Source organism: Bactrocera neohumeralis, chromosome 2 (assembly GCF_024586455.1).
Source record: "Bactrocera neohumeralis isolate Rockhampton chromosome 2, APGP_CSIRO_Bneo_wtdbg2-racon-allhic-juicebox.fasta_v2, whole genome shotgun sequence".
In the NCBI taxonomy this organism is placed as follows: domain Eukaryota; kingdom Metazoa; phylum Arthropoda; class Insecta; order Diptera; family Tephritidae; genus Bactrocera; species Bactrocera neohumeralis.
Window position 1 is genome coordinate 36,695,324 of NC_065919.1, and position 70,814 is coordinate 36,766,137.

Genomic DNA, 70,814 nt, shown 5'->3' on the forward strand with positions numbered 1-70,814 from the left:
ATACATATATATATACATATATATACATATATATATGATCAGGATGTAACTTGAGTAAAAATTAAGACATTTTGATGAAACTTAGTACACATGTTTCTTGGTTCTTAGATGGAACCATTGCCGCTCTCACAAAATGCCATTAATCGAATACGTTTGAAATGCCATAACTAAGCACTAATCTAAGGTATAGAACAGTGCCACTTACCCAATTTAACAATTTTGAAACTTCCAATGAAAATTAGAGGGTGACTTTGATCCATATGATTGGTGATGGAATGTGAGGTATCTTAATGAATCTCAGGAAATATCTTATTATTATGTGGCATGTTAATTGTATAATATGTACATATGTAGTATTGGCAAAAATAAATAACATTGAGTCTGCATATGTATGTACTACTATAATGATTTTCGTTTTTCTAACAAAGCTTATGTCGAATTGTTAAAATGTGATCAAGACAGAACAACAACAACCACATTGTCACTACGAAAGGGCGACACATCGGTAACTAAATGAAGAAGAAGACAAGAAACCAGAGGTACCGTTATATACATGCCTGTATGCCCATACAATTGAGTATTTACCAAATTACATCGACGACCAAAGAAACGAGCACGGAGCAACGGTAAATACGAGGTGAAAAATGTGGAATAAATGGACAGCGAACAAATAGACTTGAAATCCCTGTGTGAGATTTAAAGGCACAGTCTTCCGCACACGCTGTAACTTATGAATAGGATGTAGCTAGCAAAATAAATACGCTTACAATCGCGCCGTGTATATGTATGTATGTTACAAAGTTAGATACAAAGTTGTGCGCGCTTCATGCCTGACGTTAACATATGAACTTTAGTCATTTCGCGCCCTAGGGATTTGGAAGCAGTTGCGCAAATACAATGAACGTTTAATGGAGATAATATGTTCCAGGAAATAGATGCGATAGCTTATGTCACGCCATTGGAGTAAATGTTTACAAGATGACAAAGATATTTCTTTTATTAAATATTTTTGCATATATTTTTAAAGTGAATTTATCTATCGTCTCAAATCGTCCATCTTTCGCCTTTTCACACCTGCTTTAACCGCAACATGTGTAGCACTACAGTTTGTAGTTTTTCAGAAATTTGGGTTTATAAACTATTTCAATCTGTCTCATATATAAACTCTTTTGATTTTCATGGCCATTATGTTCAGTGGCATGATACCTGCTGGGCGTATACGAGGTACATATATACATTATGTATGTACATACATATGTACACTTATGTGTACCCATGACCACATTCACAATCACAAACACATAAACTTGTAAAAGTAACAGACTTTGTACAAATATGGCATGATGAAAACAACAACATCCATCCAAAGTCTTCATCTCCAGTATCTTCTATAGATAATGGAACAGCAATTAAGTTTTCCCCATCTTTGTAAGAAATAAACGTCGGAGTCCCTATAAAATAGATATCTAAATAATCAGCATGACGAGACGTCTTGTCCGTCTACCTATATATAGTACATACATATGTATATGCAAACGAATCTCTTAGTTTTAGAAATATAGGTCTGACATTTTGGGCACGTACTTTTCTCCTCATTTGACAATGTCGGACCACTGTAACATTTAGCTCCCATGCAGACTAAAGGCTCAGCATCAAATATTTCTATGGAAAACTTGTTCATTTGAAGAGATATCTTCAAGAAATTTGGCATGGATTATTGTCTAAAGCAATAATCTAATTTCCGAAAGAATTATTTGGATCAGATTACTATAGCATATAGCTACTGGTCGTTAAAAATCAAGTTCTTGTAAGTATGCTTTTGTATTTGTGAAGGATATTACAACTTCGGTGCAACCGAAGTTAACGTTTCTTTTTGTTTTTATACCAACATGTACAAGTATAATAGTTTCGTTTACATAACGGTTGTATGTATCACCTAAAACAAGAGGTAGAGAGATAGATTTATTCTTTTTTACTTGCACGGTTATAGCCGAGTTAACAACAGCGCGCCAGTCGTTTCTTCTTTTCGCGGCTTCCTCTTCCACTGCTTCCACTAGTGTGTACTGCGTCGAATACTTTAAGAGCTGGAGTGTTTTCATCCATATGGACCACATGACTAGCCAGCGTAGCCGCTGTACGAGTTGAAACCCGGTGACTGTCTGGCCGTCCGTCCGTGCAAGCTGTAACTTGAGTAGAAATAAAGGTATCTTAACGAAACTTGATAGGCATGATCAGTGGTACCATAAGAAATTCGTAATTATGGATGGGCGTAATCAGACCACTGCCACACCCACAGCCATAACTAAGCACTAAATAAAGATAAAGAACAGAAATTTGGCATAACAAATCACACTATGGAGGGACACCTGTGGTTTGAAAACCTTAACATCTTAAAGTCGCCGCTCCCTAATAAGTTTAATGTATATATCTTCTAAATCGGGGAAGCTATATCAACCAAATTTATACAGGACAAATATTTTTAACTCTTTCAACGATAGTGAGAAAATAGGCGAAATCGGATTATAATCCAGTTCCTTCCCCAAAAACTGGGATCCTTAAAAACTACTAAAAGTGATACATAAAAAAATATGGAGAATCGGATTACAACCCTACTTACTTCCCATATAACTTGAAATTCCATCTTATTCTTTCACATTCCAGTACAGTACCGTACAGAAACTTTTCAAGTCCCTAGGTAACGGATATGTGGATCCCACGCCTCTTTTTACTATTAGGTCTACAACTTTGCTTCCGTTCTCCAATAGATGTCTCTAGGGTCAAGCACTGGTCGATTAAATCGTTTTATATCGATCTTGGACATTTGTGTCAACACTAACCCAACAAAATATTTGTAGAGATCTGTTTACATCCAAAATTTATTCTGAACTGAAAATGTCACTTTTTGAGCCGAACTCTCGACATTTGCTCGAAATTTTGCTTTTCTTTTTTAATTCCAAGAAAAGTGCGGCTGTGGCTCATCGAATGTTTTCGGATACGTACGGTGAAGCTGTCCTAAGTGAAAGAACATGTCGCGAATGGTTTCAACGTTTTAAGAATGGTGATTATGAAGTCGAAGACCGGCAGGGTGGTGGAAGGGAGAAGATTTTCGAAGATGCTGAATTGGAAGCATTACTCCAAAACCAAGAGGAATTGGCCGAATCGTTGCAAATGACACAGCAAGCCGTATCAAAACGCCTCAAAGCCATGAAGATGATTCAGAAACAAGGAAACTGGGTTCCTTACGACTTGAAACCAAGAGATGTCGAACGACGCTGCTTTGCATGTGTACAGCTGCTTCAAAGGCACAACCGAAAGGGATTTTTACATCGCATTGTAACTGGCGACGAAAAACGGGTCCACTACGATAATCCTAAGCGAAGAAAGTCATGGGGAAAGCCTGGACATGCCTCTACGTCGACGGCAAAACCGAACATTCACGGCGCCAAGGTCATGCTCTGCATTTGGTGGGACCAGCGGGGGGTGATATATTATAAGCTGCTATAGCCAAGTGAAACCATCACAGGAGATCGATACCGAACGCAATTGATGTGTACGAGGAAAGACACGATAAAGTCATTCTCCAGCATGACAATGCTCGGCCTCACGTCGCAAAGGTGGTCAAAAAATATTTGAAGACGCTGAAATGGGACATCTTACCCCACCCGCCGTATTCTCCAGACGTTGCTCCATCTGACTACCACTTGTTCCGATCGATGGCACACGGTCTAGCTAACGAGCACTTCAGTTCTTATGAAGAAGTCAAAAATTGGATTGATACTTGTATCGACTCGAAAGATGAGGAGTTCTTTCGTCACGGAATACGCATGCTGCCAGAAAGATGGTCAAAAGTAGTATCTAGCGACAGCCAATATTTTGAATAACATTTTTGTTACCGTTTTTATACAATAAAGCCTTAAATTTACAATAATATATAATTGAAATTTGGAGAGAATACTTTCCTGATAATAGTATGCCTGAATGTGAAAAATAAGTTTAATTTTTTTACTTAATACCTTATCCTTAGCTCCCATATACCTAATATAAAGATTTTCGAACTTCCGGGTGACTTTGAACTTTGATTTTGAAAAATGAAAAAAAAAACAAACGATAAAGCATGAATCTATAGTATAGTATAGTATAGTATAGTATAGTAGAAAAATCGAACAATAAATCAAAAAGCCGAACAATCAGGAAAAACATAATAGGGGTATTCGCTTGCTCTTTCAAAACCCTTGCACGGTGCAAGAATTGCAAATAAATTTTCTCAAGTTTATATAAAATTACAAAAATTCTACAAAAATTTTATAATTTCTTAAAATATATTATTGCAATATATTGTGTTGGAGTCTTGTGAGAGTGAACAAGTGCACATGTGGATTAGAAAAGCTAAATAGACTGCTTATTATTTTTGAGAATAAATAAAAGTAATTCCTAAAAAAAAAACAAAACAAAAAATTACAATAAAACAATAAAAACTTGCAAAGAAAACTGTTTTCAGTTTCACTGTGTTTTTACTTCAATGATAACTCTTATTTCAAAGTAAAACTCTATTCAGAAAACTTTATTAATTAAATCGACCACGTGAATACATAAATGAGTGACCAGTGCTCACCTTTCGAGCAAGGTCACTCGATGAAGAGAACAACATTAATTAATAATGAGTCAGGAGCTCTTTTAACACAAATAACAAACCTAAATGCTGAGTTATTAAATAATTCAACAAATATGACAACTTTGAGCAAGCAAAATGTCTGTTCTGCTAATGAATTGAGAAACGAAAGTGATAACACAATGCAATGGCAAACTGTGACTAATAAAAGACCTCAATCAGGCTCTCCCACTATTGATCAAAAACGAACAAAAACAAACAACAATACAAACTTAGCAGATAGCTATAACTCTATTCCAACAACTCAACTCAACAACAATAACATCAGCAGCAATTCCAACAGCACGAACATGTTTGCCGGGCTACAAGATGAATCGGATAGCAATAACATAATGGGTCAAAACATAGAAGAAAATACACCAAAACCACCACCAATTATTGTACCAAATATTAGAGATATTAGCGGTATGATTAAGTATTTCGAAACTTTCGAAACTATTATTTAGTTATAAAGCTTTGCGAGACGGTTAAATTCGAGTAATGGTAAAATCTATAGGGTCATACAGATCTCTGGTAAAAGATATGAAAGAAAAAGAAATTAACTACCATACGTACCAGCTTAAACAAAAACGTGCGTGCGTATACAATTGTTTTAAGAAACTTACATTTCTCTACTCCAGTAGATGACATAAAAAAAGAAATAGAAGCGTTGGGTTTTAAGGTTAGGAACGTTAGCAATATACGAAGTAGATTTACGAATATGCCTTTATGCATGCATTTTGTCGACTTAGAACCAAGCAATGACAATAAAAATATCTTTAATTTAAAATATCTTGGAAACGATATTGTTAAGGTTGACCCTCCAAGAGTTTGGGCATACCAAATCATATTGTACAAAATCGTACAGGTGTGTGAAGTGTGGTCTGGACCATCCAACAGCTGAATGCGTTAAAAGTAAAGATACGCCTGCCAAATGCATTAATTGTGTACAAAGCCACCCAGCAGATGCAAGGTGTACCAAAACCTTGCCAAAAAATCTAATATGACTGATAAAAGAAACAATTTCCCATCATATTCCCATGCCTCTCATAATTTCCCCCAACTGAATAATTATAAACAAACAGAAAATGTGTATGCCAACCCAAATATATCATATGCCCAACGTGTTCAAAGTAATTTAAATTCAGAAAACAACGTTCTTGAAAAAATTGAAACCTTACTTTCTAAACAACTTGAGCTTACTCAAAGTTTGTTTAAAATGATGTCCACTCTTTTGGAAAAACTATGCAAGTAGGTCTCCGAATAGCTATTTGGAACGCCAATGGTCTGACTAATCATACAGAGGAAGTAAAAATATTCCTAAATACAAACAATATAGACATTTTCTTAGTGTTTGAAACCCATTTCACAACTAAATCGTACTTCAAACCATCCACACAACAGAGCCCATGTGGGTTCCGCCATTTTAATCAAATCCAGAATCAAATATGAATGTCTGGAAGAAGTTAGAGAACAATATCTACAAGCAGCAGGAGTAAAAGTTAAATGTGACAACCATGAGTTACCAATATACTCTGTATACTTTCCTCCAAGATTTAACCTTAAAACAGACCAATACGTTGATATTTTTAGACAGTTTGGTTCAAAATTTTTGGCAGGTGGGGACTTCAATGCAAAGCACCCTTGGTGGGGCTCTAGGATCATAAATCCTAAGGGCAGAGAACTCGAAAAATGTATTACCCAAACAAATTTTTCCATTTTATCAACAGGCACTCCAACATATTGGCCAAGCGACCCAAGAAAAAATCCGGATCTTCTCGATTTTGTGATATACTCTTGTTTACCCAGACATAAGTTAAACATTCAAGACAGTAATGAATTAAGTTCAGATCACTCGCCTTTAATTGTTTCATATAATGAAAATGTTTACCAGACTTCCAAAAAATATAAGATCCTTACCCCGAAAACCGATCTCAAATCCTTCCAATATTGGATCGATAAACATATTGACCTTAACGTGCCCTCAGAAAATGGTGGTGAATTGGATTCAGCGGTAGAATCATTTACAAACCTGGTTCATGAGGCCGCATATCTATCTAGCCCGATAAGAAACCAGCCGACTTTTATTGATCATTTACAGGTTCCTGCTGAAGTGTTGGGTCTTATTAAAGAAAAAAGAAGATTAAGAAAAGCCTGGCAGCTAAATAGATACCCAGCTGAAAAAAAGCACTTAATAAAGCAACCAAGCTACTAAAATTAAAGCTATCCGAACTGAAGAATGAATCCTTCAGTTTGTTTATTAAAAACCTTGAACCCACTAAAAACGATGAGCACAGGCTCTGGAAAGCTACCAAGTACCTTAAACGACCAACCAAACGAAACGCAACAGTTAGGGACTCAAATGGAGTATTTTGCAGGAGTGATGAAGCCAAAACAGAGGCCTTTGCTAAACACCTCTACCAAATTTTTCAACCTAATTCCTTACGTACTAGTAGCGATGAAACAGAGATACTAAATTTTTTAGAATCTCCATGTCAAATGGATCTCCCCATTAGCAAGATATCAAATAGCGAAGTTGCTATGGAAGTACGTAGATTAAATAATAGTAAAACACCCGGCTACGACTAGTATATTGAAAGCTTCTTCTTCTTCTTAATTGGCGCAGACACCGCTTACGCGATTACTTACTTCTTTTCGCTACGTGGCTCCAATTGGATATTCCAAGCGTAGCCAGGTCCTTCTCCACTTGGTCCTTCCAACGGAGTGGAGGTCTTCCTCTTCCTCTGCTTCCCCCGGCGGGTACTGCGTCGAATACTTTCAGAGCTGGAGTGTTTTCGTCCATTCGGACAACATGACCTAGCCAGCGTAGCCGCTGTCTTTTAATTCGCTGAACTATGTCAATGTCGTCGTATATCTCGTAGAGCTCATCGTTCCATCGAATGCGATATTCGCCGTGGCCAACGCGCAAAGGACCATAAATCTTTCGCAGAACTTTTCTCTCGAAAACTCGCAACGTCGACTCATCAGTTGTTGACATCGTCCAAGCCTCTGCACCATATAGCAGGACGGGAATTATGAGCGACTTATAGAGTTTGGCTTTTGTTCGTCGAGAGAGGACTTTACTTTTCAATTACCTACTCAGTCCGAAGTAGCACCTGTTGGCAAGAGCAATCCTGCGTTGGATTTCCAGGCTGACATTGTTGGTGGTGTTAATACTGGTTCCTAAATAGACGAAATTATCTACAACATCAAAGTTATGACTGTCAACAATGACGTGAGTGCCAAGTCGCGAGTGCGACGACTGTTTGTTTGATGACAGGAGATATTTCGTCTTGCCCTCGTTCACTGCCAGACCCATTTCTTTTGCTTCCTTGTCCAGCCTAGAGAAAGCAGAACTAACGGCGCGGGTGTTGAGGCCGATGATATCAATATCATCGGCATACGCCAGCAGCTGTACACTCTTATAAAAGATGGTACCTTCTCTATTTAGTTCTGCAGCTCGAACTATTTTCTCCAGAAGGAGGTTGAAGAAATCGCACGATAGGGAATCGCCTTGTCTGAAACCTCGTTTGGTAATGAACGGCTCGGAGAGGTCCTTCCCGATTCTGACGGAGCTTTTCGTGTTACTCAACGTCAGTTTACACAGCCGTATTAGTTTTGCGGGGATACCAAATTCAGACATCGCGGCATAAGGGCAGCTCCTTTTCGTGCTGTCGAAAGCAGCTTTGAAATCGACGAAGAGGTGGTGTGTGTCGATTCTTCTTTCACGGGTTTTTTCCAAGATTTGGCGCATGGTGAATATCTGGTCGGTTGTTGATTTTCCAGGTCTAAAGACACACTGATAAGGTCCAATCAGCTTGTTGACGGTGGGCTTTAATCTTTCACACAATACGCTCGATAGAACCTTATAAGCGATGTAGAGGAGGCTAATCCCACGGTAGTTGGCGCAGATTGTGGGGTCTCCTTTTTTATGGATTGGGCATAGCACACTTAAATTCCAATCGTTTGGCATGCTTTCGTCCGACCATATTTTACAAAGAAGCTGATGCATGCTCCTTATCAGTTCTTCGCCGCCGTGTTTGAATAGCTCGGCCGGCAATCCGTCGGCCCCTGCCGCTTTGTTGCTTTTCAGGCGGGCAATTGCTATTCGAACTTCTTCATGGTCGGGTAATGGAACGTCTGCTCCACCGTCATCGATTGGGGAATCGGGTTCGCCTTCTCCTGGTATTGTCCATTCACTGCCATTCAGCAGGCTGGAGAAGTATTCCCTCCATAATCTAAGTATGCTCTGGGCATCGGTGACTAGATCACCTTTGGGGGTTCTACAAGAGTATGCTCCGGTCTTGAAACCTTCTGTAAGCCGCCGCATTTTTTCGTAGAATTTTCGAGCATTACCCCTGTCGGCCAGCTTATCAAGCTCTTCGTACTCACGCATTTCGGCCTCCTTCTTTTTCTGTCTACAAATGCGTCTCGCTTCCCTCTTCAATTCTCGGTATCTATCCCATCCCGCACGTGTAGTGGTCGATCGTAACGTTGCGAGGTAGGCAGCCTGTTTTCTCTCCGCTGCGAGACGACACTCCTCGTCATACCAGCTGTTCTTTTGCACTTTCCGAAAACCAATGGTTTCGGATGCAGCTGTACGTAAGGAGTTTGAAATGCCGCCCCACAGTTCCCATATACCGAGTTGTTCATGAGTGCTCTCAGAGAGCAGGAGTGCAAGCCGAGTAGAAAAACGTTCGGCAGTCTGTTGTGATTGCAGCTTTTCGACGTCGAACCTTCCTTGTGTTTGTTGGCGTGCGTTTTTTGCTGCACAGAGGCGGGTGCGAATCTTGGCAACAAGATAGTGGTCCGAGTCGATGTTAGGACCTCGGAGCGCACGCACATCTAAAACACTGGAGACGTGTCTTCCGTCTATCACAACATGATCGATCTGGTTGGTAGCTTTTCGATCCGGAGACAGCCAGGTAGCTTGATGAATTTTTTGTGCTGGAATCTAGTACTACAGATAACCATATTTCGGGCCCCGGCGAAGTCGATCAGCCTCAACCCATTTGGGGATGTTTCCTCGTGGAGGCTGAATTTACCGACCGTAGTGCCAAAGATACCTTCTTTGCCCACCCTGGCGTTAAAGTCGCCAAGCACGATTTTGACATCGTGGCGGGGGCATCTCTCATAAGTGCGTTTCAAGCACTCATAAAAGGCAGTGACCAGTCCTTCTCATCCGTCGGAGCGTGGGCGCAGATCAGCGATATGTGGCTAGACGTTCATTCACCGGAGTGAATGATAGTACTCGGCGACGGAGTCTCTCTCCCACCACGAATCCCACACCAAAGTTGCGCTCCTTTATATGGCCACTGTAGTAAATGTCACAAGGACCTACTCGTCTCTGTCCTTGTCCCGTCCATCGCATTTCTTGGACGGCGGTGATGTCAGCCTTTATTTTCACGAGGACATCAACCAGCTGGGCAGCGGCACCTTCCCAATTAAGGGACCGGACATTCCAGGTGCATGCCCTGATATCGTTGTCCTTATTTCGTTTGCCATGGTCGTCATCAAAAGAGGGGTTTCTCATCCGAGGCTGTTTGTCGCTTCTCATTGGGATAGGCTTTTTACGTGGCGGGTCCCAAACCCAGCGCACAACCCTATGCAGGGGATGTTTCGCCTTCTCACTTTAGCTCACCTTCGAACGGATGTTCTTAGGCTACCCAGAGGATACTTGGTCAAAGACCGGAAGTCGTGAGCTGCTTGAGTCATATGTAAAAGAATCGTTTCTGGCCACTCCCAAGTGAATGGCGATCAGAGAACTTTCCTCACTTGCGTGAACTTCTACACATGACCCCATCCTCCATTACATATATATACATAAGTAAAATATAATTGACTTAGGTTATTAAAAACATCCATCAAAAATTCATTTTTTTTTTTGCCAGACTTAAATCTAACAAAGTTTTAGGGAAATGGTAAATCTAAGATATGATATATATGTTTATATGGTTTGAGAGAGGTGCAAGATATCTAGCACTATATTTTGGGATCTCATTTTTTATAAAGGGAATACCTAGGTCGTTATGGATAGCTTCATTGGTAACAAACCATGGGGCGTTAATAAGTGACCGCGATGTTTTTGATTGATAACGTTGCAAAATCTCCACATTGGACTTACTGGCAGTACCCCAAAGCTGTATGCCGTATGTCCATATGGGTTTGAGAATAGCTTTGTAGAGCCGTATTTTATTTTCTATGCTAAGTTGAGACTTTCGACCGAGCAATCAGTACATGCGTTTAGTTTTGATTTTTAATTGTTGCTGTTTAGCCTGAATATGACTTTTCCATGTAAGACGTCGATCTAGATGCATACCTAAATATTTAACTTTGTCCCTAGTAGGAATCTCCAAACTTCCAGCATATTCAGTTGGTTTTGAAGTAGAGACGAAGCTTCTATAGGGGTATCCCTAGAAGCGATAAACGCTGTGTCATCAGCAAAAGTTGCTACCTCTTTTTCTCGTAATGTGGGCATATCTGATGTAAATATTGTGTACAGGACTGGACCCAAAACACTACCCTGCGGTACACCAGCATTAATGCTGTAGATTTCTGATGAGGCATCCCGGTGCCTTACATAAAAGTGTCTGTCACTTAAATAAGATTTAAGCACTAAATAGTAACGTGCTGGCATTAGCCTTTTTATTTTGAAGAGGAGTCCTGGATGCCATACCCTGTCAAAAGCTTGTTGAACGTCTAAGAAGGCTGCAGAACAGTATTTTTTTTCTTCCAGCGCATTTTTAATTACATTTGCCACCCTATGGCATTGCTCTGGCGTACCGTGTCTTATTCTGAACCCAAACTGATGTTCAGGTAAGATTTTTTGATAATAGGACGATATGACGTAAGACAGTTTTCAGGCTTATTTGGTTTTGGGACCATGACCACAGTAGCACATTTCCATTGTGTGGGGTAATGAATTATATTTAAAATAGCATTGTACTTATATTAATGTGAGAAACTCGAAAGCTTTTTCCGGAAGAATTTTAACAACTTTGCTATCAATATCTAGGAGGATGGAGTCATGTGTAGAAGTTCACGCAAGTGAGGAAAGTTCTCTGATCGCCATTCACTTGGGAGTGGCCAGAAACGATTCGTTTACATATGACTCAAGCAGCTCACTACTTCCGGTCTTTGACCAAGTATCCTCTGGGTAGTCTAAGAACATCCGTTTGAAGGCGAGCTAAAGTGAGAAGGCGAAATATCCCCTACATAGGGTTGTGCGCTGGGTTTGGGACCCGCCACGTAAAAAAAAACACCCCCAATGAATAGTCCTGCTCTCTGAGAGCACTCGTCAACAACTCGGTATAAGGGAACTGTGGGACGGCATTTCAAACTCTTTACGCACAGCTGCAACCGAAACCATTGGTTTTCGGAAAGTGCAAAAGAACAGCTGGTATGACGAGGAGTGTCGTCTCGCAGCGGAGAGAAAACAGGCTGCCTACTTCGCAACGTTACGATCGACCACAACACGTGCGGGATGGGATAGATACCGAGAGTTGAAGAGGGAAGCGAGACGCATTTGTAGACAGAAAAAGAAGGAGGCCGAAATGCGTGAGTACGAAGAGCTCGATAAGCTGGCCGACAGGGGTAATGCTCGAAAATTCTACGAAAAAATGCGGCGGCTTACAGAAGGTTTCAAGACCGGAGCATACTCTTGTAGAACCCCCAAAGGTGATCTAGTCACCGATGCCCAGAGCATACTTAGATTATGGAGGGAATACTTCTCCAGCCTGCTGAATGGCAGTGAATGCACAATACCAGGAGAAGGCGAACCCGATTTCCCAATCGATGACGATGAAGCAGACGTTCCATTACCCGACCATGAAGAAGTTCGAATAGCAATTGCCCGCCTGAAAAACAACAAAGCGGCAGGGGCCGACGGATTACCGGCCGAGCTATTCAAACACGGCGGCGAAGAATTGATAAGGAGCATGCATCAGCTTCTTTGTAAAATATGGTCGGACGAAAGCATGCCCAACGATTGGAATTTAAGTGTGCTATGCCCAATCCATAAAAAAGGAGACCCCACAATCTGCGCCAACTACCGTGGAATTAGCCTCCTCAACATCGCATATAAGGTCCTATCGAGCGTATTGTGTGAAAGATTAAAGCCCACCGTCAACAAACTGATTGGACCTTATCAATGTGGCTTTAGACCTGGAAAATCAACAACCGACCAGATATTCACCATGCGCCAAATCTTGGAAAAGACCCGTGAAAGGAGAATCGACACACACCACCTCTTCGTCGATTTCAAAGCTGCTTTCGACAGCACGAAAAGGAACTGCCTCTATGCCGCGATGTCTGAATTTGGTATCCCCGCAAAACTAATACGGCTGTGTAAACTGACGTTGAGCAACACGAAGAGCTCCGTCAGAATAGAGAAGGACCTCTCCGAGCCGTTCGATACCAAACGAGGTTTCAGACAAGGCGATTCCCTATCGTTTGACTTTTTCAACCTACTTCTGGAGAAAATAGTTCGAGCTGCAGATCTTAGTAGAGAAGGTACCATCTTTTATAAGAGTGTACAGCTGCTGGCGTATGCTGATGATATTGATATCATCGGCCTTAACACCCGCGCCGTTAGTTCTGCTTTCTCCAGACTAGACAAGGAAGCAAAACAAATGGGTCTGGCAGTGAACGAGGGCAAGACGAAATATCTCCTGTCATCAAACAAATAGTCGTCGCACTCGCGACTTGGCACTCACGTCACTGTTGACTGTCATAACTTTAAAGTTGTAGATAATTTCGTCTATTTAGGAACCAGTATTAACACCACCAACAATGTCAGCCTGGAAATCCAACGCAGGATTGCTCTTGCCAACAGGTGCTACTTCGGACTGAGTAGGTAATTGAGAAGTAAAGTCCTCTCTCGACGAACAAAAGCCAAACTCTATAAGTCGCTCATAATTCCCGTCCTGCTATATGGTGCAGAGGCTTGGACGATGTCAACAACTGATGAGTCGACGTTGCGAGTTTTCGAGAGAAAAGTTCTGCGAAAGATTTATGGTCCTTTGCGCGTTGGCCACGGCGAATATCGCATTCGATGGAACGATGAGCTTTACGAGATATACGACGACATTAACATAGTTCAGCGAATTAAAAGACAGCGGCTACCTGGCTAGGTCATGTTGTCCGAATGGACGAAAACACACCAGCTCTGAAAGTATTCGACGCAGTACCCGCCGGAGGAAGCAGAGGGAGAGGAAGACCTCAACTCCGCTGTTGTTAACGCGGCTATAATCGCGTAAGCGGTGTCTACGCCAATTAAGAAGAAGAAGAATATGTAAAAAATAAAGTAATGCTTTATGTAGATTTGCGCAAGGACAAATCTACCTCTGCCATTACCTACTAGATCTAATTTACTGAATATCTAAATGTAGATAGATTGTAAATAAAGTAAATAAAAAAAAAAAATATTGAGACCAAATAACAACAAGTAAAAAAAGGTATAACGATCATTTCATACTCTTGCAACTTGCAAGGATTAAAGGCAGGAACCACGTTCATGTATATAAAGCTTGTTAGTTATATGGGGCAGAACTAACCACGCCATTAGTTTTGCTTTCTCCAGAATAGATAAGGCATTTGCTTCGGGTCTGGTGGTGAACGAGGGTAAGACGAAATATCTCCTGTCATCAAACAAACAATCGTCGCACTAGCGACTAGGCACCCACGTCACTGTTGACAATCACTTCGAAGTTGTAGATTATTTCGTCTATTTTGGAACCAGCATCAACACCAACAACAACGTCAGCCTCAAAATCCAACGCAGGATAACTTTTGCCAACAGGTGCTACTTCGAACTAAGTAGGCAATTGAAAAGTTAAATCTTCTCTCGACAGACAAGAACCAAACTCTATAAGTCATTCATTATTCCCGTCCTGCCATTTGGTGCAGAGGCATGGACGATGACAACAACTGATGAGTTGACGTTGCGCGTTGGACATGTCGAATATCGCATTCGATGAGACGATGAGCTGTATGAGATATGCGACGACATTGACATAGTTCAGCGAATTAAAAGTCGTCCGCTCTGAAAGTATTCGACGCGGTAGCCGCCGGAGGAAGCAGAGGAAGACCTCCACACCGTTGGAAGGACCAGGTGGAGAAAGACCTGGCTTCTCTTGGAATCTCCAATTGGCGCCACGTAGCGAAAAGAAGAAACGACTGGGGCGCTGTTGTTAACTCGACTATAACCGCGTCAGCGGTTTCTAGGCCAGTAAAGAAGAAGAAGTTATATGGGGTTTACACGGATTTTATTTATTCTAAGCACAAATACCTACCGTTATAAAACGAAGCACGTTATCTCATTTTATTAAGATAACTCACATATTACCTGATGTATGCGATATGAAGTCACCCATTTTTGACACACAGATATACTACTGAGGGGAACGGATTCTCTCAAAATTTCAATTATTTGCCTGATACATTGACCGATGTTTTCGGTAAAAAGTTCGCTATATGCACTGGGTCCACATATTCACTGCCTAGGGGCTTGAGCAGGTATAGGTGCCACACCTCAAATGCACTATTTAGGCAAAGTTTTGTCCTGATATAATTATTCATTATTGATTTGTATACTGGGTTATGATGGTTTCAAATGGAATTTAAAATTGTGTTATATAGGAAGTAGGCGTGGCTGTAGTCCGATTTAAAAAAGACAAAAAGAATTTTGAACAAAATAATATAAAAGCATTTCAATAAAATTAAAAAAAAACTGTCTAGAAACTAGAAATCCTTCCATTCATCTACTTTATTTCTATATGTTCTAAGCACACTTCCATATAATGATTTTATATGTTTACACATTATAAATTTCCATAGGCTTTTGATTTATATAAATTATATATGCCAGCTCGTACATAATATACATATGTTCAATGTTTTGTCAGAACTCAATTTTTTGTTTACAAAACGTATTTTACTAATAACAGTATAATTTTTGTGCCTAAAATTGTTTAAATTGAACATGAAAATAGTTAAATGACAATAAAAACAATTGTTTTATTCAGTTACCTTTCACTAGTCAAAAACATGGTCTAACAAGTAAGGAAGGGCTAAGCTCGGGTGTCACCGAACATTTTATACTCTCGCATGATAAAGTTATAATCGAGATTTCATTATCCGTCATTTACATATTTTTTTTATTTTGCTGTAAAATTAATTAGATTAGATCAATTTGTGTACTTTGAGTATTGAATTGTATTTTCATTTCCTAATTTATATATTATACAGAGAAGGCATCAGATGGAATTCAAAATAGCGTTATATTGGAAGAAGGCGTGGTTGTGAACCGATTTCACCCATATTTCGTACATGTCATCAGGGTGTTTAGAAAATATTATATACCGAATTTCATTGAAATCGGTAGAGTAGTTCCTGAGATATGGTTTTTGGTCCATAAGTGGGCGACGCCCCGCCCATTTTCAATTTAAAAAAGCCTGTGTGCAGCTTCCTTCTGCCATTTCTTCCGTAAAATTTAATCTTTCTGACGTTTTTTGTTAGTCGGTTAACGCACTTTTAGTGATTTTCAACATAACGTTTATATCGGAGGTGGGCGTGGTTATTATCCGATTTATTCAATTTTTGAACTATATATGGAAATGCCTGAAGGAAACGACTCTATAGAGTTTGGTTGACATAGCTATAGTAGTTTCCGAGATATGTATAAAAAACTTAGTAGGGGGCGGGACCACGCCCACTTTTCCAAAAAAATTACGTCCAAATATGCCCCTCCCTAATGCGATCCTTTGTGCCAAATTTCACTTTAATATCTTTATTTATGGCATTTTGTGGGCGTGGCAGTGGGCCGATTTTGCCCATCTTCGAACTTAACCTTCTTATGGAACCAAGGAATACCTGTACCAAGTTTCATCATGATATCTCAATTTTTACTCAAGTTACAGCTTGCACGGACGGACGGACGGACAGACGGACGGTCACCCTGATCACTTTGGTATATATAACCCTATATCTGACTCTTTTAGTTTTAGGACTTACAAACAACCGTTATGTGAACAAAACTATAATACTCTCCTTAGCAACATTGTTGTGAGAGTATAAAAATACCACTAGTATTGATGGTCTAGTGTAAGTAGAGCATATGGTGGACTAAACAAAGTTGTTTGGTGAGTGTCTTTATGTTATGCAGCGTTGGACCAGATGTAGTCATGTCCAATGACATCGCAATATTGTAACTATAGATTTTCCATATGCTTGGAACACTTCGGTCACTAGTGTTGGTTATTACGAAGCGTAATCCGTCCTAGTGCATAATGTGGTCCTACGTTTTGCAGGGTACAAATACACATACATATGTACATATATTGGAACTAGGTCCACTATTGTACAATATGGAAAACAGGTGGGCTTAATAGCAGCAGATATATTAAGACACACGAATACACATATAACCGCTTGAATAATTTATTTGCACAATTTGTTTATCTTTTATAGCACGCACAATTCGCTTTTACTTTAAAATATTTTGCACATTTTTATCATATACCTTATATACGAATATGTAAATAGAAAGCATAATTAAACTATTACACACACAGTGAACTGGTTTGGAGTCTCGAAATATAATATTTCCACAATGCTGCAAATCTCTTGAAATAATAAAAGTTTTGGTTTTAAAGAAAACACAAACCACAATGCATACCATATTGGTTACTTATACATACATATACATATATATATGTATGTACATAAATAGTCAAATAAATTATTTTAGCTTTTCGCTTTTTCCTTCCTTTTAAAAAATTGTATATTCGTCTTTCCTATTTCAGCATGTTAATATTGGGCAGTCTTTTCGTCTCCATAAATTTCACAAATTCCATTGGTGGCTTGCGTGGCACTCCTCCCTTTTTATACAAAAATTTCAAAATATAGCGAATTTCTTTATTATTTTCACTCATTTTTGAAAAGCTGTAACTTTTTTTCAACTTGCTGAATTTAATTTTTTTTGTTAAACTACCCAATATACCTATGGTACGTATACTACATTCAAAATTTGATATGAGTTTTTATCTAATATCTCACTAAAAGTTGGCGGGACCCCGTCCATTGTCGTTTTTTATATCGATTTGCAAGCAAATCTGCTATCATAATAGCAAAATTTATCCGTTGGGTGTTGTTATGCGATTACACTTTACCACTGTATCGAGGAGAATTCTGAAAAGAAATGTATGCACTAATCTTGATTAATAAAGCTGTATTAGTTTGTGAGATGTGCTCAATCAAACATTACGTATACATTTATATTGTGTGTCCGAATTTGTGGCTTTGACCTGGCAAATCAACAACCGCCCAGATATTCACCATGCGCCAAATTTTTGAAAAGACCAGTGAAAGGAAAGTCGACACACACCATCTCTTCGTCGATTTCAAAGCTGCTTTCGACAGCACGAAAAGAAGCTGCCTTTATGCCGCGATGTCTGAATTTGGTATCCCCGAAAAACTAATACGGCTGTGTAAACTGACGTTGAGCAACACCAAAAGCTCCGCCAGGATCGGGAAGGACCTCTCCGAGCCGTTCGATAGCAAACGAGGTTTCAGACAAGGCGACTCCCTATCGTGCGACTTCTTCAACCTGCTTCTGGAGAAAATAGTTCGAGCTGCAGAACTAAATAGAGAAGGTACCATCTTCTATAAGAGTGTACAGCTGCTGGCGTATGCCGATGATATTGATATCATCGGCCTCAACACCCGCGCCGTTAGTTCTGCTTTCTCTAGGCTGGACAAGGAAGCACAGAAAATGGGTCTGGCAGTGAACGAGGGCAAAACGAAATATCTCCTGTCATCAAACAAACAGTCGTCGCACTCGCGACTTGGCTGTCACGTCACTGTTGACAGTCATAACTTTGAAGTTGTAGATAATTTCGTCTATTTAGGAACCAGCATTAACAGCACCAACAATGTCAGCCTGGAAATCCAACGCTCTTCCATTGCATCCATTGCTTTTGCCAACAGGTGCTACTTCGGACTGAGTAGGCAATTGAGAAGTAAAGTCCTCTCTCGACGAACAAAAACCAAACTCTATAAGTCACTCATTATTCCCGTCCTGCTATATGGTGCAGAGGCTTGGACGATGACAGCAACCGATGAGTCGACGTTACGAGTTTTAGAGAGAAAGGTTCTGCGAAAGATTTATAGTCCTTTGCGCATTGGCCCCGGCGAATATCGTATTCGATGGAACGATGAGCTCTACGAGATATACGACGACATTGACATACTTCAGCGAATTAAAAGACAGCGGCTACGCTGGCTGGGTTATGTTGTCCGAATGAACGAAAACACTCCAGCTCTGAAAGTATTCGATGAAGTACCCGCCGGAGGAAGCAGAGGGAGAGGAAGACCTCAACTCCGCTTTGTTAACGCGGCTATAATCGCGTAAGCGGTGTCTACGCCAATAAAGAAGAAGAAGTCTGAAATTGTTGTGTTTAATTTATAAATGAAAAATGTTCCTTTTCGTGAGCACTACAGTTCTTGATCTGATACTCTTTTTCCCCTTCGCGGTGACCATGATTAATAGGTGATTATCTGCAATCAAATAAGATAACAATTTACTAAGTACTTTACATCATTACGCGGTCCTTGTACGAAGGATTTGACAAAAAAAAACAGTTCTACATACTTTTTCAAACCAAAAAAACTTCCTTTTCAAATGAAAATACTTTCGTTCAAGTGCAAGATATTGCAGTTTTTAAGTAACCTAAAAAAATTAGATCGATAGGACAAATGGTCGTTGAGAAACTTTGATCACAGCAACGAATCTATATGAAATTTGAAGATATTTATCTCAAAAGGATATATGTACTTAAGGAAACTTAATAGATAAGTTTAAATTTTTCGACCAATACAAGTATATATAGCCCTCAATTACTAGCAGAGCCGCAAACACTTCTGAAGCTAGCTTCTTCCTACTATTTACCCAATACAACTGCCTTACTGCCACTTGTCAGTTCACACGCATATTATTGCCATTTTGTTTAAATACTTGCAAAATTCAAAAAAGTGGTGAAGTTCATTGGCCTTTAAAAAGAAATGCAGACAAATGCCTACACACACATTTCATAGCTGCAAGCAAACTTTAGACATGCAATATACAAATATAAGTTAAAATTGGCCTTCATTGTGGTATTTAATATATACCATATACTATATGTATACTTAGTTATAGAGATAAGTAATCACCAATCGTAAAGTCATAACAACAAAATTTGTGATGAGATTGAAAGCCTTTACTTACTCCAAAATAATTTCGAATATTTCTGTTTTACTGTTTAGATGCTTAGACAGGGTGTTTACATGTATTTGTGATATTAAATAATGAATGCGCTATATATATGTATACATATACATACATATAAATAAATTATACATAAATACGTACATACTTACGCACTTTTTAGCTAAAATAAAATATATTGAAATATTTGTATTCAATGCATGACTACAACCCCAGCGAGTATTTGTGAGCAATTTTCCCAACGAATATATAATTTCCCAACTATATTTATAAATTCACTTTATTTATCGTACGATTTAAATTCGCGCCTGATTTCAGTTTATAACTATGTTACTAAACCCTAAGATTTATTAAAAATCTAACATAGAGTGCATAGTGCAACTATGGTATTTGTGTACTCTTCTTCTTCTTTATTTGCGCTAGGCGCTTCTAGGCACTGCGCCAGTCCTTTTAGATTTTGTTTTTTTGTCGACTTTACTTCTCAATTGACAGCTCAGTCTGAAGTAGCACCTGTTGGCAAGAGCTATTCTGCGTTGGATTTCGAGGCTGACGTTCTTGTTGGGGTTAATGCTGGTTCCAAGATAGGTGAAACTATTTCCGACTTCAAAGTTATAACTATCAACAGTGTTTCTTTGATGACAGGAGATATTTCATTTTGCGCTCGTTTACTACCAGACCCATTTGCTTCCCTTCCTTATCCAGTCTGGAGAAAGCTGAACTAAGGACGCGTTTGTTGAGGTCACAGATGTCAATATCAATTGTACACTCTTGTACCTTCTCTATTCAGCTCTGCAAGGCTGGAAGCACACTCATAAGGTCCAATCAGTTTGTTGACGGTGGGCTTTAAACTTTCACACAGTACGCTCGATAGAACCTTATATGTGATGTTGAAGATTGTGGTGTCTCTCTTTTTACGGATTGGGCATAGTACACTTAAATTCCAATCGTCAAACTTGCTTTCGCTCGACCCTGTTCTACAAAGAAGCTGATGCATGCCCCTTATCAGGTTTTCACCGCCGTATTTGAATAGCTCCGCTAGCAATATATCGGTCTCCGCCACTTTGTTGTTCTTAAGACGGGTAATTGCTGTTCGAACTTCATCATGGTCGGGCAGTGGAACGTTTGCTCCATCGTCATCGATTGGGGAATAGAGTTCACCATCTCCAGGTGTTAAGCTTTCACTGCCATTGAGCAGGCTGGAGAAGAATTCAGTATGCTCTGGCCATGAGTCACTAGATCACCTCTGGTGGTTCTACAAGAGTATACTCCGGTCTTAAAACCAGACTTGAAGACTTCTTTTTGTCGTCCTATCTTTGTCTCTAATCAGATGTAAATATTGTTCGCACTGAAAGAATTGTAAAAATTGATTTTCCATTTGGCATTTAAAACGAAAAACCAAATGAATTCGGATTTGAGCTCGAAAGATGTCCCGGTTTTTGAACACTGCTCAGAAAAACCTCCGTACAAATTTAAAGTTAGGTAAAATTGTTACGTCAAAGATAGAAAGTCCAAGTGATATTAAGGTCTGTAAACTAAATCATTTTCATTCAAAGTACAGCATATATATTTTTAGATAAAATGGCTGAACTCTGAAAAAAAATATGGCAAAGAGTTCAGAGTTAGATTTTGTGATTGTATCCAGTACACACCGATTTGATATTTCAAAATCCAATTTTAGCACTAAATAAAGAATTACATGTCGTGTATTATGTACCACATTTCCATCTCGAGGCTTATCCTTTATGATAACGTCAGGGCCAGGCCAAGGACCTGCATAGTGTGCAAACAACCGTAAAACTTCTCTCTTCTAAAGTAAGATAAAGTTAATTCAGCGGAATTGAGATCATGCACAGAGGATAATGAGACGCTGGAACATTATCTTTGCGAATGAATGCCCAGTCTTCAGCCGGATGAGACAGCATATATTCCAGGGCTCCCAATGTACCAGGGCAGGGCAGATGGGGAGAAGATCAAATTTCTTACCAAATACACTGAGAAGCTGAATAAAGTTTAATTTGGTTACCAGTTAACGTATTTCTTATTATAGTATCTTATCAAAATATCCTTAACTAACAAACATCAAAACAACCTTTTGTTTTAGTGAACAGAATGCATCAAAACAACCTTGAGTTTAAATACCACAACAACCTTATCTTAGAACAAAAGAAATGTATCTAAGCATACTTCATGCAAAAATTAACTAACGCAATGGATCTAATGATGGCCTAAGTACGGTCCTGCGCTTCCCTTTTCTACTATCCAACCATTTATTTAGCTTATTCGAAAAGTAAAGTGAAGCGTAGAGGCCTAATATTTTCGTCAGTTATAAAATTTCAGTGCTTTTGTAGCCATTTCTAATATGTTTACTAAATTACATAACCAATCATTCTTTTATCAATTACACAACTGCTCCTGAAATCCTTCCACCGATGGTGTTTTACCGTATCTAACTTCACTAAAACATTCTTATAAATATTTCGTGAGCAAAAAACTCTATATTTCTTAAGTATTGCTCTACTTACCTAATTAGTCTCATAACATATTTCATTTGTCTCCAACATCCAGAGCCGGGTTTAGTTAAAATACCGCCTTGGGAACTGTAAAAATTACAATTACTATTTTCAGCCTATATAAATCGTGATATAACTTATTATAAAAGTTCAATTCTTAGCTGAAATAAATGTACAATGAATCAGTTAAACTTTATTCATTGTTTTCTTGTATCAGAAAAATCGCATCATTTACAGTTTTCCACTTAAAAAAATCTCAATGTCGTCAACCAAAACAAGTAGGGAAGAGCTGAGTTCGGGAACATTTCATACTACTACAAAGATCAAAGCCGACAAAATACCTCCAGATATGAGCAAAACTTTATTTTAAAATTGTTGCGAAAGAATTCAACATTCATAATGAAAGCTTAGCATTTCCATATTACGTATAGGTACATATTTGGGAAATAGACGTAGTATTGACTCGATAATATCTGTTTTTTGGCAATACAACACATCACTAAGAGAAATAGATTTCTGAGTTTTATTAAGGTATTTCAGAAAATAATCATCTCTGAGTTTCTATAATATATCTCGCAGATTGGCCTATGTTTTCAATAAAAAGTTCGCAGTAGCAACTAGGGTCCATATATTCGGTAGCTGGTCCGATTTGTATAGGTTTTGGTCATAAGCTGGACCACTTCAAAGGCAGTGTTTGTGCTAACTTTTAACCCGATATATCCTTGGTGTTTAACTTGTATACTGGAAATTGAAAAAATCAGAAGGAATTTAAAAATGTGTTATATATGGTTGTAGTCTTCGCACTGCAGCATAGAAAGATTAGAATAAGGCCACATTTCAAATTTGGTGCCACGCCCATCATCAAGTTTTGAAAACGGCGACTATAACGCCCTCTTCTACGATCAAGAATGCAAAATTTTATGTTTCTGGCGTATTATTTGTAGATTCATCGCTCTATTATATTGCTACAGGTACTAGTTTTGTTGAACTAACGGTTGTTTGTACCATCTAAAATTAATCGAGATAGATACATATGTATATGCAGAATGTCTGACGGTCCTGCTGTCCTTGAAAATATACGTGTTCCTTCGTCGAATTGAGAGGACTAGTTGATAGATGAGCGTAATCGAAATACTTTTACGCCTAAAAAACGCTTTTACTCGTACTCTAAAACCTATAAGTTGTATAACCAAGCCGAAAATTAAGTTACAAAACTGTAATTTTATACAAGGCATCGCAATGACCAAGGCCACTGCTGATTTCAAAATTTATAAAAGTGGGCGTGACTTCCCTCCTAATACGCTTAATGTATCTGTATATCTCGCAAACCATTCAATATACATATATCACCCGAATTTACAAAGAATAAATTATTTTGACTCCTCTTGCGACAGTGTGAAAATGGATGAAATCGGATGGTAACAAAAAACTAACAAAATTGCGATAAATCAAACTAAATGCGACAGAGACATTAAAGCTTACTTCCAGGATGGCACAATAGGGCTTTATACGAGCAGATGACAAATTGGAACGGTAAACGTGATACCGCCTAATTTTAGGTGAAATCACATATCTCCAAGCCTACCCGACCAATTTCAACCAAGTATATATGGTATATAGGATTATATAGGCATTCCTCAATTACAGTGTTAAAATGGCGGAAATCTTGCTTCCCATATAACACAATTCAAAATTCCACCTGTTCTTTCACTTTTGTTATACAAATGAAGAATCAATCAAAGTATCGAGATAAAACCTTTGAGATGTACTACCTATAAATAAAAACTGTGCAAATCTGATTCAGATACCCAGATACCGGAAATGTGGACCCAAGAGCCTATGTCTATCTTTTTACCGCAAATGTCGTCTAATGTGTAATTGAAGTCCAGGGATAATGCTTTTCTGGCAAATGTAGGTTTGTTTGTCAAAAATGGGTGAATCGGTCAATACTTCTCTTAGCCCCCAGAAATTTCATTTTATTAGTATGAGGCATGTTAAAACAAGTAGTATATAGTATTGGTAAAAATAGATAAAATCGGGCCGATACTACTCCCAACTGCCATATACTACATTTGTATAATGATTTCCATTTTTCTAACAAACCTCAAACAACCCACGCTCCTTTTAGGGCTGTTTATTTCATTCTGTAGATGGACCATGAACTATCTAAGCGGTCGGCAATCATTCGTACTGTTTCGATAACAAAGCTGTAAGTTAAGAAGAATTAAACAAGCGGTTAAGCATGATAGTGTCTTCTCCGCGCTACTCTTTAACTTCTCTATTTCGAAACCCTCTATACCACCAGAATCTCATACGCTAATGATTGTACGTTATTAACGTCAGGCAATGGAATCGATGGGATGTCTTCGAAAGTGAACACATATCTCTTCTTCTCTGCAAAGAGCTTTCCACTCTGCCCAACTAAATCCACATTGACCATATTCAATAACTGGGCTAAGGAGTATAGACTGGATCTTAACAACCCTAAGAATTTAAGTGCCGCAACAAAGTCCTTAAGTCGCTGGACAATAGCTCATGGGAAAGAGGAAAGAGCCGTCCTTGATGCCATCTTCTTAAAGCCGAGCCGCCTCCTGAGAACATCAAAAGAATGATTTCATTGATTACGTCGACGACATCGAACATTACGCTGACTAGATTTCGGAGGCAACAAAGACGCGCATTGACCGCCCCTATTGCAAATGAAAAGCTTGAGTTGCTGGGCCTACCGTTAAAGACTTCAATGACAACCAACCCGAACCTTACCACACAAGCGGGAACTAGATAACCGCTACAACTACAACAACAAAATTATTATCTTATATATCGTCTCCTCAATATAACAATAGCGTATGTGCTCATACGCCATTATTTTTTTATTGCATATTTAGAATCTCCATCATTGATTCTATGTCTGGTCAAAATTTCGTCAAATTCTACTTCCACAAAGTGGGTCAAAATGTCATTGGAAAAAATGGTGTATAATTTCATGTTCAAAAATTTCCTTCAATAAGTGTATAAGCTCATATGCGCTATTTTGCTTCAAATTGCCACTGCAAAGTTGTTAAAAGAATAATAGGGTATGCGCATTATACTCCATTTTAGCCTGTAGAAATAAATACAATTTATCAAAACTTTAACTCATAAAATAGCTTATAATAATATACACTATTGTTTGAGAAATAGTTTTATTCCGACCATTTCCATACTCCACATAAGCTGTTTTATTTTCAATACAAATTCGAAAGTTTTATCAGAAATTTACAAGAGTAGTAGCCTATGCGATTTTTACGTTGTTTTGACTACATGAATGCCAAGGAAATATTGTAGTCATTTGAAATTTCAACTTGCAAATTCATTTCGCAGAGAAAGTTTGTTCATTAAAAATATGGATTTTAAACATCTGAGTGAGTATCGTCTTTTATATAATGTAAGTGAAGTAAGTAAGGTAAATATCAACAGGCTGTGACACGAAACCACCAGTCGTTGTGGAAATTGCTCCAAAGACTGATGAGTTTGATTTCGCTGTGGGATTGCCGGACATAGAGATACCTCAAACAGATGAAGAGAATGGTACAGACTTCTCTGCAGAATCGTCGGACGAGTATGTCCCCGATTCGGATGATGATGCACTGGCTTTGGCAGATGAAGTAGATAATTCAGTGATAAAGACAGCAGATGTAGTTTTAGAAGAAATCACAGACTGTGGTGATACTTATATCAATAACAAGAATGAAAATGGTAGAAATATACTTACGCGAAAGAGAAAGGTGAGTACAGCAAACAGCTTTTGAGAAATATTGTTTGGGTCTAGCCACGTCTAACTCTGAAATATTTCGGATCAATAGATTGAAAGTCATAAATGGGTGCAGAATAAAAGGAAGTATCATCCCAACAAAGGGAACCCGTATGTCACTAAGAGTGGCAAAAGAGTTGAAGAACGTGTTCCGAAACCCATTGACTGTAAGTGCCGCCATAATTGCACAGAAAACTTCTCAGAAGAAGAGCGCACAGAGATCAATGCAGAATATTAGAATTTAGGCGACTATTCGAGGCAGCGACTGTTCCTGGCCAATTGCGTGAAAATTGAGAAGTGCAAAAAGACGTTGACAATTGGATCACGGCGGGCGAACACATTTAATTATACTCTCAAAGCCAAACAGGTATGCAAGAAGTTTTTTTTAAATACTTTGAACTTGTCAGACGGCGCAATATCTGTGTTAGCCAAGAAGATGTGCCAAAATGAATTTACTGATAAGAGGGGTTAACCTGGCCACCAGAGAAAATTAGACGAAGAGACAGTTGCGCTTATCAAACAGCACATCGAGTCATTTCCAGCCGTCGAAAGCCATTACACTCGAGCAAAAAGTCAACGACTTTATCTTGTCTCCGACTTAACAATATCAAAAATGTTCGATTTATTCAAAGAACTCCACCCGGACGCTATCATTAAAGAAAACGTTTATCGCCGGATATTTTGCATGAATTATAATTATTCTTTCCACCGTCCCTAAAAGGACACCTGCTTAACATGCGAGAGGTACAAAAACCCTGAGGACAAAGACTCATTTCAGAAAGCCTACGATGAACACATCTTAAATAAGACAAAGGCAAGAACTAACAAGGAAACTGACAAGGAATCAGCTAAAAGTAACAGTAATTTAAAAGTGTTTACTTTTGACCTCCAGTCAGTGTTAACGTCTCCTTGCAGCAATGTAAGCACGATGTATTAAGTCGAAAGTTCGCCACGTATAATAACAGATTTTACGACATTGCCAGTGGAGAAGGTTACTGTTTTCTATGGGATGGAAATCAGGGTCAACGAGGATCGGACGAAATTGGGACCACAATATGGAAAATGATGAACTCGTTAGACGAATCGGTAACCGATGTTATTCTCTACTCAGACTGCTGCGGGGGACAAAACAGAAACAGGTTCATTGCTACACTATTGATTTATATCAACAACACCTTGAAGCTTAATTCGATAACAATTAAGTACCTCCAAAGCGGACACACACAAATGGAGGCAGATTCGATGCACTCTGCAATAGAACGTGCGAAGAGAAGTATATGCGTTTATTCGCCGGAAGAATGGCCAACTATAATGAGACTGACAAGACGAAAAAACCCATATGCTGTAGAGAGGCTTCAATACAGCGATAATGATTGATCTCAAAGCCATGTTTTCGAGTTTAGGCCATAGCCTTAAGAAAAATATAAAAAATGACTCGGTAAATTGGCTTAATGTTAAATTACTCCAAGTGAACAAAATTCAACGAAAACAATTATTATACAAGGAGGAATGGGATGGAGACTTGAAAGTAATTGATATTGGTGGAACGCGAAAAACAAAAGAGGTGTTCAACTTTTCGTCTACTGGCAAATACAATAAAGAGCTGCCAATTTGTAATCGAAAGCTGCATGATCTTCAAAATTTGTGCAAAAAGAGTGTAATTCCTCGTGGCTCGCAGTCATTTTTTTTAACTTACGAGGTGGAAACAAGCGAAATTGTTTAGATGAGCCAGATGTAGCAGAGGAAGAGAATGAAGACGCATGAATTTCTAGTTATTTTTGATTTACGCAATGTAAACCTTCATTTGTCATAATTTTTTGTTTATAATAACCCAAATTGGAAAGTAATGAATAAATGACACTGAATTAACAAAACTATGAATTAATTACTGTTTTATAATGTTACAAATTGATATTTTTGAGATCAAATATTTTAATAAAAATACCGTAAAATTATTGAATAAAACAGCGTATACCATACAAAATAAAATAGTGTATCAGATACATCATAAGAATTCCTTAAAAAATAAAATGGCCTATATGGAGGACTTGCGCTTTGAATAACATAACTATGGTCTTAAAGGATGCGTAGAATAAAAAAACTTGGTAAATTTAAAGACAAGAAATGGTATAATGTACTCATCGAAAAATCCACTATGAAGAATTTTTATTTACCGCGATATTGAGGTTTTAATAGACATCTGATTTGACAAAAACTTTAAACTCAATTTTCTCAAAACCCAAAAAAAATTATACGCTATTGTTATATTGAGGGGACGATATATAAATGTTATACCGTTATTAATTGACTAAACTATATCCTAGCTTATTTCGAGTAAAATCGAATGTTCAAAATGAAACGGTGGGTGTTCGTCCTACAAGTGAATGAAGTATGGGGGTAAAATATGAAAAACGCGAAACTTGTTAATTTTACTATTTAATTACTAGGTTAGGTTAATAGGATGTTCCTTGAGGCAAGGAAAACGAAGGAGAAAGAAACATCAAGGATTTTAATCTAAGTACGCTCAGTTGATTACCACGGTGGTACTCAAGTGATAGATCTCAGTCGGGACGTAAAAACTTTCAATACTTCTAGGTGGGTTTTTTAATATTTTTTATATACTTAGCACTAATGACAAGAACGACGAGATGTTACAATGAAATAAATACTCAAAGGTGGTCGAAATGGGATCCGCTTTTTTATGCAGATATTTGTATGCCATTTCTGATTTCATCAAAATGTCGCCCACCACGTCTCCGTTTGCATATCTACATATAGTCGTTGATGCCAATTTTCGATGAATCGGTGCAGAATTGCGGCTATAATATGCTAAATGTTATAATTATTTGAGCTCGTCGAGCGTTGCTGGTTGGTTGGCATAAGTCTTTGATTTAACATATTCTCAGGGAAAATAATCTAGAAGCGTTAAATCGCATGACCTTGGCGGCCATCTGACTGAGCCATTTTTCGAAATTATCAAGATACCAAACTTTGCACGCAATGTGTCCATATTTAGACGTGAAACATGAAGAGATGCACCGTATGGTTGCAAATAGAGAACGTTCACGATGTAACGGCATTTCCTGACTCATTTCGGAAAATTTACCCTAATAGCGACAGTTTTGTTTGTTGACGCAGTCATTAAGCCATCTGAGATAATTTTTCAGCAAACGTGAATTTGTGAATTTTTCGGAGAACTTGGACAATTTCAAAGCGTTATACCAAAGTGAAACTTGGCATGACGCAGTGGCAAACACATTGACAAAACTAACTAATTGTAATTATTAACTCACCGCTAAAATTAAGCTTTGTAACTAAATTGCTCACTTCCCACAGCCAATAACAACAGAAACCCACATCAGAATAGGAATCAATTCGTATTGTCATTCAGAAATTACTGCACAAAACTTGAAGAGTTCAAACAATTAATATTCATTTTATATACGAAATTAATCCGACTTTATTTCTTTGATTGGCGAATATGTACGTGTAATATTTATGACTTCTTAGCACAAACAACTTTTCAAAGTGCTTATATTTACAAATAAATTTTGTTTAATTTATATACTAGTGCTGTATTTTTATGATACAATATTATTGGTTATAGATACGATAATATGTATATACAAATAGTGTTTTATATTGTAGAGGAATGAAATTCAGTGTTATATTTATATTTATCTATTCATAATGGAGAACAATATATATTTTGTATATTTCTATTCTTGATTTATATTCTTGATCACATAGTTTACCATTAGTGCAAATATTGCAAAACTAATTAAAATTATTAAATTTGAATAAATTGAATGCCAATTAATTAAAGAGTTCCCTGTACTGTTTGCTCCAACTCCCCTAAGTTGTGGGTTATCAACAATACTTTCTAAACCACAAATATCACCATTGGGCAATTCATTGTTGCTGTTATTTCCTCTACTTGATCCATTTGACATTGCGGTAGACTTAGTGACAAATTTTTGTTCGTCTTCTATTCGTTTGTTAATTTCCTCACAAATTTCTGGAAACAAGTCGCGAAAGTGTTGATTTTTTAGGTTGTAAGCAAGCGATTTTTTTGCGTATTGTTGCTTTTCGTATTGAGTTGACTCTATGGATCCAAGGGTTGGTGTTGTCTCCAACTGAAATTATTTTTAAAATTCATGAGTAAATTATATTTAAACAGAATGATGTAAATAATACCATGAAACTTAGTAGACCAGTGAGTATGGTGCCAACACACCAAGTTGGGTTCCAAGTATCTGGATGGAAATCTGCAATTATAAATTGTATATAATACCGTCTTAGTTGACTTGTCTATTTAATTACCTGATATGCTTAGGCATAATCTTGTATTCGTTTTGAAGCGGCCATTTGGAGTAAGCATGTAAATTGATGGCGGTTTGAACGGAAATTCACGAGGGAAGACTAAAGTACCATGATAGTAACCACCATAATAAGGTGTATTAGCGGGGCCTTTTACTACGTAATGCCACTCAAGTATATTATTTGGCAGTGGTTCAGCTGTTATATATGGCAGGGGATCACGTTTCAGCCGCATATAGTCTTGCTTCATGCGAGATATAGCAGTAGGCTGTTTTCGACCTTTCGTTGTAACTGACATTTTTATTTTATATTCTAGAATATCGAAAAATATACATAGTTAACAATTTTATAAGAGACAAAATATTATTAAGTTAAGTTACAAATACCAATAAACTATATACTTTACTGGTAGTAGTAGTTTTTATTCTTATTTATTAATATATGTTGTTGTAACGGGTATCTAATCGCCGTTAGGATGATAAGGATAATATAGAAAGATTTTCGTCGACGTCGTGCAACGGTAAGCCTAAGAAACGTGCTGTTTCCAAGGTCGGACCAAATGGAGTGGGGTGCCAAATGAGAGGGGTTAGTGAGGCATTCAAATATATTGGATATGTCGGGGTCTCTTCTGGATAAGATAAGTTTAATCTGCTACAGTATTCAGGACGAAGCTGCGCAAGGGTCACTTTTGATTCTCGCGGCAACTCGAGGTTTTCGTCTGCAATGGGTAGTGGTTTGACTCAAGTACGTCATTCAGTGAGAGGGAGTCGGAGAAGGTGTCGATGGCTCCACTATGAATGGCGGACAGTGTTTGTCGGAAGTTAGTTGCGTCCGCGTCTTAATTTGGTTGGGTAGTAGCTTCTGCTTTTCTGCATTTCTCTTAAAATAATTTTAACCGCCTGCCATGGTTCTTGCGTTCTTCTCGCTGCCAGTTGCTCGAATTGACTTTAACCGCCTGCCATGGTTCTTGCGTTTCTATCTCTCTTATAGCTGCCAGTTGTTCAGATTGACTTTCTCAACTAACTCGTTTCTAAATAGAACTTCTGCTCTTCTCAATACATTTTGTCGACCTGCTTGCTGCTGTCTTTTCAGATCTCCCAGAGTTATGTATTTGGTAATGATTTGCTTAACAATCATCGAATGTAATTGCATAATCGTCGCTGATTTTGCAAACAAAAGGCTTCCTTTAATGACTTCTGAAGGAATAAAAGAATAAATGTGCACATTTTCACGTCTTTTTGCGCTGAGGTTCGAACGTTCTGCGAGCACATAACGAAATAGCGTTTTATATTTATATATTTACATATAGTAAATAAAAGAGGTATCACATGTTTTCATATATAACATATCTACTTTCTCCGCGATTTTATAAAATTATACAACAGTCTCTAATACTTTCACTTTAAGCTTATGGCCTTAAGAATATACATATGTATATTGTAAAATAAGATTACTGCTATAATGGGGCAGAAGAGAAATCAATCCATCCGTTCCCACGATAGTAGACGGTCGGGTCAAGTACCAGAAAAGGCACGGATTATTATCTGGCCAAGGGCTGTCCTCGAAATTACTTCAGGAATAATTTCTGCCGCTACAACAACAGAAATTAATCCATTGCACATAAGCTTTACATGGTGAATTATGTTATTTTAATATTTCTTGTTTCTCTGTATTATATATCGTGAACTTGCTATTCGTGGTACATCTTACCGTGAAATAAATTACACTATTATTAGGATGACTGAATTTTTGTAACTTGGACTGTATATAGTAAAATCAAATATTGACAAGTTTTAAATAGTCCGCCAACGGCTAAATAAAGCTTCTTGGAACGGGTATAGTAATATTTTTGTAAGATACCTCCCCTAGATATGATAATAAATTTACTACGTTTGTATCTTTAAAACAATTTTAATGTATTAACAAATAGAAACACTTTGTTTTTTTTTTCGTTGTAAAGATGTTACATGAACCGATTGTTAGTCAGCTGTCACATTTTAATCGATAGAAGTAGAAAAATTTATGCGTGTTCAAACACAATCACTTTTGTTGCGGTAAAGCGAAGTTATCTGTGAGGAGTGCGAAAAGAGGCTGCTTAAAATATTTTAATAAATTTTTATACCATGACCCTCTATCAGGTCTCCAACGCTTCCTTCTGGGTGTTTCAAGCTTCGTGGCAAACTTAACATACCCTGTATATTACTTCCATATAAAGTATATGTATAAATGTAGTATGTTGAGCTGAGTCGATTTAGCCATAACCGTCTGTCTGTCTGTCCGTCTGTATATATACGAACTAGTCCCTCAGTTTTTAAAATACCGTTTAGAAATTTTGCAAACGTCATTTTCTCTTCAAAAAGCTGCTCATTTGTCGGAACTGATACCGGACCACTATAACATACAGCTGCCATACAAACTGAACGATCGGAATCAAGTTCTTGTATGGAAAACTTTCACATTTGACAATGTATCTTCAACAAAATTGTTCAGATCGGTTAACTATAGCATATAGCTACCATACAAACTGAACGATCGGAATCAAGTTCTTGTATGGAAAACTTTCATATTTGACAATGTATCTTCACCAAATTTGGTACAGATTATTTTCTAGGGTAACAATGTAATCTCCGAAGAAATTGTTCAGATCGGTAAACTATAGCATATAGCTACCATACAAACTGAATCATCGGAACCTAGTTCTTGTATGGAAAACTTTCACATTTGACAATGCATCTTCACAAAAGTTGTCACAGGTTATTTTCTAAGGCAACAATGTAATCTCCGAAAAAATTGTTCAGATCGGTTAACTGCAGCATATAGCTGCCATACAAACTGAATGATCGGAATCAAATGCTTGCATGGGAAACTTCCTTATTTGACATCGTTTCTTCATGAAATTTGGTATGAGTTATTGCTCATAGAAATGATGTAATATCGGAAGAAATTGTTCAGATCGGTTAACTATAGCATATAGCTGCCATACAAACCGAACGATCGAAATCAAGGGCTTGTATGGAAAACTTTCGCATTTGACGTGGTATCTTCACGAAATTTGACATGGATTACCGCTTAAGGTAATAATATAATCTCCGAAAAAATGGTTCAGATCGGATTACTATAGCATATAGCTTCCATACATACTGAACACATAGTTACTAAAAGAAATGCGCCTGTGAAGGGTATATTAGCTTCGTTGCAGCCGAAGTTAATGTTTTTTCTTTTTTTTTTAGTTTAATGATTCTGGGTAGGTAGGAGTTTAACCTGCTACAGTATCCAGAACGAAGCTGCGTAAGCTTGTCGTCTGCAATTTGTGGTGGATTAATTCCGTGATTTACTGAGAGGGTAAATGGCGATCAGTACATGTCTGATGTTTGTTGCCCCCAAAGTCTGATTGACATGTCTGAAGTTTCTTCGTCTGCGTTTCACTGCATTCAGGCGTCCATATCGGTGTGGAGGAGTTAAGGACTGTCCGGCCGATTGCATGTGTGTTGCCAACAACATTTCCTTGTTGTTGTTGTTCTAACGGATATCTTATCCCCATTAGGATATCTCGGTTGTCGTCAACATCATCTAAACGGAGACCCAAGAAACGGGCTGTTTTCACGGGATTGGACCAATGAATTGTTCAATGTCGTCGACGTAAATGAGGAAAGACCTGTTGATGTTCCTAGGAGACGGTTCCGCTCCAAGCGGGTGGCTTCAGGGTGATTTCTGCGAGGAGTTCATTATGCTCTTTAACTGGGAGCATAAGCGTCCCACTATGTACATAGGTGTTCAATGGGAGACATGAGGAGGCATCCTGTCGTAGTCTGAGGTGAAGTGTTCTGAAAAGTCTGAATCTTCATCTGCCGTCCACTGCATCCAGGCGACTATATTAATGAGGCGTAGTAGGGGACCAGCTGGCCTATTACCTTGTAAGTTGCCAACAACGTTTATTTGTCCTTTTCCCATGTCGTGGCTAGCGACTTTAGGATTTTGTTGCCGCTCTGCACCTTGGCGATAATCGGGGTCGTATGATGATTGAAAGAGCATAGACTATCAAAAGTTACATCTAAAATCTAAGGGTTATTGACAGTCGGAATCTTGACGCCATTGACTGCCATATTAAGGTCAAGTCTGTACTCCTTCGTCCTGTTTGTAAATATGGTCGCTGTGGATTTAGTAGGGGAGAGTGTTAAGTTCCGTACAGAGAAGAAACGAGAAAGGTCGGAGAGATACCCGGATACCCCGGAGAGATTTACCTTTAAACACATGCCGTCGTTTCCATTGCCCAAAGTCAATATCGTACAATCATCAGTGAACGAGGTTAAGAACACACCCTCTTGTGGCTGTGGGAGTTTCGAGATGTAGAAGTTAAACAAGAGTGGGGCTTTAATTGTTCTCAGTTGGGAACTTTCTCCTCGAAACAGAACGGATGATTGACGACCGCTCAGATAGTTCATGGTGCACCTCGATGTTCTTAAGAAACGTTGTGTGGTTGACTTTGTCAAAAGCTTTTGATAAGTCCAACGCTAAGAGGATCGTCCTCTCACAGAGTCGTTGGTGGTCGAGGCGATGAACTATCTCAGCGCTTATGACGCTAAGAGTTATCTCGCGATAAAACTTCCCTTGGTTGGTTGTTGTTGTTTGGTATCTCAGGTTTTAGTTGTGGGATCAGTCTTCGGATTTTCTACACATCGGGTATTTGAGGAGTGGTCATCGAAAGGTTGGGGACATTGATTAGGTAACTTTTTCCCGTCGAGCATAGGTACTTTAGCATCAGCATGTTTATTCCATCTGGGGCAATTGATTTAGAGGATTTTGCTTTGTTGATGGCAACCTCTCATCGGTGAAAGTAAATATTGCACAGTCTTTTGGCATTGTGTGCAGCAGTCAAGTAACACATCGTTTGGCTTTGTCTACCGGTGTGTGCACTATGAATTGCCGGGTAAAATAGCACGCGCACTTCTTCGGGTCTGAAAAGGCATGGCCACTGAATTGAATTTCAACTCGGTCATCATATCTCTTCGGTTTAGACAAAGCCTTAACAGTAGTCCAAGGCTTACTTACGACGGTGGAGAGATTGAAAGATTTTAGATGCTCTATTCATATTGTCCGCTTATGTTGATTTACCATTTGCTGAATCTCCAAATTAAGATCCCTTATTCGGGGATTCCCAAAGTGATGACGGTAAGGTGTCGCGCTCATTAGGTAAAGCAGCTGCTTTTGCTGGAAAATTGGAGCGGAGTACCGCCATTCTTCCAGCCGGGATGAAGCGAACGGTATCAGCTGCGATCACCTTGTGGAATTCACGTTCGCCAACGATTACGTCCATAGGCTTGTGTAGGGCGGTAAAAGTGCTCTCGGTAAATTCTGTGAAGACGACCCAGATAGCTTTGCTAAAGTTAACGAAGGTAAAGTTTTCCACAGAAATAAAGTCGGGGTTTCTCGATTGAAATAATTATGAGCATATGATCTGATGCGATAATGCTATTTATCAGACCACCTCTACGATGGTGATATTGGGCGAGCTGCTACAGATGCGCATAATTATGGTCTTGGTTTCGGTATTTATTGTGCAGAATTTCGTATCATCTATCTGCTCCGCCAGCTCTATAATATCCGCTGCGTCCGTTCCAGCTAATTAAATCGTTTAGGTTTGTGAAAATGAATTTAAATAATTCTGAATTCTAACAATTTTTAAAAATTAAAATAAAATATAAATAAAGTATTAATCTAGGATATTTATGTAGACAATGTTATAAGTTTTCGCGTCGGGTGCAAATATGTGTAAATTCCGGGCTTAGATACACGTGAACAGGCTACATAAAGTTGACCATGAGAGAAGCATGAGTTTTCTAAATGCACTGAACTGAACCCTTTTAAATTGGAATAGAAGATCAGTGGGAATAATTGGTATCCGAGGTATTATAACTATTTCCCTTACCGACACTGGGAGGGTTTGACGAAAATCACTTAGAAATTGCTTTGATTCATCTGTAACATTTAACAATAAAGTTTTCAAAGGCTCTTTTGGTTCGCCAAGTAATGGAAGTGAAACTTTACCACCGGAACAGCACATTCCAGCAGTTTCATCTTTCTATTTAAAAGTATCGCAGTACTGACATTTTTTATTCATTGAGCCAATAACAATCAATGGATGATTATGATATTCATTTGAAGGATCATATTGAAACCCAGTACCATTAAACACAGCCCAATCATTACGCATGAAATTTAGGCGGTGCGTGGTCTGCATGTCTGCATTATGAATTCTTCTCACCTGCGATTGTTCTGGTGTTTCTATCGCTCTTATAGTTGTCTGCAGTGCAGCTTGTCTTTCTAAACAAACTCGTGCCTGAAGAGGCGTTTCAGCTGCTCTCAAAGCTCTTTGTTGCTCTGGTTGTTGTTGTCTTCTCAGCTCTGCGTGAGCCGAAGTTTCTTGATTTCGTGCCAATTTTTCGACACGGGCACGAGATGAATTTTTGGATAGACCAGATTTCCGCTTCCGAGGCATTTTCAAAGAAAAGCAGAGTAAGAATTAACATCAGCGAGTAAGATCTAAAATAATAAAGCGACAGCTAACCACAAAAATTACGGATTACCTCAAAAATTTGAATAGTTTTATACTGCATGTAACGACAGAAGAAAATAACAATAAATATAGAAAAATTAGAAACAGTTGAAACTATATTGAATTGAATTAGATATTGTCGTCACCGCCGGTAATACAGTGGGACGGTATTACAGTATTCAGGGTTGCAACTTCATTACTGTAATGCTAGATGGCGTTGAAGTAGCTAAATTTGACGATTTTTTGACAAACAATTTTTTTATCTTTCGTAAAATTTTTTTTTAATATAAAGTACCTTTGTTACTTATAATACCTTCAAGAGTATACATAAGTATGTATGTACAAAGTTTCATGATGATCGGTTAAGTAGTTTTTGCGTGAAAGCGTAACAAACAAACTTACATTCGCACTTATAATATTAATAATAATGATATTTATAGTTTCGCGATAAATATATGTATATACAGTTGACCTATTATTATGATTTTCTCCATTAACTCAATATATTAAATTAAGTCTCTTCGGTTGAGCTTAAATCACATTTATCTTATTTTAAACTGCAAAAAAAAAAAAAACAACACAACTTAATAAAATACCAAATTCGAATACAATTCATTCGCGATTTCGTCGAATAAGGAATATTGATTTCTTTCGCAATATTTTCGTACTCTTTTTACATGACTTTACGCCGATTACGTCCGATTCCCACGACAGCCGGTTCTACGCACCGGAATTGACTCGGATTTCATCCGACCAAGGGCTGTTTTTTCGGCGATCTAACCCCGTTTGGATCGGTGAGTGTTAATTTGTGTTTGTCGTCATTGGAGCAATGCCTTGCAGCAGGGTTGGTCCGTATCCTCCTGACTCGTGCTGGCATTGAGTCCAACCCGGGCCCGGAGGAATTTTTCTGCTGCGTTTGCGCAAAAAGGCTTCATCCAAACTCCACCTCGGTCAGGTGTAATACATGCAATGGATGGAGCAATCTTACCTGCTCAGCCCTTAAGACTCACAGGGAGTGCCTCTACGGCTGTGCAATCTGCACATAGTTCGCGCGCTGCGCCACTCACCCCGAGTGGCCAACAGAGGACCTCCACGGTCCCTAGGAGCTCAAACAGGCAACATATCTCCCACTCTGACTCAAAATTGTCGATGCAGAAATCTGCATTGTCAGCAATTATATCTGCAGCTCTTTAGTTTACTGAGCTAGTGCAAAATATTGGCAGTTTAAATATGATTGCATACGTATAAACGTATAAAAATATAAGCCAACAAGGTAACAGTCGTGTGGAATATGAATGCAAACTCCTAGGCATAATTTTCATTCAATGTTCATCTTTGGTTATGTCCTACTGATAATATTTTTTTTGGTAGGACCCTGTTTTTAAATTATAATTAGTTTTAATTTTCGAATGCACTTGTTTGCATGGTAATGTTATAAAGCTTTACTTTAGCTGTTAATTTAGTAAAAGCTTCCAAATAAAAAATGTAATGAAGTTTCTTAAATAATTTGAATTTAGAATATTTGTATTGTCGTACAAATGAAATTTATGTATGTATTTTCTATGCGGGGTTTATATTACAATTTTAAACATATACATATATACATTAATAACATAAATATTTACCAATAAAAATTATTTTCAAATGATATAACTGGTGTTTAGCTGCTGAAAACTTTAACACGGCTTTTCTAAACTTTATTCCTGGTTCAGATTCTTGATTACATAATTTACTACCAAAGCAAAAATCGAAAAACTGATTCCAATCACCAAATTTGAATATAGTCCTGGCCAATTAATAATAGATTTTCGTTTGTTATCGCATTCGTCTGATTTTACATGTTGTGCTCCGTTAGAGCCATTTTCATTATTTGTGGCTGGTATTACATTGTTAACTGGTTTTCTATTAAGTTCTCCATTTAAAAGAGCGAGCTTTTGTTTTTCATCTTCTAGTAATTTGTTTATTTCTTCGCATACTTCAGGAAACAATTCTCGAAAAATTGGGTCCTTTAAATTGTACTCTAAAGATTTTCTGGCATAGCTCTGTTTCTCATAAGTCGTTGTCTCAATTGAACCTAAAGTTGGTGTTGATTCCAGCTATATAAGAAGAAACATTAGATTAGTATTTACTTATTTTCTGCGTACAATAGGCTTGTACATGATAAAATATTTTTTATAACATAACATTCAGCAACAATGCAGTATAATTATTTTTTGAGTAATTCGTTAAAATACATAATGCAAACTTACCATAAAACTGAGTAACCCCGTCAATATAGTACCGACACACCACGTTGGATTCCATGTATCGGGATGGAAATCTTTAAATGGAAAAAATTAAGTATATAACAAGTAAGCAATACAGAGTACGTACCTGATATGCTAAGGCAGAGGCGGGTGTTAGTCTTAAATCGTCCGTTAGGCGTCAACATATAAATTGATGGTGGTTTAAATGGAAATTCTCTTGGAAAAAGTAATGTGCCATGATAGTATCCACCGTAGTAAGGGGTGTTAGCTGGACCTTTTACAACATAATGCCATTCTAGGATATTGTTTGGTAACGGTTCGGCAGTTATATAAGGTAAAGGATCGCGCTTTAAACGCATGTAATCCTGCCTCATCCGTGATATTGCAGTTGGCTGCTTCCGTGGTTTAGTAGAGGTCATAATAACTTAGAGAATCACTTCCCTACAAGACAAAGAGAATTCAAAAAAGCGTTCACAAATCCTAATTAGGTTAAAATATAAATTATTAATCAACTAAAATCATTATATGCGTTTGAACAATAGAAGTCGAACATTTTCAGCTTTGCGTTTTAATATTATATTAAGGCACATATAAAAATCAAATTTAGCAGCATTTTAACTTAGGAGGTACTTTATTGTATGTTTACTCTTTTTAATACATAGTAGTCGTTAGGATAGGCATATGTATTCAGGGTCAATGCAACGTACCGGCTAAACTCACATTCCGTAATCCCCACAACGAAACTTACATTGTGTAATTTAATAAATATATATGAATATGCTACATTAAATATCTGCATTGCTACAATTGATCTTTTGATATTTTGTTATTTGTCTCATTCTTTGCGGTACCAAACACTCATTTCTGCTCTGATTTACAGAAGCGTACTTTTCAACAGTATTTATTTTCTTTTTTACCTATCAAAATAGTTATCAGATATTATATTCTTCCGTCTCCTCCCTGAGAAATGTTTGATGGTACTCCCTCGCAAGATAGCAAAAACGATGATGTGTCTCCTACGAACGAAACGTGCAAACGTGTTCCTGTTGGTGTCTACTTAACTATATTTGGAAACTAATTTAAATTAATTTATTTCTTATAGGAACACAACTTTTATGTCCTTTAAACTTAATTTTTTCCACATTCAAAATCTAACAAATATATCACTTGTTTTTGTTTCCATCTAGAGGTTACAATAAACAATAATCGATAACAAAATTATATGTTATGTCAATATATCAGATGTTTATGTTTCTAATTGCATATTCACACCTGAAATTAAAAAGAACTAATCTTAAATGGCAGGATCAGGTATGTCGTTTCCACAATTCAAATGAATGTTTTTGGTTTTGTAATGATCATCTAGATCGGCTTGGAGTAGTAAGGTTTAAGTTGGTTGTTAACAGCCCATGCCCATGCGCTGATATTTTCTCTGTCTCTCATTTTATTTTATAGTAGCACCAACTGCTTTATTTATTTTTATACTCTTGCAACCACTTGCTACAGAATATTATAGTTTTGTTCACCTAACGGTTGTACGTCTCACCTAAAACTTATTGAGATCTAGAGAGACGAGAAAAGTTGAAATCCGGTTGACTGTCTGTCTGTCCGTCCGTCCGTGCAAGCTGTAACTTGAGTAAAAATTGAAATATCTTGGTGAAACTTGATATGGAGGTTTCTTAGTACAAAAAAAGTTCGAGTTTGGAGATGGGTGTAATCGGACTACTGCCACGCCCACAAATCGCCATTAACCGAAAACCTATAAAATGCAATAACTAAGCACCTAATTAAGATATAAAACCCATATTTGGCACAAGGGAGCACCTGTGGGAAAAAATTTTGGAAAAGTGGGCATGGGTCCGCCCTAATGTGTATATCTTATAAACCACTTAAGCTACAAAAATCAAATTCACTCAGCGCGAATACCACAAAAACTCCTACCTATAGTGTAAAAATGGACAAATCGGATGATAATTCCGTTCACTTCCCATATAACGGTACTGTCCTACTACTAAAAGCGCGATAAATCAATAACTAAATGCGCCAGAGACGTAAAAATTTTCCATCGGGGTGGTATGAGAAAGCTTTATGGGAGCCGATATAAAAATTGGATGATGAGCGTGGCACCACCCACTTTTTGGTGGAATCCTATATCTCGGGACCTGACTGATCGATTTCGACAAAATTTGGTAGGCGGCATTTTTTTTCATATTCTTATGTCACGTTGTGAAAATGAGCGAAACCGGACAATAACCACGCCAGAATTGTAAATTCCATTTGATTCGTTCAGTTCCCAATACGCAAATCAAGAAGCAATTAATATAATAGGATTAAGCTTTGCACGAATAATGCCCTAGTGTATGCCACCTTATGACCAAAAATTGTTCACTTCCAATAAAAAACTGTTCACGCTCCTAGGTACCATAGTTGATTTTTGTTAGAAAATATCGGTCAATGTGTGAGATATATAATTGAAATTCAGGGATAGTACTTGTCTGACAATGGTATGTATGTATGTCAGAAATGGGTAGAATCGGACCAATACTTCCCTTAGCCCCCATATATCTAATATAAAGATAATCGAACTTCCGGGTGACTTTGTACCACTAATATCGGCCAATATATGAGTTATCTCAATAAATATGAGCTAGCATGTTTTACTCATAACAATGTATCTTTATGCCAAAAATAAATAAATTTGAGCGAAAACTTGACTTACCCCCACATAACTAATATCAGGATTTTCGAACATCCGACTGACTTTACTCTACAATGTACAATGTACTGTACATGAACTGAACTGAGAATCAGACAGAGTAACGGATCAGTACTTAAGTATAAACAAAAATTGATTACTCGTTGCAGTTCTCTGATACTTATGTACCTTTAAATTCATTATGGCAATTCACAATCTGGTGCAATTATCTTGCATATTTGCAATTGCAAATTCGCTGCACATTTTGTTACTTATGTTTACTGGCTTTATTAATTTTCAAAAGAAAAGATGATTTCGTTCATGGAAATTGGTGAAATTTTTATCTCTCCTATTTGTTAAAAACTTATAACTAAAACCTCTTTAAGTGTGAATATACTTAAAAAATATCTATAATTAATGTAAAAGTATACAAGTATACATATTCTTACTACATCTTTATATTATAACCCGATAACCTAGCATTAACATTTCAATATATGGGAGTATCAAGGTGTCGGTAAATGGCTCTGTTGTTTAAACTAGTAAGCAGTTCCAAGAGGGATTGTACAAAGACTATCAATGATTCGTGCTTATCGACGCTCTTACTCAAAACACTCGTTTTCCCTCGTTAAGCTTATCAGATAAAACCTTATTTCGACTGCAATAGTATGTACTCGTATTCAATCATTTCAATTTTACTTTTCTTCGTTTACAATTGCATTGCTTATTTGAATAGAGGCGTAAAACTGATGTCAATAGCTACCATACTTTTATTTACAGGCCGGGGTGCTAAGCTTATCATAGCATTCCTTATCAGGTTAATAATTTATTCACAAAGCATTCGAAACTTCGAGCTGATAAGGGCTCAATTACCGTCTAGCTATTGAGTAGTGAAGGTCTAAAGTTCTATATTAAAATAAATTGGTTTTAAATTTATATTTTCCAAAAGAAAACATGAATCAAGTCGGCAGAATCGGCGTATTGGGGGGCGGAAAAATGGCTCTTGCAATGGTGAAAGGTTTTCTCTCAGCTGGTAAACATTAAAAAAAAAATTCTTCAAGAAAATATGATTTCAACTTAATATTTATTTCGTGGAGGTCTTACAAAGCCCGAGCGTATAATTGCCAGCGTACATCCAGATGATAAACAAAGTTTCATGCAATTTGAGGTAGTAATACTTACGTATTAAAATGTTTGGTTACAATATTCTTCTGCATGTAATATAAATATGGCATAATCAATCAAACGTTAATTTATTATAAACATCTATTTTATACTATACTAGCAAATAGGCATTGAGACGGTGGTAAAAAACGAACCGGTTGTAGAGAAATCGGATATAGTACTCATATCAGTTAAACCACAGGTGGTGCCTGTTATATTACCCGAAATAAGACCATTGAGCAACAACAAGTTGTTTATCTCAATAGCTATGGGCATCACTTTACAGATGTTAGAAGAGGTGAGTTTTACTGAGGACTGAGTGTTATTTATATCACAAATTCACTGGAATTTACAGCAATTATCTTCAAGTGCGCGAATCATACGTGCGATGCCTAATACGCCGGCATTGGTGAAAGCGGGATGTTCGGTATATGCACGTGGGGCAAAAGCAAGCCAAAAGGATGGCGAGTTAACAGTTTCACTTTTGGAAGCGATTGGCACATGTGAAGAAGTTCCGGAAATTTGGTTTGATCCCATTACAGCTCTGAGCGGAAGTGGACCAGCTTACGTATTCGTTATGATTGAGGCACTAGCGGATGGTGGCGTTCGGATGGGTTTGCCGCGTGATTTGGCATATCGACTTGCCGCGCAAACCGTTTTGGGCTCAGGAAAATTGGTACTCGATACAAAGGAACATCCGGGTGTGTTGAAGGATAATGTAACTAGCCCAGCGGGTTCAACTGCGGCGGCGCTTAAAATTTTAGAAACTAAAGGTATTCGAATCTTATTTTAATTCATCGTAACACTAACTCGTCTTTCGGCGACTTTCATAATAGGTTTTCGTGGAACAGTTGCCAATGCAGTAGAAGCTGCAACCTTAAGGTGTCGGGAAATATCAGGCAATTAATTATACTCTATTAATTTTAGTAAAAACAATATTTTTTAAATATTTTTAGGTAATGTACAGTAAAAAAATTTTGTATTTTAAATAAAGCTACTAACAACATAATGACTATCCAATATGGATAAAATTATTTTTTAAACTCTCGCAACATGTTGGTGCAAATACATATGTTTATGTAAGTAAATACATATGATTAATTGAGATAGATAGAGTTGAAATCCGGTTGACTGTCTATCCGCCCGTCCTTAGCTTGAGTAAAACTGTGTTTTAGAATTTTTTATAAAGTTAATAAGTGTGACTTACATATAGTACATGTATCTCTTATGTATACCACTACAGCTGAATTTGCTGAGAACAAATCTTTTGTCGGACACTAAGAAAATGGGTAAAATCGGATGTGTCGGTCAATCTGGGAGTATTTTTTAATGGAAATTTCAAGATGAAGTTTTATGATCACACAATGTGATTGTGTCAAAAATAGGTAAAATAGGGCGGTATTTCAACTAGTTCTCTTATAGTTTACATAAAGATTTTCAAATATCCGCTTGACACTATACCTTATATATTAATCAAACTAGATGTATCTTAATGAAATATATTTCCGGAGATAATATGCCGCCATACCAAAACTGGTTAAAATTGGCTCAATATATCCACTAGTCTCCATATACCTTATTTATGAATTTCAAACCTCAAGATAGCTTTATACCGTATATATCGGTCAATATTTAATATATGTATCTTCGCAAAATAAACGTGTGAACGTAGGACAATGGATATATGTACTATGGTTTTACACCGAAAATGTGTGAAATCGAACTACGAATTACCCCAAATTTTCCATCATCTGATAGATATTTTCTCATATATCTATATATATAAAAAAGAAAGTATGTCTGTATGTTCCGGGTAGACTCCGAAACGGCTGGACCAATTTCAATGAAACTTTCAACTTTTCTTTCTTTAGATTGACTTGACGAGTAATCCTGTAAAGTTTGGTGACGATCAGAGCACTTTTTTTTTAACTGTCAAATACAGTTTTTATTTACTATGATGATATTCTATTGTTTTATAACCCAAATTTGCGTTGTGGATATATATGTCAATATGAAACATATTTAAGTACAATGGAGTATATTGAAGTATGTATATTAAAGTAAATAATTAAGGATTTTTAGGAATTCAAGGTGAGTTGTAGCGCCGCGAATGTATCCGTTTACTGATCCGTTTTCAATTGATTGTTACAACGGAAAATTGTATTTTTCTTCACCAATCATGTTTCTTCACAGAATCATTGTAATAAATAAAAAATAGCACCCAAAAAAGCAAGTATTGGTAAAAAAAAAACCTCCAAATCCGAATCCGAATGTTAACAAATGAAACAGCTGATGAATGTGAGTTACGCCTTGAGAAAAATCGTCGACACGGTAATGGACGAAGAACAAGCTGTCAATATCCAAGTGAATTTTTAAACTCATTGGAGCCATCTGGAATGCCGCCACACACACTGAAATTGAAAATTTTATCACCCATAATGCTCACTCGCACTGGCCTTCAGATGAGTTTTAACAAACTGATGAGTCTGCTATGTGAAATGGGCATCGCTCAATATGAGTTTAATTGCCTTTGATTTCATACTAATTACTAAAGTTAAATAAAATTAAATTAATAAGATTAAACTTCATATTTATAGAACAGCGTATATATAATAATATATCTAATATGTATCACAATATATTTACTAATTATGAATTTTTTCTATTAGATTTAAAGATAAATGAGAAAGAGTTAAAGGAAATGGAGTCTGATAATTTTTAATTTAAAATTCATTGTGCGAAGTCATCAACTCAAAATAAATACCATATTTACCACACTCTATTATCTATAGTTACAATAAATAAATTTATATAAAAACAAACAACAGAAATTAAAGACAGAAATAATTGTATCAAAAAACTTCTATTAAATAAATAATTTGTGTTAATATTAAAAAAATATTTAAAAAATTATAACTTTACGCTAAATTTTGAGATCTTTGACTATCTAATATATATATTTGACCAATGGCGGTAGCAGGACCCATTAATCAAGCTTACCGCTGAGTTGAAATTTATTCACAGTATGAAGTTCAATTGAATAATCATTAAAAAGTAATTATATAGAAGTATTATCACCCTGGAAATGTCATACCAATAATTTTAAATCATAAATCAATGTCCATTTTTTCTAATATTTAAAAAAGAGTTGCTGGCGTAGTTTCAAACATCATTGGCTTGAGAACATCTGGAAATACAAAATATTTTATGTTTACTGTCGAACGAGATCATGTTGACTTGATGATGTCGAGAGATTACTCTGAATTGCTCATTTTAAAATTTCATGAACATACGGTTATTATAATTATTCTTTATTTGTAATCAACATTAATAATTTAAAAATAACTATTGTTTCATAAGTATTTATTAATGTACTTAATTCACAGATAATTCACATTTACCATGCCCAACTTGAGCCCGATATCCTTTGTATCAATGATAAGAATGATATTATATTTACTAACATGTATGTATATGGGTGTAGGTAATAATCTTCACCCGTTCGAAAAGAGAATAGAAGAAAATGAATATGAAGATAATTGAATAATTTAAAATAATTAAGAGATAAAGTAAATATTTAATGTTGTAAATTTATTGTAAAATAAAGCAAAAAAAAAAACTTTCTTTCGAACACTCCTAAGGCCGACTCATTAGATGATGTCATTGCCCATGACGTCGCTCCATAGAGCAGGACGGGAATTATGAGGGACTTGTAGAGTTTGGTCTTTGGTTGAGAGAAGACTTTACTTTTCGCATTCCTATTCAGTCCAAAGTAACAGTTGACAAGAGTGATTCTGCTGCGTTGGATTTCAAGGCTGCTATAGTTGTTGGTGTCGATGCTTGTTCCAAGTTGTACAAAATTATCTACGACTTCTAAGTGATGACTGTCAACAGTGACGTGTGCGTCAAGTCACGAAGACAACAACCCTATAACCCTGATATAATAAATTCCGATCCTTTGTTTGGCGTTTTATACATTATCTGAATATATTAAATTTAGCTTCTTCGTATGAGTTAATTAAAGCCAGGGAAATACTTTAAGGTGTAAAAACAATCAAATAGAGCAAAGTCAGCCGGGTGTTCGAAAATCCTGATATTAGTTATAAATGAGCTAAGCCAAGTTTTCGCTCAAATTTAGCTATTTTAGGCACAAAGATACACTGTTATGAGTAAAACATGCTAGCTCATTTTTATTGAGATAACTCACATATTGACGGATATACATATGCAGTACAAAGTCACCTGGAAGTTCGAAAATCTTTATACTGAGTATATGGGAGCTAACCCATCCCATAACCCAATGCGATATAACCCAAACAAACATACAAAACATATTATTATAAGAGAAGGATTATATCTTAATTTCCATTATGTACATGTATCACTACATACATATATAACGGTACTGTTCAAAACAATTAAAAGCGCAATAAATCAATAACTAAGCACGCCAGATGCGTAAAATTACATATACATACATACATACATATATCCGAAATGGTATGAGAGGGCTTTTTCATAACAGTATATCTTTGTGCTTAAAATAGATATAATTGGGCGAAAGCTTGACTTAGCCAACATATAAATATTACCAGGATTTTGGAACATCCGGGTGACTTTGCTCCATATAATTGGTGATTGAATATGAGGTACTTTAATAAAACCCAAGAAAGTTCTTTAGAATGTGTCATGATAATAGCTAATACATATGTATATAAATCGAGTCGATACTAGCCGCAACCCCCAAATACTACATATCGTCACCGGAAATTCAAAATAACGTATCATCAAAAAATTCGAAATTGAATGTCTTATTGATTACGCTTCACTACTTCAAATTACATACATAATATTACTTATGGTCAACATTTTCTGGTTCTCCGATCAAATATAAACTAGTTTTAATCAATATTAAAATTTTGTTTCACTCATGTTCCATTTTATTTCGTGTTTCATTCATGCCACTGTAAATTTCCGAAAATGTTGTTACGTTATTTTGCATTTCAGGTGACGATATATTGATATTCGTTTTTCTAACAAACCTTCTGCCCAATTTGTCGGTCAGTGTATGAGTTTATATAAATATGAAATTGCTTCGATTCCGATCCTATAGTTGATTTTTACATCTGAAGGTATTTCCATAGCTTTGATCTTGTAAGTTGCACAAGTATTAAATGGTCGGTTACACCTGAACTTTTCCCTTTCATACTTGTCTAATATAGGTATATGGAATTTTCATACATATGTATGTATATTGAAGAATAATCTCGATTTGTTGAAGTTGATCCGGTATACCATATATCGCCGTTTAAACACATTTTCGACATATTTTTTAGGAATTTTTTATCAATCAAAATTTTGACTAGTCCTTCGATCGATCTACAGTAATATTTGTTTTTTGGTTTTAGGATTAGAGCTAATTTTAAGCAGAAATTTCGAAAGGTGCTTCTGAAGATCGGCTACGGCATCAAGTATTATTAAAATAAATAAATTCTGTAAATGTACACTTAATTTTTTCAATAAAACGCCTCTCAAAACAAAATTCACAAAATAGTGTTTTTTCCAACTTGCAAGTGGATATAATCCCTTATAGACAAAGACAACTGCAACAAGACAGACATAGAGAGACTCTCTGAATTCAATCTAGATAACTCACAAGCTTGAAATATGAAATATTAGGTATACGGGAGCTAATGAAAATATTAACTCGATTATCAAGAAATCTTTTAATTTTTCCGATTGACCGATATTTTCGATATAAAGTCAGGCATAGTTTCTGAGGTCTACATATTCAGTATGTGGGGTTTGAAAATTTATTTTCCGATTTCGACCATTTTTGGTTGAGAAATGGAATAAATGAACGCACTATTTGTGCGGTTTTGTTTCGATATCTTCATTCGCAGAGCATTTCGCTTACTACCCACAATACGAGTAGTAGGAATAGTGCCGTTAGAAAAAAATCTTTTTATAGAATTGTTAGAATTACCATATTGCTTTCAAATAACATCATTCGTTTTTGGAATAGGAATACATTATTTTCAGTATTTCACATAAATATAATGTATTTATAGCAATAAAATAAACTGTATATACTTACATATATGTAACCCTATATCTACCTCTTGCAACTTGCAAAGATTAAAGACCGGTAAATTCCTTTAGGTGCTGGAGAAATTGTGAATTAATTACACAAAAATTTGGTATCCTCTTGGCTTATATTGGGGGTGCAGTTAATACGGCACAGACTAATAAAATGCTCCTAGGCTTTCATCAAGGTACCTCAAATAATTACAATCAAAAATCACCGGAACTTCCAAAATCTTTATATTAGGTATATGGGGGCCAAGCGAAGTAATGACCCGATTGAACTTAGTTTGGACACACAGACTTACTTTTATCAAGAAAGAATTACACCGGTCAACAAAAAAAATATTTTTTTTGGGGTTTCTGTTCTCATGCTTGAATTATGATTCTAGACATTGAAAAACACTTAAATATTAATCTTTAGTTCTTTAAGTTTGCTTTGGGCTGATCTACATCGATAAGTATATTTTAATTTATTTCACAAATCAAAGATGGCAGTACTTTGATTAACCCGAAAGTAAACAGTATTATTATTTGTAAGAGGCACAGTAGTGAATGTTAACCTGTTTATTATAGCTGTAACAACAATATTAGTGTATTACTCAGATAAAAAATGGCATCAAGTCAGTGTAAAAATGATGTTGATTCATTTTGTTTTATTTGCGGTGAATTTATTAAAGTTAGAAGTAAAAAATTTGATGACCGATGTTATTGTTTATCACACATCTTGAATAAAAACGACTCTTGTATCTAAAAAAAGTTTTCTAATTATACTCTATAGTGAAATTGTAGAAAAAATATAAAAATCAGTCATTTCTGTTTAAAAATGGAAAAATTGCTCTAATTTCTACGAAAGCAAACTTTAATCGGAAAAAAAAAATTTTCCTTATTTTTGTCACAGGAGACACTAAAATTTAACATGTAAATGTTAGACCTGAAAATCGTGTTGACCGGTGTTATCTATGAATTTCAATTATATATCTCACACATTTTTTAGGTCAAAAGTCAACTGTAGGTACTGAGGCCCACATATTCGATAGATAGTTATACATATGTATTATCCATTCAAGTTTTCGCAAGCACAGATAGACAGACAGACGACGAGACAACGGACAGACAACCGGAATTTAACTCGTCTAACTCGATCATTTCTAGCGATAACGGTGGTTAGGTGAGGAAAACTATTATACTGTGTAGCAACATGTTGCAGGAGTATAAAAAGAGTATAAAGTTTGATTAGGAGTAAGAAAATATTGTCTGTGTGTTCAATTTTACTACATTTTGTTTATTTAAACTTAATTTTTGTCATCCTCGAGCTTTTGCGAGGAGGAATTCAATATGCCAACCAGTTGTGGTTGACCAGGCGTAAAGAAATGCGGGAGATTCTTATGAATAAATTTGTTTTTTTTTGTAATATGAAATATTTAGAATGTTATTGGTCAATGATGGAGTGTTTGGGGTTAAGAAGATTTCGGTTTTGTAGTTTTTTCGAATATTCTATTTGCTATATAGAGAGACATTCATACATACATACATATATTCGAATAAATTTGTACAGGAAGCCAATTTTAAAAACATTTACATATATATTGGTTAAGGGATCATCTCAGTGTGAAATTTTCGAGAAATCAATTTTTATGTTATGTTGCATTATCGGATAGTATACAGTGTAACAAGCATTCTCTCAAGTTTTGAAATAGAAATTCAAATTATTACGGTCGCTACAGCATTTCTTGTAGAAAGAGAACAGAGTGGGAACGCAGCGACTCCTCAATACTTCTCATAATTCTGTTTTTCAAAACGGTTTCCACTCTCAATAGAAAAGTTTTGAAGATGACTATTTCCAATTTGGAGAGAACATTTTTAACGTCGTTCGCTATCGCGCTATTTAGCTTTTTTTTTTTTGCCACGAAAAATTGTCGAAAAAAGGGACAATTCGATCACTTTTGTTCAAACCGCCGCCATTTTGTCGAATTTCAAAAATAACAAAAATGTTTGTTTTAGACCACAATTGTGGCCGCAATCGTGGACATCGTACAGGACCTTGTTTTCTTACATGTCATTTCAACTATTTATTTAACTATTATACACCTAATAAAGAAACATAAAAAAAAATAATTTTTAATATTTAATAATAATCAATTTTATTTTAATTTAATCTTCTCTTTAATGAGGGAATGACTGATTTTATAAATATTCTTGAATTCAATATATTTGTCTAATTAATTTTGTATTATTCGTATTTTCTTTCAGTACATGCCGAAGAATATCTGCGCGAACGGTTGCCAGGTGGTGAACTTTTCTTTTTCCACAAAACTAATACGGCTGTGTAAGCTGACGTTGAGCAACACCAAAAACTCCGTCAAGATCGGGAAGGACCTCTCCGAGCCGTTCGATACCAAACGAAGCAAAGCAAATGGGTCTGGCAGTGAACAAGGGCTCCTGTAATCAAACAAACAGTCGTCGCACTCGCTACAAGCTCTCACGATACTGTTGACAGTCATAACTTTGAAGTCGTAGATAATTTCGTCTATCTTGGAACCAGTATAAATACCACCAACAATGTCAGCCTGGAAATATAACACAGAATAACTTTTGCCAGCAGGTGCTACATCGGACTGAGTAGACAATTGACAAACAAAAACCGAACTCTATAAGTCACTCATTATTCCCGTTCTGCTATATGGAACAGAGGCATGGACGATGACATCTGATGAGTCGACGTTACGAGTTTCCGAGAGAAAGATTCTGCGGAAGATGTATGGTCCTTTGCGCATTGGCAACGGCGAGTATCGCAAGCGATGTAACGATGAGCTGTACGTTATATACGACCACATTAACATAGTTTAGCGAATTAAGAGACAGCGGCTACGCTCTCTAGGTCATGTCGTCCAACTCCAGCTCTGAAAATATTTGACGCAATACCCGCACTTGGAATCTCTTATTGGCGTCAAACAGAACGACTGGCGCGCTGTTGTAGAAAAAGATATGTATTGATATCTATCTCATAATAAACAGCGTTATTAAAAGAATCTAATTTTTTATTCGCTTAACTGTGACTTCATGTAAACCGTAACTCAATTATAAAATTAAATACATTAAATAAAAAATAGTCTATGTACAATAAATTTTAGATTATCTAGAACTTCCTTTTCTTTTTAATACGATCTAGCTCGTTAAGTTCACCTTGTTGAATCGAAGCTTCTTGATAAATACGTTTCACCTTCTCTTTGCGCTCCATGTCACTGAAAATTTTAAGCATGTAAAATCCAACTCTAATATATGAATGTCAACTCTAATACATACCTTTGAATTTGTTGTTCTATACGCATCTTTTGTAAGAACTCAGTGTCTCTTCTGATTTCTCTTATAGCACCTTTAGTTTCACGACGTAATTTATGTACCAATTTGACCCTTTCCTCTTTATCCTTCGTTAATCGTGGACGACGTTTGTCATCGTAAATTACTTCAATTCGCGGCTCAAGAAGTCGTAGTGCTTTGGGTTTCTTTTCAGGCGGTACAATTTTAGTTAATTTTTTCTTAGAAACCCTTTCTAATACCGATTTGGCTGCTTTGAAATTCGTGTGCACGAATTCGGGATATATATCTAAATGTACGCGATCAAATAACTCCAAAATGGGTATTGCAAAATAGTTCGAACCAATATTTTCTTCGAGATTAGAAATAATGTCTTTTATTAGTCTCAGTGCTATATTCAAAGCACGAATTTTAAAGTCAATGGAAAATGTAGTCAAAACTAAGTCGTCTGATTTCAATAACTCCTCAATTAATATCTCTTTCTCTTCAATTTCAGCAATAGCCAAAAGTTTGCTCATCGGTCCTGTACTCTGAAATGGTGGCACAATTCGTAACACTTCGACAGGTCGTTTTGGTATACTCAAATATACAATGCCAAGTAAAAAATTCAATGCTGCTGGTAAAAAACGTTTTGACAAACGAGAAAATTCAAAACAAATTGTTACCAAAAATAAACCACCTGCTACCTCCTGCCTCGTCCTTATACGTGCCTTCGATAAGACATGTTGTATAAAAATATAACAGGGTGTAACTACTGCGTGTCGAAAGTCTGATGTGCTGCAGTAATTTGATACAAGCTTTAAAAATATAAGCGTCTCTAGTGGAGGAAACAATTTAATATTCTTTATATAATTATTGTATTTTTCTTTGATAACGTCCAACAACGTATTTGACAGTTTATCTGGTATCATTTGGACTAGATCGTACATATGAGGATTGAGAATATCCAATATTTTGAATTGTATTTGTATGTCGTCTTGAGTAGCGTCAGCAAATAATTCATTTACATACTGCAAAAGGAAGTCGAACAGTTTGCTAATATTATCCCTGTTGTTTATTCCATCTAGCTTTGGATGATTACATTTTATAAGGCGCTCAATAATGATACCCTGTTCCTCCGGTTTACGCTTATACAGCAATTTATTGAAACCCTCGTAATTATCAGGAATATCCATCATATATGGTAAGTCATCATTTTCACTAATTTGTGCATTCGGCATATTGTCATTTTTACTTTCAGCAGTTTTAATGTGTACATTTTTTTTTGAATGCACATTTTTTTCAAGATCTCCTCTTTCAGATTCGGAGTCAGTTACTTTCAAGTCACTTAAATTATCATCGTCATTTTCTTCTTTATTGGAGTCATTTTCATATTCTGATTCCTCTTCTGAGTTTTCATCATCTTTGTCATCTTCACTCTCTTCCTCATTTTCGCCGAGTTCGACCGATTCTTCCTCCAATCCCTTGGAAACATTTTCCATCAATTTCGTTCCCAACTCACCTATAAAAGGTGTAACAAATAAACAAGTTGAAATTTTAATTCCAATAACTTACGAACCATCTAGAGTATATGCTAACGTTTCATCTTCTTCTTCGACCGAATAACCGAAATAACCATCATCTAGCGCATCGGCTGAACGATGTTCAGTCTGTTTTATATTAACATCGACGATTTCTCCGTCTCCATGCATTCGTTTTAGTCGCTCTTTTTCCAATTCTTCTAATCTCTTTCTTTCTTGCTTAGCTAAATCTTCTTCGGACAAAAGTTTATCAGAAACTGCTCCCCTAGGTTCAAAAATCATTTCCTTCAAAGCCTTATCATAATCATCTGGTTTAGACTTTTCAAGCATCTCTTTTTTAGATAATTTATCCACTAATCCGAGTAACTCTTTGTAATTTGAATCTAATTTTTCTGTTAAGCTATATATTTCGTCTTTTTCTTTAGCTATTTCCAATTTCTTTCGTTTTTGTTCTGCTATCATATCTTCTATCGCCGACTGCCGATCTTTTGACAGTTCGGAGTCTCCACCAAAATGAGCAGCTCCAGTGAACTCAGCTATAAATAATTTAGAATTATGTTAATTAATTTAATATATTATTTTATATAAAGATATGTACATTAAACAAACCATTTAATTTATCATCCTCCAAATCTTCATCGTCAGAACGTTCGTCTCGAAAATGTTCGATCTCCTCTAATGTTTGACCTCGATGTGTCAAAATATCATCGTCATTTAAGTTAAACCTGGACGCTTTACTTTGTTTGAGCTGCTCTACTCTTGCTGCCACAAAACGTGCATTTATAACATCTTCACTCAATTGATCACTGTTCTGAAATCTGCCTATTCTTTGGTCACGAAATTTGTTGGTTTTGTGCTTATTTTGATATTCAACAGCAAGTGTTTCTTTACGTTTCCTAACGGCTTTCGCGCGTGATACACCAGGTAAACCTTTATCATGCTTGCAAATGCGTCCCAGAATTTGAAACTTTTCTTTGTTTACATGTACCTCAAATGGATTTAGCCGATTTGATGTTGCCGGTTTAGCTGATGCAAAAGGGTTTGCTTGTTTTGCTCCATTGGTTTTTTTCGAGTATACTTGATCCGCTAGTGCTTTTTTGTTTTTCTTTACTTTTGCCATAACTTTAATTATGAAATGTGAAGAATATATTGAAAAATTAATTATTTTAGGAGAATGAGGAATGAATCAAGGAAATATAATTTTTATTTAAACACTCGCACGTGGAATCAATACAGAGTTGTATCCTACATTAGTGGTGACTGCCGTAATGAGCAAAACTGATGATTCTTGAATTGCATATTAGATGGTATGTCAATAATAAATTGGTTAAAATTTAAGACTTTATGTTTTTTTAATTTTTTTCTTAAGTATTACTTTTTGATATTGAAATAAATGACAACGACATAATCACAAAATAAAAAGTTCTTGATTTTGTTTCTTTCACTCAATAATGACGCCTGCCACACATTCTTTATTTATTGTGATAATTGGATCGTGATCCATACTGAGAATTGATAGATCGCGATTCAAAATACCAGGTCAATTTTTACCTCTCCAGTATTTATTAACAAACAATTATTTTATTGGTTTGTTAAAATTCAGCTTTGGAAGAAAAAGTTGCAGAAATCCTTATGATAAATTCACCAGGTTTTTGAAAATGCTAAAATTCTTTCGATTTTTAATTATTTTAATTACGTTGATCCTCCGTATTCCGAATTTACGTTACAAAATGTACTAAGTCCATCAATATTGCTTATACACCAAAGGATCAATAAATATCGCGTTGCTGGATTTGCAGAAGTTCAGGCATTATGCGCATTTTTACAATTTGACCAATCTGGCAATATTTAATATATTAAATTTATATATCAACTCTGAGTTCGAAATCTAATATTCTTATATTAATTTCGAAGGTGTGCGGAAAATCGGACAAATTTTCATAGCGTTAAACTTCTTTCGGGTTTGTTTTGTGACAAAAGCATAATAACAAATTTGAAAATATATAATTTCTGTTTCAAATTGTAATCTTGTTTAATTGGAGTGTGATTATGAGTGAAACACCTCCGCATTCGAATGTCGGAGAAATGCATCCGCCTCAGACCGATAATGGCTATGGCGAACGTGATTACCGTGCAAAGCATGACAATTCAGAGCGTTCCCGTTCCAGTTCAAAAGACCATTATAGCCGCGATGTTAGAGATAAGGATAAAGGACGAGAACGAGATAAAAAGAAAAGGTAAGTTTTTATATAATTTTGTATCTTATTATATTATTTATATATATTTTTTAAAAGGGATAGATCTCGGGATCGTTATCGCGAACGGGAAAGTAAAGATCGCGATCGGGATCGCCACTATGAAAAGGAAAGTAAAGACCGTGATTGGGATCGCCACCATGAAAATCGTGAAAAAGATCGCCATAAGAGAGAGAGGGATCGAGATCGCAATAGGGACCGGGATCATGAACGTGATAGAGAAAGAGATCGTGATCGTAAAAGGGAACACTATGAACATGACAGGGATCGAAACTCTCGTTCTCGTCGAAGTAATTCTAGAAGCCACTCGCGTCGTAGTCGATCACGAAGTAACGATTATGATAGTCGAAGGAAACGCCGTTCACATAGTCGTTCTGATAGACGTGATCGGCTTCAGGATAGTAATCGAAGAGGGAGGTCGAGAAGCCATAGTTATGAAAGTCGTAGGCATGATCGTAGCAGCAGGGAACGTGAACATAGTCAAGGAAATGCTGTGGATTCGGACTTTCGTAGCGGGCGAGACCATCGCATGGACACAATAAAAGAGGAGTCCCGTGAAAAGGGATTTGATTTAACCCAGACTATTCAAGAATTGATGAATAGTACAACTTCAACCAAAAATTTTGCTGCTCTATTTCAATGTTCCAATAGTAATGATTCCTGCAGCAATGGACCTTCTGAAAATTCACGTAAGTGGCCTATCTTAATTATTAAAGTTATTATATCATTGTTTAACGAAGTACACCGTAGAATTAGTATAAGGTAGATAATCAATAGTATGAAGACAAATGTACCATGTTTTGCTGCAAATAATAATTTTCTTTTTTTACTGGAATGAAATAAATTACTTCATCACTGTTCTCTGCTTATTACTTGTACTCAAATTAATACCATGCAAGAAAAACCCGAAGCTATACTATTTACTCATATATTTCTTGTAAAAATGGTAACAGTTATTTGCTAGTAGTCTAATCAGAACCATTTTTTTGAATATTGAAACTCTGCTTTGGACAGTAATATATGTATCCCAATTTTCGTGCAGATACTTTTATCTTGTCAAATGAAAAAGGTTTCCATACAAGAACTTGATTTTGATCGATCGTTTGTATGAAAGCTATATCGTAGTTATAATTATTAAATTAACTTATTTCGTAAAGTTACATTGTCAAAAAAAGTTTTCCATACACGGACTTGAGTTTGATCGGTCAGTTTGCTTGGCAGCTAGTCGTGGACAGCGAAATAACACAGTTTAAAAAAATTATTCGAATCAGTATTTAGTTTAATCAAATAAGCGCATTGCAATAATTTCTTACTTTAGTATATGCCTTGACTTCCATAACTTATAACGGTAAGATGGTGCTGTTATCATGCTGCTTACAATCGTATACTAACCAAAATGGATTGGACACACATTTGGTTAATTATTAAAATATTAATTATTAATTAGCAATCATGAAAAAATATGTTTTAACTGTAGCTGCTAAATAAAATTAAACTATATCGACTCGAACTCGATTTTTTTTTTGTACTAAGAAACCCACATACCAAGTTTCATCGAGATAGTCAACCAGATTTTAACTTTTCTCGTCATCCTGATCATTTATATATACATAACCTTAAATATAACTCGCTTAGTTTAATGTGATACGTACAACCGTTAGAAGAACAAAACTATAATACTCTGTAGCAACTGGTTGCAAGTGTATAAAAACGGGTTTAAATTTGCAAAGTGCTCTGGAAAAAAGAAAATGATTTTTGATCTACACAAAAGGCAAAAATACAACTCAGATAACCAAATTATGGTATACTAGCTTTTTATCCGCGGCTTCGCCGGCAGTGGAGCCATTTAATAAGTATGAAAGATAAAGGGTAAGGGTATAATAATAGAAATGAGTCAATATGATAACTAAATGTTATTGCTTGGCTGAGATCAACAATTTTTAAAAATTACTACAGACAATGAAATTTTAACATTTTAATGCATGGGTTTTTTAAATGCACTCCTGCTACCTGTAATGTTTGTCCTTGTGCCTTGCTTATAGTAACAGCAAAGCTAAGCTTGACGGGAAACTAAACCCTTTTGAATTGGAATGGAAGGTCAGTGTGAATAATTGGTATCCGAGGTATTATAACATTATTTCCCTTATCGACACCTGTTAAAATAGTAGCACCAAGTATGTTCTGTCCCAATTTTGTTATCCGAAGCTTTGTTCCATTACATAGCTTAGGAGCATCTAGATTTCGCATAATCGTTACTGGTACATTTAGTTTCAATTGAAGTTTATCTGACGGCACACCAGATAGTTCAAGTGAATTTAAAAACTCCACAGGATATGAAGAACTTAGTTTCGTATCTATAATTGTATCCATTGACAAATATTCCTACATTTCTCCTTGAACCACTTTTAAAATGTCAGTGTTTATCCTATTAACAATTTAATTTCTTAGTGCTAATATTGCTCTTGCACACAACCACTGATCACTACACTAATTTTGTTGCAATTCCGGAAAAACATTAGCAATGAGGTCCACATCACTTTCTACTAAATTAGAAAATTGTCTTGACAGTAATATGTAGCCTTCAACGCCAACATCTAAACAACCATCACCAATTTTCAACAAAATTTCTGCGTAAAGTCTAAATCCACGTCATTATGAAGATGCACTGTCGACCATAAGCTTGACGATTTAATGGACGCTTGAATTTCTTCTGCTGGTGTCCCCCTCTGAATCACTGCGGATCACTGGGTTTGACGGAAATTACTTAGAAATTATTTTGACTCATCTGTAACATTGAATAATAAAGTTTTCGCCAAGTAGTGAAACTTTACCACCGGAACATCACGTTCCAGCAGCTTCATCCTTCCATTTAAAAGCATCGCAGTACTGATATTTTATATTCATTGAGCCAATAACAATCAATGGATGATTATGATATTCAATTGAAGGATCATATTGAAACCCAGTACCTTTAAACACAGCCCAATCATTACGAATGAAATTTCGGCGGAGCGTGGTCTGCATGTCTGCATTATGAATTCTTCTCGCCTGCGATTGTTCTGGTGTTTCTATCGCTCTTCTAATTGTCTGCAGTGCAGCTTGTCTTTCTAAACGAACTCGTGCCTGAAGAGGCGTTTCAGCTGCTCTCAAAACTCTTTGTCGCTCTGCTTGTTGTTGTCTTCTCAGCTCTGCGTGAGCCGAAGTTTCTTGATTTCGTGCAACTTTTGCGGCACCCGCAATGAATTTTTGGCTAGACCAGATTTCAGCTTCCGACGCATTTTCTAAGAAAAGCAGAGCAAGAATTAACATCAGCGAGTAAGATCTAAAATAATAAAGTAACAGCTAACCACAAAAATTACGGATTACCTCAAAAATTTGAATAGTTTTATACTGCATGTAACGACAGAAGAAAATAACAATAAATATAGAAAAATTAGAAACAGTTGAAACTATGTATGTATGTATATTCAATTGAATTAGATATTGTCGTCACCGCCGGTAATACAGTGGGACGGTATTACAGTATTCATGGTTGAAACTTCATTACTGTAATGCTATATGGCGAAGTAGCTAAATTTTACGATTTTTTGACAAACAATTTTTTTATCTTTTTTAAATTTTTTTTTTTTTAATATAAAGTACCCTATTTTACTTCTAATACCTTCAGGAGTATATGTACAAAGCTTGACGATCGGTTAAGTAGTTTTTGCGTGAAAGCGTAACAATCGCATTTATAATATTAGTATTGCTGAAAAATAAAAAATAAGCAAAGCTCCTACACGAAAAACAACGGAAACACGTTGATAGAGCCAACATGAGAAAGATCCTTTTAAATTTTTCCTAGAGATTATGTCTGAAATAAATGATGAATTTGGGTTTAGCGTATCCAGTGGAATTTTACGAAGGCTTATTCCTCAATTTGTGCTACGCCAACATAAAATTTCATTTTGTTTTCTGTTTATATTATTAAAACGTCATTTTATTGCATGTATTGTAATTTTTTTGTATTTTGTTTGGGATTAAAATCCTAATATGTTTTTATTTTTTCTATTTTAGAAGACGGGAGTGATCGCAAACGACGTAAAAGATCAAGGTGGGGAGGTACTGAAAATGACAAGACATTTATACCTGGTATGCCAACAATCTTGCCCCCAACTCTGGACTCTGCACAACAAGAGGCATATTTAGGTAACGTTAAAATAAATGCATTTTTTAATAACGTAGAATTAAGCAAATTTAGACACTTTGTGAATAGTTCTAGCTTTAAGTATGAAGTTACACTAAAAATAATCATAGAGATAAACAGGAAAATTTCATCGATCTCCATATAAACGTACCCTGATTGCGCCTAGCCAGATAAGCGTCGAGATAGCAGTCAACGGCAGCCGAGAATCAATTTTCAAATTATCTATTCTTTTATACAGCCCTTTATTAACATATTGTTTACTTTAAAGGAAACTACAAAAGAATTCATATCCGTATACGGCCATCGTGTTTGGGTTTAGTTGGAATATATACTTTAAGTAAATACTTTTCTTAAGCAGATGTTGTTATGCTAATCAGTTTTTTGACAAATTTTAAGGTTTAACAGCCAACTCCCGTCCGTATGCACAGGATGCACGGATCATATCAGACTTACCATTACGAGAAGCGAAAAATTGCTATCTTAACTTAAAACACGTGGAAATTTGAAGTAGTATCTTCATAGTAAATTGAAACTTATAATTTGTGCTCTAATAACATTGTTGAATTCACGAATAATTATAAAATTTTATTAGTTTTACCAAGAAATATGTAAGTATTCCTAAAGGAAGAAACTACGCTTGTGTCCTGAGTGGCATTAGGCAATTTTTGCGGTAGCTGACTAATGGCCAAATATAACCAAAACCATATGAAACATCGGAACAATCCGCATATACACAGTTTTATACAAAAATCTAATAAATAATTTATCCTTACTTTGTCTTTATATACAGTTACTGAAATTTCCAAGTAAATCATTTTAACGTCTACTAATATTGAGGCATGCCTCAATTCTCTCTCTTTTTTCTAATCCGTTTTAATTGCAGTTCAACTAGAAATCGAAGAAATCAGCCGCAAATTGCGCACCGGAGACCTGGGAATACCGCAAAATCCAGAAGAAAGGTTTGAATTGCTTTGTACACAATCACTCACAGTTGCTTTCTAATACATGTGCAGCCTAGCAGGAAGCTTCAACTTCGCGCTATGACATCTATGGGGACCATCCTCTATGATTGAAAAATAATCAGGTTTAAGTAATGCTTTATTAATATAAAGCATTACCAAAATGTTGGATAATATAGATAATATTCGTGTCAATTTGAACTAGGGATTCGGGCATATTTTTTCAATCTCTTGAACGAAATTGTTCCATAAAAGATAGATTTATTATATATTTCATAATTCAAATATTTTTGAGAAATACATAAAAACTAGGAGAATATTTTAATGTTATTTGGATGTTAAATTACTCCTAAATAGTTTTTCTTCCTCAAATTCAAATTATATTTACTACGATATACATACATTTATTTGCATATGTAGCTAAATAAAAAATAAGCCGCCGGTAGGTAAATCTATCCCGTACACTCGTCAGAAATAAGTTTTTTTTTGTAAGTTTTGTGATTTAATTATGAATGGGAATTATAGCTAAGACATTGATAATAGTTTTATTTTAATTTCAATTTACTTAAATCGATTCCTACTAATAAAGACTAATTTTCTTTTTCATGGCTATGAGGAGAATAAGACAGTAAAGCCAAAAGATTAAATTCCATCGAGGCTCATGAACGATTATTTAATCACGATTTCTGAATTAAATCGGGGTAAAATATGGCGCTGTGCATCGGTCAAAGTTAATAATTAATATACGCTATTAATTAAAATTTTTCTCTTTTACCCCCAGCAAGAGTGAAACGTATCCAGACGGTTCTTTATTCCAATAATGCAAAATTAATTTTCAGAATATGTATAGGAACTTAGGTTAAGTTATATATATAAATATGATAATACAGCCTATAATTATTATTTTTCAACTACATGAACAACTTCATACGTAATAATTGTGCGCCTTCAGCTATTCTACTAAACATTGCAATTAAAAAGGAACCAATTTTTATTTGTATCTTTCACAGGTCACCATCACCTGAACCAATTTATAGTTCCGATGGCAAACGGTTGAATACACGAGAGTTTCGTTTCCGCAAACGGTTGGAAGAACGTCGTCATCAATTGATACAGAAAATGCAAAGCGTTAATCCGGAGTTCAAACCTCCAGCAGATTACAAGTAATATACGAAATAAATATATTTACTGAGTATTTTGTAGTATTAAATTTTTTTCGTAGGCCGCCTGTAACACGCGTTAGCGACAAAGTCTTGATACCACAAGAACAACACCCAGACATAAATTTTGTTGGTTTGCTGATTGGTCCACGTGGAAATACTTTGAAAGCCATGGAGAAGGAAACAGGAGCTAAGATCATAATTCGAGGCAAAGGTTCCGTAAAAGAAGGGAAAGTCGGTCGAAAGGATGGCCAACCCTTACCAGGTGAAGATGAGCCTTTACATGCATTCATTACTGCACCTAATCCAGAGGCAGTGAAAAAAGCTGTGGATAAGATAAAGGATGTTATTCGTCAAGGAATTGAGGTTCCAGAAGGTCACAATGATTTGCGACGTATGCAACTCCGAGAATTGGCACAATTGAATGGTACTTTACGCGAAACTGATTGTCCACGTTGCACAAATTGTGGTTCAAGCGAGCATAAGTCATGGTTGTGTCCGGACAAACCCAATGTGACAAACAGTATCGTTTGCACTTCCTGTGGTGGAGCAGGTCACATATCAAAGGATTGTCGTAGCAAAAGACCAGGGGCCGCTGGAGAAGCAACTACTGAGGACTCGCAAGCGAAAATTGATGAAGAGTACATGAGTTTAATGGCCGAACTGGGCGAGGGACCACCACCAAGTGCACAGAAAGCAAGTGTCGATCCTTTAGCGCAGGTGCACTTAAATCGCGGTTATAGTCTATTTGATAAGAAGCCAGCGCAAACATTAACGATTCAAGCGCCACCACCCACAATTGCCCAACCGGCCCCATCGACTGTACCGATAATTCCCACTGGGCCACCGCCTCCCCCTATTCCTCCAGCTTGGGGTGGTTCAGCTGGTCCAATGCCTCCTTTAATTCCGCCGCCATGGATTAGTGCACCGCCACCGCCACCTGGTAACGAATCGTTACCACCACCACCAATACCAGGCGCATCATTACCACCACCTCCACCGGGAACCGGTCCAATGCCCCCACTGCTTCCTCCGCCTCCCGGCACCCAAGCACCTTTGCCTCCTTGGACACCACCAACTCCGGGAGGTATGATGCCACCAGGGTTCGGTGGGTGGGGTGCTAGTTTCATGCCAGCGCCACCATGTGTTCCACCACCACCTCCTTGTGCGCCACCACCGCCTGGAATGCCTGCTTTAAATCAACCGCCACCACCACCGCCACCATCTAATTGAATTTTTCCATAAAGAGACAGCATTGTTAAAACTAATTTAAAAACGCGTCAATTGCTTTAACAGATTTCGCTTTGAAAATTAAATATTTGGCAAACTGTTCCGTAATCCCTAAATATATATTATCATAAATATATAAAGTTTTAAAATGCAAAGTGGTAGTTTTACTAAGTTTATTTTATTCACCAAATAAAGCTATGCTCAACTTAGCTGTACAGGACTTCATACATCTTTAATTTTTTTTTGTTTCGCCTGACTACACAATTATAAATTGCAGTAGTGAATTTTAATCGATGAAAAAAAAATTATATTTATCCGTGCTTTTTGAAATATTCCTTCGAATCAGCTACGTCTGGCTTGATTGTGTCTGGGTTCTTATCTGGGTGCCAATTTGCTGGACAAACCTCACCGTGTTCATCGACAAATTGGAATGCCTTTATGAGGCGTAGTACTTCGTCCACTGAACGGCCAACTGGTAAATCATTTATAGAATATTGACGCACGATACCGTTGGGATCAATAATAAAAGTGCCACGTAAAGAAATACCTTCATTATCTAATAGAACGTCATAATCACTAGAAATCTTTTTTGTTAAATCAGAAAGAAGAGGGTAACTTAGGCCACCAAGCCCACCATCTTTACGATCGGAGTTGCACCAAACCAAATGACTGAAATGTGAGTCCACAGATACCCCAACTACCTCAGCATTTAATTTCTTAAATTCTTCGATGCGTTCACTAAATGCAATAATTTCAGTAGGGCAAACGAAAGTACTAAAAGAGAAAATAATTAATTTTTGCATAAGAGAAACAAAAATTCAACAAAGAGCTTACAAGTCCAAGGGGTAAAAAAATAAAACTAGGTATTTTCCTCTGAAGTCCGCAAGCTTTATTTCTTGAAAGTCATTGCCCACAACGGCCAAACCTTTAAAGTCCGGTGCGGGGCGTTGCACTTTGACGGCTAGAAGTGAAGCAGCTGTAATATACATAAGTATGTAAATACAAATAAGGCTACAGAAATAGTTGTTCAGTTATAAATATATTTTATACAAATTTATTTTAATTTTTGAAGATCTTACTTTGATGTAAAAGCCGGCTAGCAGCTATTTGTTGTCGACCCGCCTTTTGGCATAAAGTTGGAAGCTAAACACGCCAGAAAAACATAAGATAATTGCAATTACGTAATAACGATCTAGTATATTTTTGCCTCACATTATTGGACTTACTTTTCGGAAAAGCGTCCTTGCCAGGAACGACATTTTGTTGCTATCTGCTAAGTTCTATTTATCTCAATTTTTTGGTAGAATTCGTTAATACACAACTATTGTCGAACTTATTAATATTTGTTCGAGATTGCGCCGGCGCCTCTAAAATGAAAGCTCAATCAGAACAAACAGCTGGCAGAGGAGCTCTCCCCAATGGCAAAGGTGTTGCAATTTAAAGTATTTTCCTTTGATTCTTATGGCCCATTCACATACAACTTTTTTTGTTTTGATTGACAATCATATTTTAACAAAGCATCAAGAAAGCAAATGGTATATGTCATACCAAAACCCATGTATATTTGCGTGCAATGTCACGCAAAAATATAATTGCAACCCTGTTTTAGCTGTCATTTTACATAAAGACATATTACGTCGTTAAATTGTTGAGGAAGGTAAGTTTTAAATAGATTTCATAATTTCTATTTAAATTATAAAGATTTGTTACAGTTTTTTTTTGTTAAAAATGTATGCAGAGGGTGCGCCAATTCACAATAGCCATGCATAATAGTCATTTACAACAAATTGACCGAATCAGCCGTTCATATATCACTAGATTCTGCAATGGGTGCTCAAGTGCCCTTGTATATATCGGTGTAGTATTTTTGCAATCTGCAATCTTGCAAGAGCAAGCGAATACCCCTATAGTGAAATAACGAGCATTACTTTTATAAATTTTTGAACTTTAAAAAGAAATATCTTGAAAATTATGAGTCTGAAGAGGGTACATGCTTATACTTTTTTCAATCCTCTATCCATCCGTACCATCAAATCGCGGCGCCAAAGGAATCGTAATATTGCCAAAGGAATACATCAAAATTTTTGTTCAGAGCAAATGCCTAATAGTGCCCATACACGAGCACACAAGTGCGTTCGATCGGTATGAATTCGTTTGCCCATACACGACACACAAATCCATTTTGCGTCCGTTCTTCACAGAGTTAACATGTGCGACAGGCAAGCGGAACATTTCTTGGAATTTATTTCTAATGTAGCATTTTTATCTATTTCATGAAATTTCGTTAATAAGTTATTCCAACTTTTATTTTTCTTACACTATGTATGTATATATATGAGCGCTTAGGCAAAAAGCGAAAACTTTGAAGCGTGATTTCTCGGTTTTTCATTTTTACGATTATTCTTAATTGGCGGGCAGGATAGAAAAAAAAACTAAACGTCGTATGGAATTAGGGCAAAGTTTATTGGCATAAAATTATCTTATATTTAAACTAAAAAAAATATTAAGAAAAGTCAAGTTTTAACATATTTTTAAACAGCATAAAGTAAAATTCTTTTGATCAAAAGCCACTATTTATTCAATTTTTAATAAAATTTTAAGTTTTATACTTTTGTTTGGAATTTTCTTACAAGACGTGAACAAGCCCATACACGATAAACCGCAAGCGCACACATACCGATCGAACGCACTTGTGTGCTCGTGTATGGGCGCTTTAAAGCAAAGCGTAGCAAAACCATACAACTTCCTTCCAATTATTTGCAAACATACTTTAAAATTTAGCTTCACTTTGCTTTGCTTCGCCTCATTGTGAACGAAATCATACATATGCTAACACTGAACTTTTCTCTCAGAGCGAATGTCTGAAGCAGAGCGAAGCAAGCGGCAGTCTGTTGCCGAGATATGTCATAAAATTTATAACTTTAAGTAACTTTTTGATAAATTTTCACTTTTTGATATTTGTTCGAGATTGCGCCGGCGCCTCTAAAATGAAAGCTCAATCAGAACAAACAGCTGGCAGAGGAGCTCTCCCCAATGGCAAAGGTGTAGCAATTTAAAGGATTTTCCTTTGATTCTTATGGCCCATTCACATACAACTTTTTTTGTTTTGATTATATTATATTTTATTATATTTTATGTTTTTAGAAGCTCTTCAAATTTTGAAATACATATAAACTCAGACATTGTGATAAAAAGTAATAACTATATAATAAATTTTTAAAAGAACGATAACTTACTAAATAAATACTTATGTCAGGAATATTGAATTTCACCCAATATGGGTAAGACTCCGTAAAAAAACGATTTGCAAAGATTTGGTTGAGTTACTTTGAACTCTAAAACGATTTGGATTTGAATTTTCTACAGATGAAATTGCTAAAAATACGTACATAGATTAATTGTACTTATATTAAGGCCAAACAAATTTCACAAATTGTGACCAAAAAAGCAATTCAACTTACATTTGACCTAATTTTTGAGTTTGACAACATCGATTTCTTATAATTTCATCTTTCTTTTAGGTGAACGTATAAGAAATCGATACTCTATATACAGCTGTTGACAGCTAATTAGAAACGCTACATAGTATGTAGTAAATGCTGTTATTTTCTAATAAATCACTTTTTTTACTGCTTTTTCACTCATATTATTAAAATGTGTAAGCTGACGTTGAGCAACACCAAAAGCTCCGTCAGAATCGGGAAGGACCTCTCCGAGCCGTTCGATACCAAACGAAGTTTCAGACAAGGCGATTCCCTACCGTGCGACCTTTTCAACCTGCTTCTGGAGAAAATAGTTCGAGCCGCAGAACTAAATAGAGAAGGTACCATCTTCTATAAGAGTGTACAGCTGCTGGCGTATGCCGATGATATTGATATCATCGGCCTTAACACCACCGCCGTTAGTTCTGCTTTCTCCAGACTGGACAAGGAAGCAAAATAAATGGGTCTGGCAGTGAACGAGGGCAAGACGAAATATATCCTGTCATCAAACAAACAGTCGTCGCGCTCGTGACTTGGCTCTCACGTCACTGTTGACAGTCATAACTTTGAAGTTGTAGATAATTTCGTCTATTTTGGAACCAGCGTAAACACCACCAACAATGTCAGCCTAGAAATCCAACGCAGGATAACTCTTGCCAACAGGTGCTACTTCGGACTGAGTAGGCAATTGAGAAGCAAAGTCCTCTCTCGACAAACAAAAACCAAACTCTATAAGTCACTCATAATTCCCGTCTTGCTATATGGTGCAGAGTCTTGGACGATGACAACAACGGATGAGTCGACGTTGCGAGATTTCGAGAGAAAAGTTCTGCTAAAGATTTATGGTCCTTTGCGCGTTAGCCACGGCGAATACCGCATTAGATGGAACGATGAGCTGTTCGAGATATACAATTCAACGCGTCTAAAAAAGTTTTGGATCTCTTTGTTTGATTTAACCAGTTCCTGAAAATATATTCAAAATTTTAGTTAGAGAATATAATCTGAAGAAAAGATTTTTAACCTTTTCCACATTCTAAATTCAGCGCGATCTTCTACATCAGCGGACCATTGCTATTATAAAACACGAACAGTCTCCTGCATCTCAATAACGTCAAGATTTACGCATTTATTTGGCAAAATGTTTTCAATTTTGGAAAGCAGCTCTCGATGTTTTAAAAATCGTTCATTGATTTGGTCCAAAAAATTATCTAAAAACGGTATATAAATTGATCTGCGGTAATATTCTTCCGGTTCGCCTTCACAATTGTCGCGATTAGTTTGCCGTTTCGCCAAACGCGGAATTTTGATTTCTAAATCTAATTCTGCGGCTATTGTTTTAACTGATTCAAAAATTAGTTTAAACGATTGTTCAGAATCCTTACGCATTTCACTAATTTCAGCATACAAATTATTTGCATAAGCAACGCAGCTGCTCAAATCAGTCTATTTGCTGCAAACATAGGCTTCTGTGTTTTGATAATGCAAAAATTGGCTTTAGTACGCACGTACGCACATAATTCATTTGTTCTATTCTCATTCACGCTCTAATCATTAGTGACAAGTGTTGCCGAGAGCTAAAAAAATTAAGTATATGTTGCCAAGCAAAAAAAAGTATCAAAAGCACAATCGTTGTTTTAAAAATTTTCATTTGAAAAACAAATAATAATTAAAGTTGTGTATCTTATTCAGACCAGTTTTTTCTGGTTGTTTTTATTAAAAATATAGATTTTAGTTAAGACACTCAAGTATTTTTTTGTAAATAGCATAATTTTTTTTAATTTGAATTTATTTCACAACAGTTTGCTCATGGAACGAAAACTGAAAGTCATAATAAATGAGTTTTTATATTTCCTGTATTATGATTAACAATAAACTCTAAAAAAATAATAGAAACATTTTAACACCCTAAAACATAGAGTAACACAAACAATGTAAGGTTTGTAGGAATATAAATAACGGTATACCAAAACATCAAATCATTATACTCATCAGCACCTTACGAAAAGGGAGCGTTTCTAATTAGCTGAGTTTGGGTAATCGAAGGCGCTGCCTTTTCGCTACCTCGCTTTGCGGTCGTACCTGCCATTCGCAGAAGTAGGCCGATTATTTTGACCACAAGTTGAGCGAAGCACGCGAAACACATTCTTTACAGAACGTGAATTTTCGTAATAAAGACCGTGCAAGTTACGCCACAAAAGCTTCCCAGCTCTAAAAGGGTGAGGGCCAGCAGTGCTCAAGTAGTCGGAGCTCAACCCTTCCTACCAAATTCCCCCGGGGAATAAGGACGACGTAGATATGCGGATGCTTTTAAAGGCATCCAGATGGCTGTGTTGCCTCTTAACTACCCGGTGGAGACATTAGTGCTGAGGAGCTTACCGTGCTTCAGGATCTTATCATGGAAATGGTGTTCAGAAGATCTGGATACGTAGCGTTTTTCCATGGCGTCGACTTTAGAGGAGGAATGCTGCAAGTGGATTACAAGGACGCGAGGTTCGGTGCTTGGAGATCGCCCCCTCCACGCAGGAACTTCTAGAGGAACTAGGGGACCCAAAGGATGGCAGCGCGGACGACGGCGTGATGGGGACGAGCTTTTCATTGAACCGGCCTTACAGTGACCGTTAACGTGGAAAGTGCCTAGGTGAACTTGCACCTCGCAGCGGCAGCCTCAGCTGTCATCGCGAGCAGGTTCACAGCGAATAATCTGCTGATCTAAGGACCTTGGGTCTCCAAAGGAGGGGTTCGACGGCTCAAGATGGACGTCAAACATGATAATCTGAGCCTCTTCCCAGAGCTCTAGAACATGCATAGTAGTCGAGAACAATATTGGTTTATTTTGTATTTCAGAGTTCCTAATACAGGCTGTGCAAGCCTTGGAAACCCAAAAGCCGCGGACAGACTGGTGAGTCACTGCAGGCGACACAGGCTGCCCCTGATCCTAGGATGTGAGGCGAACGCCAATTGTTCATAAATATTCATAAATTTACAGATGAGATAACATTAAACACACACACACACATGTATTAAATTGTATACTTGCAAACAACCCCATGTAGCATAAAACATATCAAGCAGCATAAACAATATGCTGCAATACATACAAACATATACACATACACATATATTTAGTTATTTAAGATAGTTTTAAAAATTGTATATAAGCAACGAAAATACTAAATAAAAATCAGAATAAACGATTTCTCACTCGATATAAGACGTTTCATTTCCCCCCACCAGTGGTAAGGAATGACAAATCTTTATTGAGTTTGTAACATTCGCATTAAAGTGGATGTCAAACAACACCTTCACAAGCGTAATCCCCGAAATGAAAACGGGGATACTCTCCAGGTTCCAGTAAAAACGAATTTGAATGGGGAGGGGCAGTCTGATAGAAGTGGTACTGGTTCAGGATTGGCAGATTATCTGCGC

The 70,814-nt window shown here is 36.6% G+C and overlaps 7 protein-coding genes and 1 long non-coding RNA gene across 10 annotated transcripts; 4 read left to right on the top strand and 4 right to left on the bottom strand.

Moving 5' to 3' along the window:
• Positions 1 to 4,593: 4,593 nt before the first annotated feature.
• On the top strand, positions 4,594 to 5,115 carry LOC126751547 (AAC-rich mRNA clone AAC11 protein-like). Its single transcript, XM_050461912.1, has one exon. The coding sequence runs from the start codon at positions 4,594 to 4,596 to the stop codon at positions 5,113 to 5,115; it is 522 nt and encodes a 173-aa protein (XP_050317869.1).
• A 24,532-nt stretch (positions 5,116 to 29,647) lies between these two features.
• Positions 29,648 to 32,506, bottom strand: LOC126761786 (ubiquitin-conjugating enzyme E2 J2-like). The gene is made up of 4 exons (XM_050478174.1): positions 32,247 to 32,506; positions 30,540 to 30,848; positions 30,414 to 30,484; positions 29,648 to 30,352 (listed from the first exon to the last, which is right to left on the bottom strand). Exons 2-4 carry the CDS (start codon positions 30,832 to 30,834, stop codon positions 29,936 to 29,938), a joined length of 783 nt encoding a protein of 260 aa, XP_050334131.1. The 5' UTR covers positions 30,835 to 30,848; positions 32,247 to 32,506; the 3' UTR covers positions 29,648 to 29,935.
• Positions 32,507 to 38,610: 6,104 nt separating this feature from the next.
• LOC126762433 (ubiquitin-conjugating enzyme E2 J2-like) lies at positions 38,611 to 40,524 on the bottom strand. Of its 2 annotated transcripts, none has more exons than XM_050479159.1 (4): positions 40,253 to 40,524; positions 39,463 to 39,776; positions 39,339 to 39,409; positions 38,611 to 39,185 (listed from the first exon to the last, which is right to left on the bottom strand). In XM_050479159.1, exons 2-4 carry the CDS (start codon positions 39,752 to 39,754, stop codon positions 38,787 to 38,789), a joined length of 762 nt encoding a protein of 253 aa, XP_050335116.1. In that variant the 5' UTR covers positions 39,755 to 39,776; positions 40,253 to 40,524; the 3' UTR covers positions 38,611 to 38,786. The 2 variants fall into 2 exon arrangements, with proteins under 2 accessions (XP_050335116.1, XP_050335126.1); XM_050479169.1 differs by lacking the exon at positions 40,253 to 40,524 and adding an exon at positions 40,043 to 40,244.
• A 2,246-nt stretch (positions 40,525 to 42,770) lies between these two features.
• LOC126751707 (pyrroline-5-carboxylate reductase 1, mitochondrial) lies at positions 42,771 to 44,214 on the top strand. The gene is made up of 5 exons (XM_050462183.1): positions 42,771 to 43,063; positions 43,128 to 43,198; positions 43,316 to 43,492; positions 43,550 to 43,967; positions 44,031 to 44,214. Exons 1-5 carry the CDS (start codon positions 42,985 to 42,987, stop codon positions 44,099 to 44,101), a joined length of 816 nt encoding a protein of 271 aa, XP_050318140.1. The 5' UTR covers positions 42,771 to 42,984; the 3' UTR covers positions 44,102 to 44,214.
• A 6,086-nt stretch (positions 44,215 to 50,300) lies between these two features.
• Positions 50,301 to 52,423, top strand: LOC126758328 (uncharacterized). The gene is made up of 2 exons (XR_007666843.1): positions 50,301 to 50,449; positions 51,532 to 52,423. It is a non-coding gene; the product is annotated as an uncharacterized LOC126758328 (long non-coding RNA).
• Positions 52,299 to 55,442, bottom strand: LOC126758318 (nucleolar protein 14 homolog). Its single transcript, XM_050472554.1, has 4 exons — positions 54,726 to 55,442; positions 54,155 to 54,652; positions 52,585 to 54,097; positions 52,299 to 52,523 (listed from the first exon to the last, which is right to left on the bottom strand). The coding sequence occupies exons 1-4, from the start codon at positions 55,234 to 55,236 to the stop codon at positions 52,418 to 52,420; spliced, it is 2,628 nt and encodes an 875-aa protein (XP_050328511.1). The 5' UTR covers positions 55,237 to 55,442; the 3' UTR covers positions 52,299 to 52,417.
• Positions 55,443 to 56,029: 587 nt separating this feature from the next.
• On the top strand, positions 56,030 to 64,061 carry LOC126762294 (splicing factor 1). 2 transcript variants are annotated; one of them, XM_050478970.1, is made up of 6 exons: positions 56,030 to 56,353; positions 56,411 to 57,060; positions 60,428 to 60,559; positions 61,441 to 61,516; positions 62,527 to 62,679; positions 62,739 to 64,061. In XM_050478970.1, exons 1-6 carry the CDS (start codon positions 56,166 to 56,168, stop codon positions 63,907 to 63,909), a joined length of 2,370 nt encoding a protein of 789 aa, XP_050334927.1. In that variant the 5' UTR covers positions 56,030 to 56,165; the 3' UTR covers positions 63,910 to 64,061. The 2 variants fall into 2 exon arrangements, with proteins under 2 accessions (XP_050334927.1, XP_050334936.1); XM_050478979.1 differs by having other exon boundaries at positions 56,417 to 57,060.
• Positions 64,062 to 64,065: 4 nt separating this feature from the next.
• LOC126762357 (peroxiredoxin-2) lies at positions 64,066 to 65,321 on the bottom strand. The gene is made up of 4 exons (XM_050479074.1): positions 65,133 to 65,321; positions 64,986 to 65,049; positions 64,741 to 64,882; positions 64,066 to 64,680 (listed from the first exon to the last, which is right to left on the bottom strand). The coding sequence occupies exons 1-4, from the start codon at positions 65,163 to 65,165 to the stop codon at positions 64,218 to 64,220; spliced, it is 702 nt and encodes a 233-aa protein (XP_050335031.1). The 5' UTR covers positions 65,166 to 65,321; the 3' UTR covers positions 64,066 to 64,217.
• Positions 65,322 to 70,814: the final 5,493 nt, after the last annotated feature.

What these genes read in the sequence shown, in the direction of transcription:
- LOC126758318 (XM_050472554.1), bottom strand. Translation starts at nt 55,236, where the DNA reads ATGGCAAAAGTAAAGAAAAACAAAAAAGCACTAGCGGATCAAGTATAC. An exon ending in GGAGGATGATAAATTAAATG is followed by an intron (nt 54,653 to 54,725) that starts GTTTGTTTAATG and finishes AATTATTTATAG; the next exon opens with CTGAGTTCACTGGAGCTGCT. An exon ending in GTTAGCATATACTCTAGATG is followed by an intron (nt 54,098 to 54,154) that starts GTTCGTAAGTTA and finishes CACCTTTTATAG; the next exon opens with GTGAGTTGGGAACGAAATTG.
- LOC126761786 (XM_050478174.1), bottom strand. Translation starts at nt 30,834, where the DNA reads ATGTCAGTTACAACGAAAGGTCGAAAACAGCCTACTGCTATATCTCGC. An exon ending in ATTATGCCTAAGCATATCAG is followed by an intron (nt 30,485 to 30,539) that starts GTAATTAAATAG and finishes TTATAATTGCAG; the next exon opens with ATTTCCATCCAGATACTTGG. An exon ending in CTGGTCTACTAAGTTTCATG is followed by an intron (nt 30,353 to 30,413) that starts GTATTATTTACA and finishes AAATAATTTCAG; the next exon opens with TTGGAGACAACACCAACCCT.
- LOC126751707 (XM_050462183.1), top strand. Translation starts at nt 42,985, where the DNA reads ATGAATCAAGTCGGCAGAATCGGCGTATTGGGGGGCGGAAAAATGGCT. An exon ending in AAAGTTTCATGCAATTTGAG is followed by an intron (nt 43,199 to 43,315) that starts GTAGTAATACTT and finishes ATACTATACTAG; the next exon opens with CAAATAGGCATTGAGACGGT. An exon ending in TAAAATTTTAGAAACTAAAG is followed by an intron (nt 43,968 to 44,030) that starts GTATTCGAATCT and finishes CTTTCATAATAG; the next exon opens with GTTTTCGTGGAACAGTTGCC.
- LOC126762357 (XM_050479074.1), bottom strand. Translation starts at nt 65,165, where the DNA reads ATGTCGTTCCTGGCAAGGACGCTTTTCCGAAAA. An exon ending in TAGCCGGCTTTTACATCAAA is followed by an intron (nt 64,883 to 64,985) that starts GTAAGATCTTCA and finishes TGTATATTACAG; the next exon opens with CTGCTTCACTTCTAGCCGTC. An exon ending in TTTTTTTACCCCTTGGACTT is followed by an intron (nt 64,681 to 64,740) that starts GTAAGCTCTTTG and finishes TTTCTCTTTTAG; the next exon opens with TACTTTCGTTTGCCCTACTG.
- LOC126762294 (XM_050478970.1), top strand. Translation starts at nt 56,166, where the DNA reads ATGAGTGAAACACCTCCGCATTCGAATGTCGGAGAAATGCATCCGCCT. An exon ending in GAACGAGATAAAAAGAAAAG is followed by an intron (nt 56,354 to 56,410) that starts GTAAGTTTTTAT and finishes ATTTTTTAAAAG; the next exon opens with GGATAGATCTCGGGATCGTT. An exon ending in AAACCTCCAGCAGATTACAA is followed by an intron (nt 62,680 to 62,738) that starts GTAATATACGAA and finishes TTTTTTTCGTAG; the next exon opens with GCCGCCTGTAACACGCGTTA.
- LOC126751547 (XM_050461912.1), top strand. Translation starts at nt 4,594, where the DNA reads ATGAGTGACCAGTGCTCACCTTTCGAGCAAGGTCACTCGATGAAGAGA.
- LOC126762433 (XM_050479159.1), bottom strand. Translation starts at nt 39,754, where the DNA reads ATGACCTCTACTAAACCACGGAAGCAGCCAACTGCAATATCACGGATG. An exon ending in CCTCTGCCTTAGCATATCAG is followed by an intron (nt 39,410 to 39,462) that starts GTACGTACTCTG and finishes TTCCATTTAAAG; the next exon opens with ATTTCCATCCCGATACATGG. An exon ending in CGGGGTTACTCAGTTTTATG is followed by an intron (nt 39,186 to 39,338) that starts GTAAGTTTGCAT and finishes CTTCTTATATAG; the next exon opens with CTGGAATCAACACCAACTTT.